This window comes from Mus musculus, chromosome Y, assembly GCF_000001635.26.
Source record: "Mus musculus strain C57BL/6J chromosome Y, GRCm38.p6 C57BL/6J".
In the NCBI taxonomy this organism is placed as follows: Eukaryota; Metazoa; Chordata; class Mammalia; order Rodentia; family Muridae; genus Mus; species Mus musculus.
Genome location: NC_000087.7, coordinates 56,812,662 through 56,884,750, shown reverse-complemented (window position 1 = coordinate 56,884,750; position 72,089 = coordinate 56,812,662).

Below are 72,089 nucleotides of genomic sequence, written 5' to 3'. Positions count from 1 at the left end.
TTTTTTTTATGCTTCCTCTTAAGGTTCTACCTATTTAGCAGTGTTCTCCTGTATTTCTTTAAGTGAGTTTTTAAAGTCCTTCTTGATGTCCTCTACCTTCAACCTGAGATATGCTTTTAAATATGGGACTACCTTTTTGGGTGTTTTTGCGTTTCCAGGACTGGATGAGGTGGGAGTGCTGTACTTCTTATGATGGTGAGTGGTCTTGTATTCTGTTAGTAAGATTCTTATGTTTACCTTTCATCATCTGGTAATCTCTGGAGTTAGTTGTTATAATTGTCTCTGGTTATATCTTGTTCCTCAGATGATTATGTAATCCTCTATCAGTAGACCTGGGAGACTAGTTTTCTCCTGAGTTTCAGTGTTCAGAGTACTCTATGCAGGCAAGATCTCCACTTGCAGAGAAGGGACCCAGATATCTGGTGTTCGAACCTTCCTCCTGGCAGATGTTGTGATCCACTCACTAGAGGTACTAAGTTCCCGTGGAGAGTCCTGTGGGGACCTTTGGGGTGTCCACAGACTCTGCCCACAAGGTGCCCGATGCTGTCATGGACTGGAAGGGACTTGTGACCCTGATCATACCGGTTTCTCTGCTTCCCTAATGAATGCAGTCACAAGTCCTGCATGATAGGATTGGAGCGGAAGTTGTTTTCCACTCACCAAAGGTCTTAAGATCTCATGGATGTTTCTGTGAGGACCTTGGGGCTGTCCTCAGACTCTGCCCAATATGTTGCCCAGGTGCTGGCACAGATCAGAGGGACTTGAGACCATTGTCAGGCCAGTTTTTCTGCTTCCCTAATTAATGCAGTCTCAGATCCTGTGAGATTGGATTGGAGCAGAGGTTGTGTTACATTCAACAGAGGTCTTATGATCCTATTGAGGGTCTTGTGGGGACCTTAGGGGTGTCTGCAGACTCCGAGCCCAATGTGCCCTTGTGCTGGCTTGTCAGTCTCTCTCTTATGGTACACTTTCTCTGCCTCCTTAAACAGATGTTGTAAAGATAATGTTTTCAGACTCTCTAGACCCAGTAACCTTTTCCTAATTTCAGAAGAGGACTGCCCTATAGAAGCCATGACACCTGTCACCTGCTGGCACACTGAAGTAGGGTCAAAGGTAGTGTAACACTTCTATACCTTTAAGAGGTACTCTAAAAACACTGCTGGGGGCTCCTTTTTCTCTTGTAGGATCTCTCTTACCTTGGTCAAATTGGTGGGGCACCTGCCAGCCCCTTTCAGTCCTATTATCAGAGCCCAGCAGAAAATTGTCAATTGCTCCATATGGTCAGTCCTATCAGGACATGTCAGAGGGAAGGCTGCATCTATTTCATTCAGAAGTTTTATTAGTAGTCAATTGGCCCCCAGTATGCTCTTTCTTTCCTCTCAGAATCCTCTCCTTCTCCTCTGTGGTGAAAGAACCTGTAAAAGCTGCTGACAGTCATCCCAAATAGGCTGAAGAGAGAATATGAGAGATTCCTTTAGATTAGCAAGGCTAGAGGGGTTTTCAACGAAGGGGATTGTGATTTGCCTTCCAGTTATAGAGATCAGAGGAGGAAAAAGGCCATTACTGAAGGGGCTGCAGTTGTCTGGGGTCCGCTGGATGAGGGTCATAAGTACACAAAGGCAGTGCGATGGTTGAGTCTGGTCCCTCTGGGCTTTGAGCTCGCTGGTCTTGGGCTTTAGCAACTGGTCCCTCCCCAAATATCTAGTGGCACCCTGTTGAGAGTTTTTGGGGGGACCAGTTGGGAATATGCGGGTGGGGTGCAGTGCCATTTTGGAGGTTCTTCTAACTCTGGATAGATCTTGGGAGAAACCGATGGCTGCAGTTTAACCGGTGCCAGATTTAACTTTTTATTTTCCCTCTCTGGATGGCAGAGGGCCAGGACTGGGGAGCCTGGACTATTCTTTTGAACCCAAGGCTTTAAACACGATAGGAGAGGGGGGATCCTGTGCTAATTTTTTCTAGATGAGAATGTAGGGCACTCAATCTGGCTGAGACCCTGGTCCCCTCTGTAAAACAACTTTAAGAGCTGAAAACAGAACCAAACCAAGGGTGCCCTCTAGTGGCCAACTAACATCAAAGCTGGCCATTCCATAGAGCACAAAGTTCTCTAAAATCTATTTCAGACATCCACCGAGAAAATGTGAGTCTTAGTCTTAATTTCAGTACTGTGCACTAGGGTCAGTCCAAGGGGCATGCTAATAGTCGGTCCCATCATCAGAGTTACATACAGGGGAAAAACCAATATATACACACAAAAAGATTACAATAACCAAGAACAGGCCCCAATAAGATGGCCGAGAGAGCACACACTCACTTGGCACCCAGTAACAGAAACAGACAGCCGAGTGAGCACACTCTCACTTGGCACCCTGATAGGAGATCTCCAGGTATCCCTGGAACTTCCTCAGAACTGGGGAGTGACTTCTTTCTGAATTTTTATCTCCTTGTCCTTGGCAAAGGAAGGCAGGCATCTCTGGTTGTAAAGTATAAAAAAAAAATGCTTTATTGCTGGCTATAGAGAACAAAGAGCTTCTTCCTAGCTGTATTTAAATAGATCAGGGAAAACAAGCTTGGGGAATGTCTAGGGGCTTTACCTTACTGGGAGATATACTTTAAGTTAGAATCTCCCAGTAGGATATTTTTTCTACAACACACAAAACTTTACACAGAAAATTATTTCAATTATTTATAATAAATATATAATATTTGGTTTGAACCAAATGTTAAATCCATATAAAATACATGGTAGTATTCCAAAAAACTTGTAATATTTACTTTAAACAATTTATACATTTACACCCCACAGCACTTCTTCATAACTGTACTACCCTTGCTGAGATCCTTCTTTTTCCCAAATGGTCCCTCTCTTATTTTTATAATGGTTCTCCTTTTCTTTGTGTGTATATATGGAAACATCTCATGAAGGTGGTTGTATTGTATTCGTTGCTATTTTTTTGTGATCACAAGGTCTAAAGGACCACAATCTGGTCTTCAACTACACATATAAGAGCATCTGACCCTGAATTGCTCTTTTTCCTGAATCGACTTCTCCAGTCAAGAGATCACAAACACCACTTTTGAAGTACTCTATTGAAATGGGAAAAAATTGAAAATTTGTACTGTATCTTCATCTGTTTCTACCTGAGGTGATATATTCTCATCTTTGTCAAATGCTGGGCTCTGTACTATATGGACAACAGAAAATGGAAACATAATATGCTATATTAGTAAAAGGGAATAAAGTTTTAATGATTTGAATTTCTCAGGAAATACTGCCCATGTGAATTTTTTAAACAGCTTTGAGAAAAGACGTAATTACATACATGATATTCGGTATAGGTATAGATGAGAAGTAAGTTTTCCAAATTATAGGGCCATTGAATATCTTTACCAATATTATAGAAAAAAAAACCTCCCTAACTTAAATAAAGATATGCTCATGAATATACAAGAAGCCTACAGAACGCCAAATTATTTGAACCAGAAAAAAAAATCTTGCCATCATATAATAGTCAAAACACCAAATGCACAAAACAAAGAAAGAATATTAAAAGCAGTAAGGGAAAATGGTCAAGTAATATATAAAGCAAGATCTATCAGGATTACACATAACTTTTCCCTTAGACTAAGAAAGCCAGAAAATCTAGGGCAGATGTCATACAGAATGTAAGAGAGCAGAAATGCCAGCCAAGACTACTATATGAAGCAAAACTCTTTTAACATAGCTTGAGACAACAAGGTATTCTGTGACAAAACCATATTTACAAAATATCTTCCAATTCATCCAGCACTTCAAACGATAATAAAGAGACAATTCCAATATAACGAGGGAAATTACATTCAAGAAAAAGCAAGAAATTAAACTTGAAGGAAACCTAAAAGAAGATAGCTACATGAACAAAATTCCAACTCTAATAACAAAAATAACAGGAAGCAACAAGAATTTTTCCTTAGTATCTCTTAATATCAGTGGACTCAGTTCACCAGTAAAAAGGCATAGAATAACAAAATGGATGTGTAAGCAATATTCAGCACACCAGAAACAAACACCCAGGACAAAGTCAGACATTACCTCAGACTAAAAGGCTGGAAAAGAACTTTCCAAGCAAATGATCCGAAGAAATAAGGTGGAGCAGCCATTCTAATATCAAATAAAATTGACTTTCAACCCAAAGTTATAAAAAAAAGTCAAGGAAGGAAACTTCATATTCATTAAAGTTAATATTTACCAAGCTGGACTCCCAAATCTAAACATTTATACTCCAAATGCAATGACATCCACATTGATAAAAGAAACTTTAGTAAACTCAAAACACACATTGTACCACACACAATAATATTGGAAGACTTCAACACCCCTTTTTCATTAATGGACAGATCCTGGAAACTAAAACTAAAAAGATACATGGTGAAACTCACAGAATTTATGAAACAAATACATTTAGTTCATATCTATAGAACATTTTATCCTAAAACAAACGAATGTCCCTTCTTCTCATCACCTCACAATGCCTTCTCCAAAATTGACCATACACTCAGTCACAAAAGATGCCTCAACAGATATAAAATTATTGAAATAATGTCATGCTTCCTAACAGATCACCACAGACTAAGGCTGATCTTCAACAATAATATGAATAATTGAAAACCCACATACACGTGGAATGTGTATAAAAATCTAGTCAGTGACAAAACAGTCAAGGAAGTAATCTAGAACTAAATTAAAGACTTTTTAGAGTTTAATGAAAATGTAGCTACAACATACTGCAAGTTATGGGACACAATGAAAATAGCCCTAAGATGGACTTTCATAGCTCTCTCTGAATGCCTCTAAAAAAGAAACTGGAGAGAGGATATAGGAGTAGGTTGATATCACACTTTAACACTATAAAACAAAAGGAAGCAAATTCACCCAAAAGGAGTTGAAATCAGGAAGTAATCAAATTCAGTGCTAAAATCAACCAAGTGGAAACAAAGGAACAATACAAAAATAATCAAACAAACTGGGAGCTTGTTCTTTGAGACAATCAACAAGATAGACAAACCATTAGACAGAATGAATACAGAACACAAGAACAGTATCCAATTTAGTAAAACCAGAAATCAAAAGGGAGAAATAACAACAGGAATTTAGTAAATTTGAAATATCATCAGATCCTACTATACAAGGCTGTACTCAACAAAACTGAAAATTCTGGATAAAATTGACACTTATCTAGACAGATATCAGGTACCAAATTCAAATCAGGATGAGATAAACCCTGTAATTACTTCTACCACTGTGAAAAGCCGCCCTCATGGTCGCCATTACAATATGGTGCTGACAACACCATTGTCACCATTGCTCATGGTGAGTGCGCGCGGGTGTCAGAATATCTTTCCATTACCTGAGCCCTGCCTCTCCCATTGCGTCATCAGGCTGATAGTGGGCAGCCAATCCCATGGTGCACATCCCCAACCTTACTTCTAACCATACTTCACAGCCAATATAAGGGAGGAGTTTTCTGCTTTCTAAGTCTCCTGTCCTGAAGCTGTTCATCTATATCTCGAGATGTATTACAGCTTTACTACAGAAAGATCCGAGTGTCCTAGATGCGTTCTTGCTGGCAAGATGGTAGCGTGGGTCATCTGGTGCCAGAAACCCAGGATCAACATTGCTGGCATTGAGGGGAACCCCTGAAGAAGGGATGGATTCAGAACTGCATGGAAAAGGTAAGTTCGGAGAAGTATGTCTGATCATGAACCTCTTATCCCTTTTGATTTCGGTCTTAATCTAGATGCAACTTAGGAAGGGGCAGTAGAAGCTCTTGTTTTGGTTGCCCTGGCCCTCATTCTGTTTCTTATTCTGTCCATCGAGGCTGGTGCTGAAATTTGAGGTAAATCGCGGCTGGTGCTGAAAAATGAGGTGTTGTCAGTCCAATGTAGATAAGTGGCAGCACTGAGGTATCTTCTAAGCTTTCCATAGTTAAGGGAGCAGAGCCCTGTGTTTACTTTCACTTTGCAAAATAATACTATAAGTCGGGTGTAGATCAGCCGCAGGCACTCACTCTATCATGGGCTCCTCACAGTCAGTGATCACCACATTACAGTCAGTGCTAAAGCAACGTGACCTGCAGGTTGCCTCCCGTATGCTGCAGAACTTTGTTAAGGAGGTGGATCACATTTCTCCCTGGTATGCCTATTCGGGGTCTCTAACTGTAGCCTTATAGAATAAGCTAGGAAGGTACCTTGACCATAAGCATGAAGAGGAAGACTTATGCCTGGGCACCAAGGCAATTTGGAAGCTGATAAAAAACTGTCTAGAGGATGAAACCTGCCGACCAGCCAATGTGGAGGGACAGGGAATACTAGAAGAGGTTCAGGACAGTATGTCAGAAACCTAACAGAATGAGAGAAAGGGAGCTCGAAAAAAGAAAGACACGTCACGAAAAAGGGCCCTCCCCAGGATTCAGAAAGAAGGGATGGAGAAAAGAGGGCAGTAAAACTGATCCCTCTACTAAGAAAAAGCCTCACATGTAATTCAACATTACCTTGAAGCTTGGAGTGCTTGGGGACAACCCAAATTTCTTAGAACAGATAATGGACTGGCCTACACCTCTCAAAAATTTCAACAGTTCTGTCTCCAGATGAATGTATCTTATTTAACTGGTTTGCCATACAGGGACAAGGCATTGTGGAACATGCCCACCACACTCTTATAACCTACCTTATCAAACTAAAAGGTGAGTCGATGAGGGCCTGCCCTTAACACTGAGAGTGGTCATCTCCATGATACTCTTTACTCTTAATTTTTTGAATATTGATGAACAAGGCCACACTGCGGCTGATCATCACTGTTCAGAACCAAACAGATCTAGAGAAATGATCAAATGGAAAGATATCTTAACCGGAAAATGGAGAGGCCCGGATCCTATTTTAATAAGATCCAGGGTAGTTATTTGTGTCTTTCCACAGGAAGAAGACAATCCTCTTTGCGTTCCGGGATGCCTCATCTAAAGGATCTCCCCTTCAGAAGATGTGGACAAAAGAGGGAATACTGAAACAAAGAAGGCTACTGACCCTTCTACTGGAGATCCTGGTTCCTAGTATATAGGGGAAATTGTGTTGGGGTATTATGTCCACCTTTCCTCTGCCCATGCCTGTCATGCACAGTGCACAAGTGTTTCCACATTTCTTTACTACTGATAGGGAGCTTCAACTTGCCTTTTTACCATTAGATGGGCAAATTCAGGCTCTGATGGAAAACAGAACTTTTCCCTCAAAAGTTGCATATGTAGCAGAGGATGGACTAGTAAGTCATCAATAGCAGGAGAGACACTTGTTCTTGTAAAGTTCCTATGACCAAGTTTTGGGAATGCCTGGGCCAGGAATTGGGAGTGGGTGTGTAGGAGAGCAGGGCGAGAGGGGAGAGGACTGGGATTTTTGGAGGGGAAAATAGTAAAGGGAATAACATTTGAAATGTAAAAAAAAAAAAGAAAAAAGAAAATAAATAATAAAAAAAAGAATTAAATAAATTATTCATAGTATTCTTGAAATAAATTCAAGTTTTACAAACATATCATTGGAACAATGTTCAGGTATTTTCCGTTGGCAAAATAATAACAAGTTATTTTTTATCAACATATTGTGACTACAGTGCCAAGAATAGTTATATATTAGTTGCTAAAACTCTGGTATAGGAATATATAGATATAGGTAAAATTTCAAATGAATTATACAAAATCTCTTAGAAAAGACTTCTTCCAATTCAGCTGACTAGGTAAAAGTCTAGTGAACTGCAGGACACGCAATTAATACCCAAACCTGAATATGCAATAACCTTCAGAAAGAGACTCCTCCGAAATATTTATGTCATCTTCTTCATCATCAAAGTCCAAAAGTAATAAGTAATCTCCTTTGGAATCACCATCATTTTCTTAACAGCCATTCTTCTCTTAAAAACTGTAATGTCTTCTTAGTTAAAAAAAATGGAAAACAAGGAAAAAAAATCTTAGTAATCTGAATCCAAAGGTATCATTTAAGTAGTTAAAAATATCAAAAATGAAATAATTATATGCACTTCCTCTTTCCAGTTCCTCCATGTGTCCCATTTATTATGTCCCTCTCCCTCACAACATTGTTTTAAAATCTTCTTTAACTTACTTCTATAAAAAACTCCTTTAGAACCAGAGTTAACAATATGTCAGATCCCAGTTTAAATAAGGGGAAAAAGGCCAGCCTTGAATATGTGAGACTTCTTAACTACCCAAAGACGATGAGGAAAATGTATTTGCATTTAATTTCTGAGTCATCTGATTCTTGTTCCTATTTCCCACAGATTCTTTTTAAACAAAACATTAGCAATTTTGTTTATCAGTGTGTCTCTGTCTTTAAATAAACTCACACTGCTATCAAGATAGATAATGAATATGGTAACTGTATATTCATTTGAGAAGACCCAAAGCTCCCTCTACAATAAACACCCAACAGCACCAGCACCCACACAGAAAGACCTTCTATTGGAGAAAGCAGGGATTTGGGGAAGACTTGGTTTTCAAATATCTGGATATTGTAAGTCCAAGGCCAGCCCAAACCAAGACAGCCTGAGCTACAAACGAAGAACCCATCCTACAGAAGGAAAACGGAGAGAAAAGGCTGATCTCCGTGGTGCAAGTCTTTAATAGAAATACTTGGGGAATGAGAGGGGAGGATCTGTGCTCAGAATCCATCTTAGAAGACTTATGAATCTTCTGCATTGTCTGCTCTTATTCTTTTCATTTATTCTTCCTAAGCCACTCCCCTTTCTGTAGTATCCATACAGTCTCTACCAAAGAAATACACACTAGAGAAGACAGTGAGGGTAGAGGAATCCTCAGTGTGTCTCTAATAGATTTTGGACTACACACAGGACAGGTGCCAATTTCAACCCTAAGGTCTCTTTCAGCACATAGGACAATCGCCAAGACTCCTCACCAATGGCACCCTGATCCCCTGACCCCCAGTCCTGCAGCCGGCTCTCTGATCCTCTCCCTAGGCCCCAAGCTTGTGTCCTCCAAGGGTTTTCAATCCTCTAAGCCCCTGTCCTGTTCAATCCTGTGCAATGAATATGATCCACCTCCTTCATTTTACCCTCAGAAGCCATAGGAAATGCCGATCGGGAGGCTTTTCCTCACAGAGTGGCCTCCTGAGACTGAGATTTCCCACCAGTCACACATCTGTTAATAGTCCAATTACCCTGATCAGAGCTGGTTATCAGTAGCAGGTCATTCAAAAGTGAACACCTTCACAACTGAACCCTTCCTTGCTTGGCTGCTCAATGAAAAAAAAAAACAAAAACAAAAAACAAAAACAACAACAAAAAAAAACAAAGCAAAACAAAACAAACAAACAAACAAACAAACAAAAAAACTAAGCAAAAAACAAAACAAAAACGAAAACAAAAAACAAAACAAAACAAAAAAATCAAAATCAAAACAGATAAAAACAAAACAAAAAAACAAAAAGAAAAACAAAAACAAAACAAAAAGAAAAAGAAAAACAAAACAAAACAAAAAGAAACAAACAATCAAACAAACAAACAAACAAAACATTATCAGGAGAGACCCAGATGGTGTACTCTGAGGAGCCTTTGTGATGCCAGATGGAGAAAACAGGTCTCATCCAGGGATTTCACTGTTTGGCTGAATATACCCTGTGTATGCTGTCATGGAGTACCAGGCACCATTGATTGGAAGGGAGTTCTCAGGAGGTGGAAAAGAGCTACCATCTTTAAGACAAATGATTTCGAATTTCTAGGTTGAAAAGCATTTGCAGACTTGAAAAACATGTACAAATGTGTAACATATGAAAGCACTGGAAATGGCACTACTAATTTCAACTGTAATATTTTTTGTTATTTATTTATGTGCATAAAAATTAAAATGTGTGCACTTTTTCTGTATGTACATTCCCACAACAGAAGAGTCCATGCTGTCCTAATAGATCAGAAGAGAACATCCAGATTCAATACAATCCCTGGTAAACTCCCACCTCCACCTTCCTAGTACTGAGCTTGTTTACAATAGTGTGCTAGGATGTGCAGGCCCTCTCTCCCTCAATTATGTGCTAGGCTGCCCAGCCCCTTTTTCTCCCTTATGTGCTAGAGTGCTCATGCCTATTCTCTCACTTATGCCTCTATGGCCTACAGAGGCTGAAAGAGAGCAGTGATTCTCTAAAACTGTGGCTGTGCATAAATTGTAAGCCACTATGTGGGAGCATTGTGCCCGGTCCTCTTCATAGAACAGGTGCTTTTTGTTTGTTTGTTTGTTTGTTTTATTATTTTTTGAGAGAGGGTTACTCTGTGTAGACCTGGCTGTCCTGGAACTCACTCTGTATACCAAGCTGGTCTCGGACTCCCAAATTCTTGGCCTCTGCCACCCAAGTGATGGGATTAAAGGCATAAACCAACATTGCCCAAAAAGCAGTTGCTCTTATCAGCTAATTTTTCCATTTTTCAACTAATCTAGTGTGTACTTCATGTATCTTTACTGCATTTTTCCCATTTACTTTCAAGGTGGAGGGTGTTTCCTCCATAACAGGGATCCAAAGTGGGATCCGTGCCACCATGGCATGGGTGTTCTTTGTTACATCCCAACATTGAGAAATCCAACAAGAATCATTGGAACAGACTTCAAATGAATCACTTGAAAGAATATAAACAAGAAAGGGGGGTAAACACAGACTGGGGGAGATTTATAATTAATCTGGTTTACCAAAGTTTTATTGAACCCAGTGATCTCTACACTGATATTAGTATGTCCATAAGAGTCCTGGGAGGCATCATATATTCCCCAATGCTGAGCAAATCTTGAGATGCCAGTAAAAGAAGCCTTTACAACTGTTCCTCCCTGGATAAAATTCAAAGGATTTAGTTCTGTACAACTGCCATTGACTCCACAAAGCAACCACTTGTGAAAGGGATGCATTCTAAAGTCCTGTATGACAAATCTCTTTTTCATAACAAATTCCTTCTCTGGGTCATCTGTCATGTTGGAAGAAAAGGAAAAAGTTTTACTCTGATCTGCCCAACAAATGATGGAGGATCGACAATCAGATCAAGGCAGGATCAGCCTTTCATCTTCCAAGATACAATGAGGGGTTATTTTTGTTTGGTGGGGATGTTCTTTTTCTGAAAAGTTAGGTTGTAGAATTGTACCATTAACCCAAATTGCCTCTTGCCAAAAGGTCCGATTTATAAAGGTTATATCTACATTGGAAGTATCTTGGGTTGTGCTCACCCAACCTCCTCGGTGCTCATTAAACTTCCCTAAAGCTCGGGCTGGGAGGTTGATACAATTTCTGGTCCATTAATTTGAAAACATAAAGACCCCTGTTCTAGTAAGGAGTGATTTTCTCCTAATGGTGCTCGAGTGGGATCATAGGTTAAATATGGCAAATCCACTGTTTTATTAGTAGTAAAGAATCTTGGAAAAACTATAGCATCATGACGAACTGACATTGGTTTAGGGAAAGTCAAGAGAATAGCCCATCTCTGTTATACTAGAAAACTGATACAAGTTCAGCATTGTCAGGATCAGGAACAGTCCTGGGGAGGTCAGCATCTTCTGCACCATCCTTGATGAATATCCTGCGGGTGAGTCGTTCCAGCAGCCAAAATGGGTTGTCTTCACTCTGTGGAAAAACACAAACAGCTCCCCAGGATCTGATTAAGATAGGATCTGGGCCTTTCCACAGACCAGTTAAAACATCCTTCTGTTTGACCATTTCTTTTGGTCTATCAGGGTCTGAGTTATGTCGCTCAGCTGCAGAACATCCCTGCTCGTCGTGATTCAAAAAATTAAGTGTAAAGAGTGACATAGATACCAATACTCTTGTCACTGAGGGCAGAGTCTCATCAACTCTCCCTTTTTGTTTTATAAGATAAGACTTGAGTGTTTGGTGGTCACATTCCACAATGCCTTGTCCTTGAGGTTTATAAGGAAGGCCAGTCAAGTGACTGACATCCATTTGATGACAAAATTGTTGAAATTTAGTAGAAGTATATGCTGCCCCGTTATCCGTTTTAAGAATTGTGGGCTTGTCCAAAGCACTCCACTCTTCTAGGCAGTGCTGTATAACATGAGAGGCTTTTTCCCCTGTTAAAGGTATGGCAAACATTACACCATTGCAGGTGTCAATGGAAATATGTAAATACTGATTTATAATGGCGATTGCACGTGGCACGCAAGCTCTTCTCAGCAATTGCTTGTGGCACGCACGCGATTGCTTGGGACATGGCACTACACAGCTGTCTATATAAAAATGAAAATGTAATTAAGGATAAAAGTGATACAGGAGAAATGGGGAACAATTCAAGGAGGAGAAGATAGGGATGAATTTGCTAAAACTCATTTATATGTATGCAGAATGTTCTTACCCAACAAATTTAAAACAAAGTAAGTAAGTAAGTATGTAAGCAAATAAATAAAAAATATATATTTGTATGCACATGCATATCCGATAGGCGTGTGTGTGTGTGTGTGTGTGTGTGTGTGTGTGTGTGTGTGTGTGTGTGTGTGTGTGTGCATATAAGGGTGTAGGTATGTAGCACCTGTGACTAGAGGAATGCAATCATGCATTATCTTTCTTTATGTTCTATGATGCAGTGTGTTGATTAGATTATCTTTTGACCATGGGATGTGGCACTATTATGATCTTTAAGTGGCACTATTATTATCTTTAAGTGCTCCTTAGCCATTTTAGACTCTTCTGACTTGACATCTCTATTTAGATATATACCCCATATTTGATTGGTTTATTTCGTTTCTTGAGTTCTTTATATATTTTGGATATTAGCCGTTTATTGGATGTGAGGTTAGTTAAGATTTTTTTCTCCAGTCTGTAGGTTGATGATTAGTCTCATTGCCTATATGCTTTGCTTACAGAAGCTTTCCAGTTTCATGAGGTCACATTTATGAATTGTTGATCTTAGAGCATGAATCACGGGAGAGGTTTTTAGGACATTTCCCTCTCTGTGTCAATGAGTTCATCTTCTATTAGATTCAGTGTATCTTATTTTATGTTGATAATCGTGTTCAACTTGAAACTGAGCCTTGTGCAAGGTGATCAATATGGATTTTTTTTTCAACATACAGACTGCAAATTAGAACCTCACAATTTATTGAAAATCCTTTCTTTATTCCATCGTATATATATATACATATATATTTTGCTTCTTTGTCAAATATCAAGTATCCATAAATGTGTGGTTTTCTTTCTGGTTCTTCTGTTCTAGTCCACTGATCCATCTGTCAGTCTCTGTATCAATACCATGTAGTTTTTTTTGTTTGTTTGTTTTGTTTTGTTTTGTTTTGTTTTGTTTTAATCACTTTTGCTCTATAGTAGAGTTTGAGGGCCAGGATTGCTCTGAGGCAGGATAACAGTGGAGTCACAGAGTAGAACCCTGGCAATGGCTTTAAAATCTAAGTGTCCCAGGGCTTTCTAGCTCTCTCATTGTACTGAAATGCTGATGATAACTTCTAAAAAGTACTTTGTCTTTCTGAGGGTAGGCTGGCTTAGGTGATTAACACCTGTAGCCTAACAGAGGAGGATTAAGGAAAGCAGACTTTTTTCTAGCTCAGCAGGAATTACTGGGCTTTAATTTTGAGCTTACTAGCCAGATGTCACTGGAAGAGAAGGAATTTAGAGAAGTCATTATAGAAGTTATTACTAAGTTATAAAAAATTTCCTATGAAAGTTATATAAGGGCAAAAGCAGAAAGATCCTAAGTGCGGAAAGGGAAAAATTCTTCTAAGTGGGGAAAAGGAAAAAAAAAAAATAAAAAAAAAAGTCTAAGTGGAGAAAAGAAAAAAAAAAACTTCTCTCTTGATTTTCCTCGTCTCTTTGTCCTCAGCACTTATACATATTTCAGAATACATGACCACATGCTACAAAGTTCATCAACTGTCTCAGATCAACAAGTTCACTGAAGGTATCAAACCATAACTAAGATATTAGTGAAGTTTTGTATAGGTAAACCCAATCAATATTTTATCTTTTACCCTAGAACCTATAATAAATCTTTAGTTCCCTTCTGATGACCTTTGGTTAATTGTTATACAACCTCTTGGAATGTGCTCTGAGTAGGAGAAAGTCTGGTTACTATCTAAGAGCAATTATCCAGTGACACTTGGAAAACTGGCAGTTCTCATTGTAGTTTTGACTATCAGAAAATGACCTAATAGCCCTTTTAGTTTGGGGAGAATTTTATTGAGTATTTTTGCATTGATATACATAAGAGAAGTTGGTCTGAAGTTGCCTTAATCTGGAATCAATTCACCATTAAAAACAAATAGACTAACAGACTGACTATATAAACACTACACAATATTTTGCTGCATAAAAGAAACCCACCTCAGGGACAAAACCAGATACTACCTCATAGTAAAAGGCTGGAAAAAAAATTTCCAAGCAAATGGTCTGAAGAAATGAGCTGGAGTAGCCATTCTAATATAGAATAAAATCAATTTCCAACCCAAAGTTATCAAAAAAGACAAGAAGGGACAGTTAAGGCTCATGAAAGGTAAACTCTTCCAAGATGAACCCTCAATTCTGAATATCTATGCTCCAAATGCACAGGCATCCACATTCATTAAAGAAACTTTAGTAAAACTCAAATCACTCATTGCACTGCACACCATAATAGTGGGAGACTTCAACAACCCGCTCTTATCAATAGAAAGATCCTGGAAATAGAAACTAAACAGAGACACATTGAAGATAACAGAATTTATGAAACAAATGGATTTGATAGATATCTACAGAACATTTTACCCTAAAACAAAAGGTTATAACTTCCTCTTAGCACCTCATGGTCCCTTCTCCACAATAGACCACAATCAGTCATAAAACAGAACTCAACAAAAATATTGAAAGTATCCCATACACCCTATCACATCACCATGGACGAAGGCTGATCTTCAATAACAACATAAATAAGAGAAAGCCAACATTCACGTGAAAGCTGAACAACCCTCTACTCAATGATAACTTGGTCAAGGAAGAAATAAAGAAGAAATTAAACACTTTTTAGAGTTTAATGAAAAGGAAGGGACAATATACCCAAATTTATGGGACACAATGAATGTAGTCCCACAAAGAAAACCAAAAGCTCTGAGTGCGACCAAAAAGAAACCAGAGAGAGCACACACTAAGAGCTTGACAGCACACCTAAAAGCTCTAGAGCAAAAGGAGGCAAATTTACAAGGGTGAGTAGATAGCAGAAAATCATCAAACTCAGGGCTTGAATCAAACAAGTGGGCACAAAAAGAACTATTCAAAGTATCAAACAATCCAGGAGCCTGTTCTTTGAAAATAGTATCAAGATAGATAAACCCTTAGAATGATGAACTGGAGTGCACAGGGATAGTATGCTAATTAACAAAATCATAAATGAAAAGGGAGACATAAGACCAGAACCTGAGGAAATCCTAGGCATCATCACATCCTACTACAAAAGGCTATACTAAACAAAACTGGAAAACTTGGACAAAATGGACAATTTTCTAGACAGAAATCAAGTACCAAAGTTAAATACAGATCAGAATAAAGATCTAAACAGCCCCATATCCCCTAAAGAATTAGAAGCAGTCACTAATACTCTCCCAACCAAATAATGCCCAGGAACACCCACATGGGTTTAGTGTAGAGTTCTATCAGACCTTCAAAAAAGAACTAATTCCAACTGTTCTCAGACTATTTCACAAAATAGAAACAGAACGTACTCTATTCAATTCATTCTATAGAAGCCACAATTACTCTGATAACTAAACCATATAAAGTCCCAACAAAATAGAGGACTTCAGACCAATTTCCCTTCTGAATACCGATGCAAAAAATATTCAATAAAGTCCATGCAAACTGAATCCAAAAACATATCACAAAGATCATCAATAATGATCAAGTAGCCTTCATCCCAGGGATGCTGGGATGCTTTAATATAAGGAAACACATCAACATAATCCACTATATATAAGCAAACTCAAAAACAAAAACCACATGATCATCTCCTTAGATGCTGAGAAATCATTTAAGGAAATCCAACACCCATTCATGATAAAAGTCATGGAAAGACCAGGAATTCAAGGCCCATACTTAAACATAATAAAAGCAGTATATAGCAAAACAGTAGTCAACATCAAACTAAATGGAGAGAAACTAAAACCAATCCCACTAAAATCAGGGACTAGACAAGGCTGCCCACTTTCTTCCTATCTATTCAATATAGCACTTGAAATCCTAGCCAGAGCAATTGGACAACAGAAGTAGATCAAGGGACACCATGGTCCCTGGCCCGGGGGATTCTTCGGACACCCGCAAGGACCCATACAGGATACTCCATGGGATCCTAAGCCCTCTGGTGAGTGGAACACAGCACCTGGTCCAATCCAATCGCACAGGACCCTAGACTGCACATTATTATTATGCATATCAGATAGGCATGTGTGTGTGTGTTTGTGTGTGTATGTGTGTGTTTGTGTGTGCATATAAGCATGTAGGTATGTAGCACTTGTGACCAGAGGAATGCAATCATGCAGTATCTTTCTTTATGTCTCTCTGCCATTTTCCTATGATGCAGTGTGTTTATTAGAATATCTTTTGCCCATTGGATGTGGCACTATTGCAAGGTGATGGCTTGTTTGAGGAAGTGTATCATTGTTTAGGCTTGCTTTTATGTAGTGCACAATGTCTGCCCAGTGACGAAAATCGATCCTCTTCCTTGCTACCTGTGGCCACAAGCTTCCTCCTGGTTGCCTTCAGTCTAAGATATAGACCAATTAGTTCCTTCCTCAGTACCTCCTCTACCTGGATGCTGCCATGCTTCCTACCAATATAATAATGTACTGACTCTATAAGAGTTTCCTGAGTCATGATATCTCTTCACATCAATGAAACCCTATTGAACATGGGCAGTATGTTAGCCTGAATTTTAATGCTTACAAGATAATTGCAACCAGCATGGAAGCACAAAGTAAAGATGATGAATGAGTCTCTGTATTTTTTGAACTTCTGAATTTTTGAATGAATGTGGGGATTGGGAAAATTAGAAAGTTATGGGAAGGAGAAAGAGAGGATGCAAAGACCTTTTGGGCTCCTGCCACTTGCTTTTGCATTCAATATTTCTATTTTAAAACGACACCAACAACTAAAACAACCAATGACAAGGCATCCATACAACAGATTCACAGAGAAGACACCAAAGGGCATTACATTCTTGTAAATCATTTTCCAGCTAATGTCTGGTGTATTGAGCCTAAAGATTTTACTGTCAAACCCTGATGATTAATCACTAGATTGGATCCCCTAACACAATGATGAATGACACTGTGGTCAAAAGGACAGTTAACATGTATAAATACATCGTTTTTCACACTGTCAGTTTGAATTGTTACTATATATCCCAGTTTTTTTTTTTTTTGCATTTTATCTCCATTACTGTGTTGTTTTCAGCCCTCACTTGCTACATAGAAAATGGATTCTTTTACACTATATTTTATTTAGGGTGCACAATGGAACCTAAAGACTAATTCAGTCCATTTCAAGTTGAGCTCTCTGTTCTCTTTACAAAATTGCAATTAAATAGTTTTCAAAAATATTTTGCACTTGTGTGGCTTAGTTTAATTAAGATTGGGGGGGGTTATATCTCCCACATTCTCAGTTGTCTCAAACTGGGAAAACTGTCTAGAAATGTTGTGGAATCTTTGTGACTGTGCCCTAGCAGAAGTAGATCATTGGGACAAGATGGAGGGAGCTGGGTGGTTCTGAACTAAATCTTGGCTTCTAAATCCAACCAAATGTGAGAAGGGCCCATTCAGGCTCTCAATGCCACAGATCAACTTGTTGTTTCCTCCAATGCTGTCCTTATCATGACAGTCTGCCCCCGGTAACTGTTTGCCATATACATCTCTTCTTTTTTTTTTTTTTTTCTTTTTCATTTTTATTATGTATTTAGCTCATTTACATTTCCAATGCTATACCAAAGTCCCCCATAGCCACCCACCCCCAATCCCTTATACACCCACTCCCCCTTTTTGGCCCTGGCGTTTCCCTGTACTGGGGCATATAAAGTTTGCATGTCCAATGAGCCTCTCTTTCCAGTGATGGCCGACTAGGCCATCTTTTGATACATATGCAGATAGAGTCAAGAGCTCCGGGGAACTGTTGAGTTCATAATGTTGTTCCACCTATAGGGTTGCAGATCCCTTTAGCTCCTTGGGTACTTTCTCTAGCTCCTACATTGGGAGCCCTGTGATCCATCCATTAGCTGACTGTGGGCATCCTCTTCAGTGTTTGCTAGGCCCCGGCATAGTCTCACAAGTCACAGGTACATCTGGGTCCTTTCGATAAAATCTTGCTAGTGTACGCAATGGTGTCAAAGTTTGGATGCTGATTATGGGATGGATCCCTGGATATGGCAGTCTCTACATGGTCCATCCTTTTATCTCAGCTCTAAACTTTGTTTCTGTAACTCCTTCCAAGGGAGTTTTGTTCCCACTTCTAAGGAGGGGCATAGTGTCCACACTTCAGTCCTCATTTTTCTTGAGCTTCATGTGTTTAGAAAATTGTATCTTATATCTTAGGTATCCTAGGTTTTGGGTTAATATCCACTTATCAGTGAGAACATATTGTGTGAGTTACTTTGTGAATGTGTTACCTCACTCAGGATGATGCATTCCAGGTCCATCCATTTGGCTAGGAATTTCATAAATTCATTCTTTTTAATAGCTGAGTAGTACTCCATTGTGTAGATGTACCATATTTTCTGTATCCATTTCTCTGTTGAGGGGCATCTGGGTTCTTTACAGCCCTGGCTATTATAAATAAGGATGCTATGAACATAGTGGAGCATGTGTCCTTCTTACCAGATGGGGTATCTTCTGGATATATGCCCAGGAGATGTATTGCTGGATCCTCCGGTATTACTATGTACAATTTTCTGATGAACTGCCAGACTGATTTCCAGAGTGGTTGTATAAGCCTGCAATCCCACCAACAATGGAGGAGTGTTCCTCTTTCTCCACATCCACGCCAGCATCTGCTGTCACCTGAATTTTTGATCTTAGCCATTCTGACTGGTGTGAGGTGGAATCTCAGGGTTGTTTTGATTTGCAATTCCCTGATGATTAAGGATGTTGGACATTTTTTTTTTCAGGTGCTTCTCTGTCATTCGGTATTCCTCAGGTGAGAATTCTTTGTTCAGTTCTGAGCCACATTTTTGTATGGGGGTTATTTGATTTTCTGAAGTTCACCTTGAGTTCTTTATATATGTTGCATATTAGTACCCTATCTGATTTAGGATAGGTAAAGATCCTTTCCCGATCTGTTGGTGGTCTTTTTGTCTTATTGATGGTGTCTTTTGCCTTGCAGAAACTTTGGAGTTTCATTAGGTCCCATTTGTCAATTCTCGATCTTACAGCACAAGCCATTTCTGTTCTGTTCAGGAATTTTTCCCCTGTGCCCATATCTTCAAGGCTTTTCCCCCCTTTCTCCTCTATAAATTTCAGTGTCTCTGGTTTTATGTGAAGTTCCTTGATCCACTTAGATTTGACCATATTACAAGGAGATAAGCATGGATCGATTCGAATTCTTCTACATGATTACAACTAGTTGTGCCAGCACCAATTGTTGAAAATGCTGTCTTTCTTCCACTGCAAGGTTTTAGCTCCCTTGTTGAAGATCAAGTGACCATAGGTGTCTGGTTTCATTTCTGGGTCTTCAATTCTCTTCCATTGGTCTACTTGTCTGTCTCTATACCAGTACCATGCAGTTTTTATCACAATTGCTCTGTAGTAAAGCTTAGGTTAGGCATGGTGATTCCACCAGATGTTCTGTTATCCTTGAGAAGAGTTTTTACAATCCTAGGATTTTTTGTTATTCCAGATGAATTTGCAAATTTCTCCTTCTAATCCGTTGAAGAATCGAGTTGGAATTTTGATGGGGATTGCATTGAATCTGTAGATTGCTTTTGGCAAGATAGCCATTTTTACAATGTTGATCCTGCCAATCCATGAGCATGGGAGATCTTTCCATCTTCTAAGATCTTCTTTTATTTCTTTCTTCAGAGACTTGAAGTTTTTATCATACAGATCATTCACTTTCTTAGTTAGAGTCACGCCGAAATATTTTATATTATTTGTGACTATAGAGAAGGGTGTTGTTTCCCTAACTTCTTTCTCAGCCTATTTATTCTTTGTGTAGAGAAAGGCCATTGACTGGATTGAGTTAATTTTATATCCAGCTACTTCACCGAAGCTGTTTATCAGGTTTAGGTGTTCTCTGGTGGAATTTTTAGTGTCACTTATATATACTATAATATCATCTGGAAAAAGTGATATTTTGACTTTTTCTTTTCCAATTTGTATCCCCTTGATCTCCTTTTGTTGTTGAATTGTTCTGCCTAATACTTCAAGTACTATGTTGAAAACGTAGGGAGAAAGTGGGCAGCCTTGTCTAGTCCCTGATTTTAGTGGGATTGCTTCCAGCTTCTCTCCATTTACTTTGATGTTGGCTACTGGTTTGCTGTAGATTGCTTTTATCATGTTTAGGTATGGGCCTTGAATTCCTGATCTTTCCAAGACTTTTATCATGAATGGGTGTTGGATATTGCCAAATGCTTTTTCTGCATCTAATGAGATGATCATGTGGTTTTTGTCTTTGAGTTTGTTTATATAATGGATTACATTGATGGATTTTCGTATATTAAACCATCCGTGCATCCCTGGAATAAAACCTACTTGGTCAGGATGGATGAGTGCTTTAATGTGTTCTTGGATTCGGTTAGCGAGAATTTTATTGAGGATTTTTGCATCGATATTCATAAGAGAAATTGGTCTGAAGTTCTCTATCTTTGTTGGATCTTTCTGTGGTTTAGGTATCAGAGTAATAGTGGCTTCATAAAATGAGTTGGGTAGAGTAACTTCTACTTCTATTTTGTGAAATAGTTTGTGCAGAACTGGAATTAGATCTTCTTTGAAGGTCTGATAGAACTCTGCACTAAACCCATCTGGTCCTGGGCTTTTTTTGGCTGGGAGACTATTAATAACTGCTTCTATTTCTTTAGGGGATATGGGACTGTTTAGATGGTCAACATGATCCTGATTCAACTTTGGTACCTGGTATCTGTCCAGAAATTTGTCCATTTCGTCCAGGTTTTCCAGTTTTTTTGAGTATAGCCTTTTGTAGAAGGATCTGATGGTGTTTTGGATTTCTTCAGGATCTGTTGTTATGTCTCCCTTTTCATTTCTGATTTTGTTAATTAGGATTTTGTTCCTGTGCCCTCTAGTGAGTCTAGAAAAGGTTTATCTATCTTGTTGATTTTCTCAAAGAACCAACTCCTCGTTTGGTTAATTCTTTGAATAGTTCTTCTTGATTCCACTTGGTTGATTTCACCCCTGAGTTTGATTATTTCCTGCCATCTACTCCTCTTGGTTGAATTTGCTTCCTTTTTTTCTAGAGCTTTTAGATGTGTTGTCAACCTGCTCGTATGTGCTCTCTCCCGTTTCTTCTTGGAGGCACTCAGAGCTATGTATTTCCCTCTTAGAAATGCTTTCATTTTGTCCCATAGGTTTGGGAACGTTGTGGCTTCATTTTCATTAAACTCTAAAAAGTCTTTAATTTCTTTCTTTATTCCTTCCTTGACCAAGATATCATTGAGAAGAGTGTTGTTCAGTTTCCACGTGAATGTTGGCTTTCTATAATTTATTTTGTTATTGAAGATCAGCCTTAGTCCTTGGTAGTCTGATAGGATGCATGGGACAATTTCAATATTTTTGTATGTGTTGAGGCTTGTTTTGTGACTAATTATGTGGTCAAATTTGGAGAAGATACCATGAGGTGCTGAGAAGAAGGTATATCCTTTTGTTTTAGGATAAAATGTTCTGTAGATATCTGTCAGGTCTACTTGTTCCATAACTTCTGTTAGTTTCACTGTGTCCCTGTTTAGTTTCTGTTTCCACGATCTGTCCATTGATGAAAGTGGTGTGTTGAAGTCTCCCACTATTATTGTGTGAGGTGCAATGTGTGCTTTGAGCTTTACTAAAGTGTCTTTAATGAATGTGGCTGCCCTTGAATTTGGAGCGTAGATATTCAGAATTGAGAGTTCCTCTTGGAGGATTTTTACCTTTGATGAGTATGAAGTCTCCCTCCTTGTCTTTTTTGATAACTTTGGGTTGGAAGTCGATTTTATCTGATATTAGAATGGCTACTCCAGCTTGTTTCTTCAGACTATTTGCTTGGAAAATTGTTTTCCAAGCAAATTTGATTTTATAGGGTGTAGTTTATTTGACTAGTGGCTCTGAGTCAATAAGACAAAAAGACCACCAACAGATTGGGAAAGGATCTTTACCTATCCCAAATCGGACAGGGGACTAATATCCAATATATATAAAGAACTCAAGAAGGTAGACTCCATAAAATCAAATAACCCCATTAAAATATAGGCCTCAGAACTGAACAAAGATTTCTCCCCCGAGGAATACCGAATGGCAAAGAAGCACCTGAAAAAATGTTCAACATCTTTAATCATCAGGGAAATGCAAATCAAAAGTCTTATTTTCATATTTTCATTATTTACAGACCATTGTGTGTTATAAATAGAAATCTAGAGGAGGAAAGATGTTTAGAGTCACTGACACACACACTTAACTGAGGTTTCCTTTGCACAGGAAGAAGATATACCCATCCTCTATATCTGGAGAGTTTCTCTAGGACCCTAATGATATAAAAGTCTTCAAGTATCTAGGCTAAAACAACATTGCTTTTGCCTATATTTATGCAAAGTAACTTCTTTTATACAGTAATCATATTGTTGTGTGTATGCATACCGAAATATACAGGTAAGTGCAGAGGATTGGGAAGGGTATACTGTTTTCTGTTACTTCAGTCCCTAATTTTCCCCTCGTGACAGGGTTTCTTGCTGAACTAGGAGTGAGGCTGACATTCAGGAAGCCACAGTCATCCTTCTGTTTCTTCCACTCCCATTCCTAAGCACCAGTGTTGCAGGTGAAAGTTTGACCAAACACTTGGCTTTAACCCTGGGCCATCTCCCCAGATTCTTCTTTATTTTAAATAACCTATGGATTACTTTTGCTCTCAATGTAATGAAACTGCTGTATAAGAAGTTGTTATTTAGAAGATGGCAATATAAGTGGTCTGTATGTGTTCAGTACACACATGGTATATTAAGAACTACTTTCCTTAATACATTGAGAATTGCATACAAATATTTTGATGTAATTAACTTTCCAATCCTTTTATTAACTCCTCCCAGAACAAAATACGGCCCATTCCCACCTAACTCCTCCTGCCAACTTCATATCTTATCTTCTCTCTTTTGTTACAACCCATTCAAAATCATTTGTGTTTCCCATAAACTCTTGGACATCTGGCTTCCACTAGAGCATGGCCAATCTATCACCTTCAAAGGCAATACCTTTAATGAAAACTGACTGTTCATCCCTCATCAACTGTCTATACCTTATTAGATAGTGATGAGGGATAGTGAGCCCTCCCCATTCAGTGATGGAAGACAGAATGGCCTGATTTTGTGCAGAAAGAAACAGTTTTATAATTTTTTAAGGTCTTTTTAGAGTTCTTGTGTTTTCTTATTTATAGAATTTTATGGTTTTAAAAATATTTATTAAGAATTAAAAAAAATAGCTTTTTGGGTCATTTAGTGTTTGTTTAATAATTTTTTGGTTTTTTAGGGTTTTAGGTTTTGCTTTATTGTTTTAGTTTTTTTTTTTATTAAGGTAAAGTGATTGTTACTTTCTATTAGTTTTATTCTTAGAGGTGGAAGCATGTGTTTGTGGATTTGTTGTAAGATTACTTTCTTGTTTCTTCTATGGTGTAGTTTCACTCCTTGTGTTGTTGTTTTTCACCTATTATTCTTTGTAGGGGTGGATTTAAGGAAAGATTATGTGTAAAATTGGCTTTGTCGTGGAATATATTGTTTTCTCCGTCTATGGTGATTGAGAGTTTTGTTAGGTATAGGAGCCTAGGCTAGCATTCATGTTCTCTAGAGGTGGAATAGATGCTGGTATTAATATCTTTTTATGAAAATACATCCATGAGTTGAGAGAGGAGGACTTCCACTGGCCTTTGTACCCTAGTGCCATGTTCTAGGTGCTCCTAGTGAATGGGGAACTAAGTGACACCCCAGTGACAACAGAAAACACCTCTTTCAGAATCATACCTAAGAATGTCAGGCAGAGTTTATTTTGGCTGACTCATGGTAACCAGATCTTATATAGAGAGGGTGGGACTCATGTATCACTTCAGAAAATGCTTTTAAGCTTAGTCTTATATATTTTACAGAGAAGGAAAAGAGAGAAATAACTTCATGAAGGATAACACCCAAGAAAGCAAATGATCAAGGCAGCTTTACAGCAACACACAAATCTGCCCAACACTAGTGTTTACTAGTGGTTTGTTGGTGTTAAATAGCCATGGAGGCTACTGGACCATAGAGGGGCTGGAGAAAGTCAGATTGCTTTTTGTTATTGTTTTATTTTATTTTAACATTTCTCTTTTGATTTCAGCCAGTCTCATTTTAGATTTTTCCTGCTGCTAAGACCACTAGTGTTCTCATGTACATTCAACCTTACTGATCTCCAGGCGACTAGACTTGTCAGGGTCAGAGTGGAAACTGGATATTTTACAACCAATTATCTGGGCCACTTGCCTACCGCTGGTCACCTCAGTTTCTCTACCTAAATTCCTTACTGATAATTTCCTCAGCATGCAGCCTGCCATGATTCACAGACAGGTACAACAACTGCTTCTGCCTCAGTATTAAATTCAAGTCCTTTCTCTTCTTCAGGAATGTTAATATTTGACGATATACAAATGCATTTATCTGAGAAAGAATGGGCTATGCTAACCCATCGAAGAAGACACTCTACAGTGTTGTAATGCTGGTCATCTACAAGCTAACCACCTGTCTAGGTTAACTGATTAACTATAACTCATTTCCTTTGTGTATACATTGTGTAACCTGGACTGTAATGGTGAAAAATACACCCTGGGAGATATTACCTTTTGGGTTATAATTGATTTAGATTTAGATTGCTTCTTCACTGTTGAAGCAGGAACTGCTACAGAAAAAAAATTTCTATGTTATTTTTTTTTGGGTTATTTGTTTTCTTTGTTTTTTAAAGATACAATTTCTCTGCATAACCCTGGCTGTCTTCAAGATCAATCTGTACAGCAGGTTTACCACAAACTCACCTGCCTTTGTCTCCCAAGTTCTGGGTTTAAAACATGCACCACCATCATCCAGCTCAGTGTGAAAGTTCTTAATTTTAGTGAGGATCAATTATTTCTCTTAGAATGAATATTTCTTCCATGAAATCTAGAACTCTTAATTCTATTAATCATACATATACTCCAATTTTCCTAAATCTTTTATTTTGTTCTTACATTAAGTCCATGCCCTTGTGAATTATTTTACATACAGTATGAAGTTGAGATTGAGTGTGAGGCTTACTCTTTTACCTATTATGTGTCACTGCTCTCGGGTGAAACAAAACATACAGCACAAATTACATATATGCATAATGTTATAAAACTATGGTGTATATATTATATATAATTTATTTTATATGTAATATATTTTATCATTTATAATATTTTGTTATATAATATACTTTAAATGTAGTTTAAATAGACTTTAAAGTGAATTACAGGGTGTGATCCAACAATAGCTGTCTACCAACTGATATTCTAAGAACATAATAGTTATTCAGTCAATGAGGTGGATTGTCTCAGGTAGTCTCCAGTGTATTATGGAATACTGAAAATGGCCTGTATTGACAGTGAAGGAATGGGCTTCCCAATGAGGGCAAACAGGCAAAGAAAACAAACTTTCTTCTTCCATGTCTTTCATATAGGTTGCAGAACATTTATATAAGTGTGTGCCAGGTTTAAGGTGACTTTTCCCACTTGAAAGATTCAGATTCAAAATGGAGCTTGCCATTTCAAAGTATTAAGAAAAAAAATCCTTTAACGTCTTGCTCAGTCAGTTGGATTTTAATTAATTCTTGATGCAGTAAAGTTCAAAACCAAGAACACTCATCACATTGTCCAATTGGCTCCCCATAATTTATTGACATTTATAGCCTTCCTTCATTGAATTGCTTGTGTATTTTGTTGAAAGTTACTTCGCAATTTGTATACATATGTCCAGACTGAGCTGTTTGACTTTTTGTTGTTATTATTTAACTCTTAAACAATTATAGATAAGCCCTCATATCTATTACACGATATTTTTTCTACTTTATTCATTCTTGTTATTCTTTGCATTGTGAAGAAAGAGATGGCTCAGTTCTTGAACAGTACATGTTAAACTTCCCGTTCTGTTTATAGCACCAAATATAGTTTAACAAAAAAACTGTCTAATGCCAGGCAGTGAGGGAACAGGTCTTCAATCTCAGCATTTGGGGGTTGGGGGCATAGGCAGGCGAATTTCTGAGTTTGAGACCACCATGATCTACAGAGTGAGTTTTGGGAAAGCCAGGGGTAAACAAACAAACTTTGTCTAGAAAACAAAACAAAACAAAACAAAACAAAAAAAACAAAAAACAAAAGATCAAAAAAACAAGAATAAAAACTTACTTGTATCTCTAGGTCTTCCGGTCTCTTTAGACCCTGAATACATATCACACACACACACACACACACACACACACACACACACACACACACACACACACACACACACATGCACCCTCACACGCAGAAAAACACCGTTCAGATTTTAAAATACATTATCTGACTCACTAAGAAATAAAACTACATCAGTGTTCCTGGTGCCAGAAACCTTTAATCATAATACAAATTTAGTTGAACATCAATGATTTTATACAGGAGAGAATCCTGTTTAACTGTATTGAATGTGGGAGGCCATTCCTTCAGAAATGTCACCTCATTAAGCACCAGCTGACCCACATTGCTGACCATCCCTATACATGTAACCTGTGTGAGAAAATGTTTAACAGACAATCAAGGCTTCTAAGACACCAGAACGTGTCAGAAAACAAGAATAAAAACTTACTTGTATCTCTAGGTCTTCTGGTCTCTTTGGACCCTGAATACATATCACACACACACACACACACACACACACACACACACACACACACACACACACACACACACACACATGCACCCTCACTTAGTCAAAAAACTCAGACAGAATTGCCAAGCTAAGGAAAATTAGCATATTGCAGGGACAGAATGTAAAGAATGTTTAAAATCTAGAAAATTTGGCAGAGTTATGTTTCATATAAAAAAAAAGATAAAATAGAATAATAAGTTGCTTCCCACTGTCTTTCATTATCTGTGTTATCCACACATTTTTTTTTTGTATTAGGAATAAAAGAAATGAGTATTTGTTTGACATTTGTATCCAACCTATGCTTTTGTTTGACATCTGTGTCCATAGCAATGTTTTCTTAGACACTATCCTCTGGTTTCAGGTACCATGGACTATGATTTAATTCTTCACTTTTCTCAGAAGAGATGTAAAATGCTATTAGGGCCCTTGAAGTCAGAAAGAATTAATATTCATGGCATAGATTCAGTGGCTATAATGTTGACTGTCATACAATACCAAAACAAAGATTCAGGTAAATTTATGAACAAGAACACAAGACTGTGTCTTCCTTCAGTGTTACCATGGTAGTTGTCACTTCAGTCTCTCCCTTGACATTGTCTATTTTCATGGAAGCTTGGGGAACACAAGAAGACCTGAAAGCCAACACAAACCTAAGAAACTTGTAAGCATTTGAAGTCCACTTACAGATCTCACTGTCCATACTAGTTATCCATCTCTGTGGAAGTAAAAGAGAGCAGTAAAGTGACTTTGATTATTTTGGCTTTTATTACACACACTGGAATTTTTAAATGATTGCATACCACTCCTGTGCCTAAAGGGATGTACAATTTGTGATTTCTTAATTTTAAATGAGTATAGCAGTTTTCTCTATAGAAAAGTTTGAGCATTAATTTATTGATAAGGTCAGTGCATGGGAGCTTATGTACCCTCTCCAACATGGTATGCATCTGATACTCGAGGGTCTCATCCACTAGTAGTCTGGCAGAGAAAGACATGTGGCTTATACATTTGGTCCTAGTTAGAAGCAGGGTAGATTGAATCCCAGGTTTATGTTGAAATAACAACTGCTTGGTCAGGAGGATACTTCTTAAGATGGCCATGTAGTCAGAGAAGTGAATCCTGGCTTGTGAGTTCATGAAAGACAAATTATATTTTGCTAGCTACTTTAAGCAACATAGTAGGTTCACACACCAAGACACACAGACACAGACACAAACACCAATACAAATTCACTGTAGGATCTCAGATAATAAAATTCTCCTTAATAATAATTGTTGAGATGAGTTTTCTCTAACACCAGAAAATAAACTGTCCTGGAGCTGATTTTTTTAAATTAGTTAATCAATCAACATCCCAAACCTAGTATTCCTTCTCTTCTCTGCTCCCTGACTTCTCCTCCACTTCTGCTACCCCAATCCACTCTTCCTCAATTTTTCTTCAGAAAAGAGATCTTCCATGATAACTTCTAGTTTTGGCTATTGTAGTTGCACATCCACTCATATTGATGATAGACAAGGCCTGGCAGAATTTCATTCCATTGGCTATGGAAATAGCTAAGTGGAAGACAGGCTATGTGAACAAATCTTAACAAAAATTTACCCTCATTAACCACGTTTACATTTCCAATGCTATCCCAAAAGTTGCCCATACCCATCCCCCCACTCCCCTACCCACCCACTCCCCCTTTTTGGCCCTGGCGTCCCCCTGTACTGGAGCATATAAAGTTTGCAAGTCCAAAGGGCCTCTCTTTCCTGTGATGGCTCACTAGGCCATCTTTTGATACATATGCAGCTAGAGACAAGAGCTCTGGGGTACTGATTAGTTCATATTGTTGTTCCACCTATAGGGTTGCAGTTCCCTTTAGCCCCTTGGGTACTTTCTCTAGCTTCTGCATTGGGGGCCGTTTGACCCATTCCAATAGGTAACTGTGAGCATCCACTTCTGTGTTTGCTAGGCCTCAGCATAGTCTCACAAGAGACAGCTATATCTGGATCCTTTCAGCAAAATCTTGCTAGTGTATGCAATGGTGTCAGCGTTTGGAAGCTGATTATGGGATGTATCCCTGGATATGGCAAACACTAGATGCTCCATCTTTTCGTTACAGCTCCAAATTTTGTCTCTGTAACTCCTTCCATGGGTGTTTTAACTATATTACAAGTACAGCTTTACATTTTTCTCTTTAATATTTTTACATTTTCAACATCTTCCAAGCCTGGTGGACAAAGTGCTCTTTTAGTCAAATTGTACTAATTCATACCAATATTGTCCAGGGAAGTTTCTTGGTAAGCCCTTTAGAGCATCAGTTTCTTGCTTTCAGCTCTTCCTTCATCATGAGGAATAAAGTATAAACACAGTACATAGCCACAGTTTCTGTCATCGATGAGGACTTGTTCTGTGAAAGATACTATGCAGATTCTTAGCCTCTGAACTTGGCAATGGTTTACAGATGCTGATGTGAGCAAAATGAGGAACTAAAGGACAACTTTGTTAGGTCTCAGGTCTTATTGTGCACACTGTTAACAGATAATAATATGGGGAATGAGATCTAGTTTTTTAGTGCAGAGTCATTTGTCCATGGTCAATATTAAAAGTTTTAAACATTTCTTGAATATCATCTACTGAAATTTAATAAGTTTTAAATTTAAATTATGTAATTATAACAAAAAGAAAAACAACAGCAATTAATAAATAATAATAATAATAATAATAATAACAATAATACAGTGAGACTGATGAGCCTGCAGTGACAGGACTTGAGCGTCTATGATAGAATTTGAGTCAGGCATTGTGTACTCACACATTAATTATGAGGATCTTGCTTAATTTTGTGTACATAGAACTGGATTATCACATGGATCTTTTCCCCCTCTTAAATTCTGAGCATGTGAAGAAAAGTGATGTTTCTCTTTCTTATACAATTAAACAGATTCCATAAAAGCTTATCTTCTCCCACTTCTAAATTAGCATTTTCGTTTAATTTATTGCCATGTTGTATGCTTTAACTGTTTGGTAGTTGTCTGTTAATTTTTGATTTATCTTACATATAAAGCAAGTTTGATAAAAATTTGGTACGGAATTTTATGCATTTTATAATTGTAAAAATATTATTTCCACTCAACTCAAAGTGCTCTGTGGTTATAAATTGGCCTCTCAGTTAGTAATACACAACACAAATTCAATTCCACTTAACCCTTCTGAAAATGAACTTGCATGGTATTGTCTGATTTGAAGCTAATAAATCTATTTAACTAAACCAGAGACATTTGTGTTAGGAAGGAAACTACTACTGTCTGTTGTTTAGAAAATGGAAAAGTTACTTCTACAGTAAAAGAAAGAAAGGAGGGCCTGCCTTCAGCAATTGTGGGAAGTCTGTGTTGCATGTGCATTTTTCAGTTCAGCAGCATCTAGGGCACTCAGAATACACAGAGATTTCTTCATATGTGGCGAGAAAAACCAAATCTACAGGAATCCCAGGCAAGTGCTTCAAGCGAAGTCTTAGTCGAGCGAAAGTAGATGTAAAACCTCCCTTCTGCATGGGAGGTTTGTAGGAAACAAACAAGCTCCAAATCCTATAAATGTAGTCTCTCTGAAACTTCCAGTAGAAGGTCTATTTGTTTTTATATGATTTTATACATTTTAATGTAATTACATTATGGGTACATGTGTTTGATTAAGTACATATGTGTGTAACTGTGCACAAACCACTGCACATGTGTAGAGATTGCAGGACAGTGTGGAAGAGACAATCCTCTTCTTCTACCATGTATATTATTTCAGAGATGAAGTTCAGGTACGCGGTCTTGAGTGGCTAGTAACCTTACTTGAGTGGCTAGTGGGCCACCTCATACATTCCTTGAGCTTTAATTCTTTACATCCTCTGAAGATTGCCTGTTCATTCATCATGTCAAAACCCACAGAGACTATGAAGGTGGTCATGCTGCAAACCAGCATGAGTATAGAAAATGAAGCAACCAAGTTTAAATGAGCCATTGATATTTCTTATCATCCTATCACTCCCATAGGTCGAAGTGGTTAAAACTCTCACCCAAGGCCTTCTACTATCAGTTGCATTGAACTAAAAGTGTCTGTAGCAGTATCTGTATGCACAGCGCCTGCAAGGTCTGAGATAGAAAGAGCCCAAGCAATGAGAGGGAAGGGCGTGCATGCCACTATCTTTATCTCAGAAGTTATTTCTAGTTTGTAGCTTGGAAAGGAAAACATTCAAATTTCCACTAGGGTATCACTGGGTATGCAAACCATGCTTAAATCTAAGTCTCTAGTTCAGCATTGCCTGGCAAATGAAAATCAAACTGGATAATAATCTTGGAGGTCCTTTATATAATAAGGTATTGGCAGGGTTCTTTAAAGAATACCTTAAGGGTCCTTTGTTTATATATTATGGTTTGCAGTTTTTTTTTGTTTTTATGGGATTTCTGAGTGTTTGTGAACATATATGTCTCTGTGTCTACATGTATATTTCTTGTGCTTTTTCTTTGCCTCTTTTTATTATGTTTGCTTTGTTCTGTTCTGGTTCATTTGTTTATTTTGTATCTTAATCTTCATTATTATTGTTATTAGTATCATTAATAGTATCATTATTATTTAGATGCCTGTTTGTATTTTAATAAAGGGAGAAAGAAAAAGTGTGAATTTGGGTGGGTCGAGAAGTGGAGAGGTTGTAGAAGGATTTGGGGGGACAGTAATCTGAATCTATTGAATGAAAAACTGTATTTTCAATGAAAAGTGTCTTCCCAGAAATTTTGATCTTACTATTAGTACAAAGGAATCAAAAACTTATTTTTTAAAGAATCATATTGTATACAGAGGAAAAAAATGAGAGCTTTTCCAACTGAGAAATATTTCATTTTGCAAGTATGGTAAGGACCCTAGAGTTAATAATCAAGAACACAGAGCACAACACAAAGCAGAAAAAAGTACAAAGCACACACAAATATACAGGCAGGAATCAAATTAGTCAATTTATTGACCTTTTTAATGGAGCACAAATCCTCATCCATTCTCCATTCGGACAAAACAGATTTGCTGTTGTCTCCAATGACTTTGAGTAGGAATTCATCCAGTAACCTTTCTCATCTATTTCATTAGAGCTGACTCATCCCTGCTAAGATTCCAGGACAGGAAAAATAGACTCCATCATCCTCTTGGGTATGTGTGTTTCCAAGTTCCTTCATATATATTCTTCCTTATGCTTGGTGAACCCCTACATTAAATTATTTTTTCCTACCTCATAACTATAATTTCCTACTGTTATAAATCCTAACATACATACCTGACATAAAGATAGTCTTAGACAACTCCAGATGATCACATGATTAGACAACTAAAATAGATCACATCTATCCTAGTACAGTTCTGGAAGGCAGAAAGTGTAAAAATCAAGGAGCTGGCTAGTCTTACTAGTATTTCCTGGCACTGTGAATGGCAACCTATAAGTTCTAAGTCCTTGTGACACTTTCATGGGAGTTGTCTAGGACTATCTTTATGTCAGGTATTTATGTTAGGATTTATAACAGTAGGAAATTATAGTTATGAAGTAGGAAAAAAATAATTCTATGTAAGGGCTCACCAAGCATGAGGAAGAATATATATGAAGGAACTGTAGCATTAGAAAGGTTGAGAACCACTCTCTGGATGCTTGAAAACAGAAAGCATAATGGAGTCATAGGCTGGTCTTGGCATCAGTCTGATATCTGCTTCAGACTAATATCTTGCTTCCTTTTGTTTCTTGTCACCATGAGGGGAATAACCTAGATATTATAGTCAAAGGACAAATCTGAGGACATGTTCAGAATCCATTTTGTGAAAACATGTGCTGTTGTATCATTTGGAAAGGGCTGTCTTTGGAACCAGTGCATGCACATGAGTGCTTTGGTGCTTTGCTCTTTCTTTCTTTCTTTCTTTCTTTCTTTCTTTCTTTCTTTCTTTCTTTCTTTCTTTCTTTCTTTCTTTCTTTCTTTCTTTCTTTCTTTCTTACTATCTTTCTTTCTTATTTTATTTTATTTTTTTTTGAGGCAGGTTTTCTCTGTGTAGGCCTGGCTGTTGTAGAACTCATTCTGAAAACCTGGCTGGCCTTGAACTCATAAATTTGCCTGCCTCTTCCTACCAAGTTCAGGGAATAAAGGCTTGCAACACCACACCCAGCTTCTTTGATTTTTTTTATTCTGCTATTAACTTATTGTTCCCAATGTTGTTTATTTTATTATTTTATTTTATTAGATATTTTCTATATTGACATTTTAAATGTTATCCCATTTCAAGTTTTCCCCTCTAAAAACCCAATAACATGTCCCTCCCCCTCCTACTGACCAACCTAAGCACTCCTGCTTCCCTGTCCTGCCATTCCCTTACACTGAGGTATAGAGTCTCTCAGGACCAGGATCCCCTCCTCTCACTGTGTCCATCTAGTCCATCATTTGCTACATATTCGGTGGCAGCGATGGGCCCCTCACTTTGCATTATTTGGTTGGTCTTTTTTTTTAATTACATATATTTTAACTTACATTTCAAATGTTGTATTCTTTCCCAGTTTCCCACTCATCCAGAAACCCCCTATCACATCCTCTGTCCCCCTGCTTCAATGAGGGTGTTCCTTCACCTGTGCACCCTCTCCCACCTCACAGTGTGGTGGCTAACAAGTTTATATCTCTGTATCCTTATCATTCAACACCATATTGGGGATCCTGCAGCTTATAGGGAAAAGATGTCCAGATTCTGAGAACTGCAGGGTACCATCCAATACATCAATCTCAAGCCACATGTGGGTACATCTTCCTAAAAAACGTGTCGTCCTGTTAATAGCTTTCAGTTGGATCTTTAAGTACCTCAGCCAAGATTGAGGTGACTGCTCCCTGCATAATCACTGCCCACTTCATTTTGGGGAGCATCTGTGCCAGGAAGTCAGGGTAGATATCCACATAGTTGATGCGGATTTCAGTGGCCTGCAGGCACAGATGGAAGTCATGCATGTCCAAGCCTTACACATTTGAGCTTAGGAGATAGTATGTGAGCAGTTTTATGTTGTCATTTTGGATTTCTGCATAGGACATATTGTCTTTCATTAATTTTGGGATTTATTTACATTTTAAATGATAGCTCCTTTCCCATTTTCCATTCAACAAATCCCCAACCCATCCACCATCTCCTCCCTTCCCTTTGAAAAAAGGCTTAGTTTGTATTATATTTCTATATTGCACTCCATCACTGAGTGAAATCAAGACAGGACACATGTAGGAGTATAGGCAGGGTACATGGAGAAAGGCTGCTTATTGGCTTGCTTTCTCAGCACAGTTTTCTCAGCTTTTTTTCTTACAAAATTTGAAAGCTTTTTTTTTAACTTTTATTTTAATAACATACCCACAAACACACACATACACACACACACACACACACACACACACACACACACACACACACACACAAGACATAAGATCACTAAAGAACAAGCGAAATGATTGTAAAGCAATGTCCTAAATGTATTTCATTATCTCCAGTGCCACATTTATAAGTCAATTCTAGAGGCCTTATGTCTAATCATATTTGGCAAATGGATATAACACATTATGCAGAATTTGGAAAACTAAAATATGAACATGTTTGTATCGATACTTGTTCAGGATTTCTTTTTGCTTTTTTCTGCTTCTCTCCATAAAGGAAAGGTTTCTAAAAACGTAATTGATCATTGCCCACAAGCATTTAATGCAATAGGATTGCCTAAACATATCAAAACAGATAATGGGCCATCCTATTCTAGTAAAAATTTTATTTCATTCTGTAAGGAATTTGGAATCAAACATAAAACTTGAATTCCTTATAAGCCCATGGCAAACGGAATAGTTCAATGTGCTCATCAGACCTTAAAGAATTGGCCTTTTATGACAAAACAGTGGCAGTTATATCCCCCAAGGTCACCAAAGGCGCATCTTGCCTTTACTTTATTTGATCTAAATTTTTTGCAAACTGATATTAAAGGTCAGTCTGCAGCAGATCACCACTGGCATCCAGTTACTTCTAATTCTTATGCATTGATAAAATGAAAGGACACACTAACTAAGGAATGTAAGGGTCCAGATCCGATTCGAATCTGGGGAAGGAGTTCGGTTTGCGTTTTTTCATGTGAAGATGGAGCACAGAGGCTGCCCAAGAGATTAATTTGTTAGCTGAACACAGATCCTGAATCTTCTTATAAGTATCACTCTGAGAACTAAAATTCCTCTTTTGCATAGAATTTAGTTGGGGACTCATCCTCCCAGAAAAGCTGTTTTCTTGCTACTCTCAGAGCTTTGCAATTTGCAACTGAATAAAGTATCTGGACTTCCCCAAAAGAAGCTTTGCATTGCTACTTTCTCATTGTCTGGGTCTCTTTTTCTTAAGCAGGTCAATCAACATCCTCCAATCAGACTGCAGGGGGAGTGCATCCCTGCAAACAAAGGCTTAAAATGGCAACTGCTATTTTCATTCTAAAGACATTCTACCATGCATTTTGGCTTTAGGTCTGATTTGAAAAATAGGTTTATTAGAAGGGCTAGGAAGGCAGATATTTCAAATATTAGAAGAGATTGGTTTTTATTCTGATAGATGGTCTTAGTCCCTTTGCTGGTCTCTGGTTCTCCATCCTTGCTGTTATTGCAAGCTCCCCTAATTTCCTCAGGCTGTGGGAATAACAGAGATGAGGAGGATGACCTCCAGCTCCTAATATAGCCTAAAAGCCACAAATTGTGATGTTACCAGTGGTATAATTCTTGTTGAGGCCTTGCTAAATCTGCTGTTGGCAATACTCCTTTAGGAGATGCACAGTACTGAGAACTGTGCATACTGATTCATGATGATATGAATACAGTATGGGTACAGCTTCGGTGCAGATATTTACTGTATAATATCATGGGTATTCAGTGTTCTTTGTCTAATATCCACGTAGCAGTGAGTGCATACCATGTGTGTTCTTGTCTTAGGGAGAGATGTTCCAAATGTATCTGTTAAATCCATTTGGTCCATGACTTCTATAAGTTTCACAGTGTCTCTGAGTTGAATGGTAGGGATATAAAGTAGGGAAAGAATTTGTTCAACCCATATTACATGAAAAAAATTAAATTAATATATACTTTTTTTAATCCAAAAAGCATGCCTATAGACCCATCTAATGTAGGGAGATTCTATTTGATGTTTCCTCTTCGTAGGTGACTCTAGATTTTCACAAGTTGGCATAAGATTACTAGCACACTCAGATTAACATAAACGCATTTTCAGTCATGTCTAAAACCATCATACCAATTGACCGAGATATTCTCTGTACATTCCATGGGCTAAATGTCAGAAACATGTGTGTTTTACAGTGTGTCTCAGCTTCAAAGTGTAAATCCTGAAAGGAGGGCCATGGTCAACCTTCCTACTTCCTGCTTCTAGGCCACTATTTGCTGCTCTGTGGCACTACAAAGGCTTCTTTGTTAATCAGGTACCACTGTGCCATAGATATCTTGAAGTGACAGAGTGTACAAGCATCCATGGGACCTAGATGCTGATGAGAACACTCTTACACCATCTCCTGCCTTCACAACATACTTATTAAGATGGTGAAATATTGGGAAAGTCATGGTAGAACAAATTCTTTAAAGCACAGTGCTGTTCTCAACAGTCATCTCCTGATTTTCTATATGGACCTCATATGTTACACTTTGAAGTCAACCCACAATCTCATGTTTCTTGTGCAAGTCATTAGAGTGTCAATTAAATCTAGACTTTGGGAATATATCAATAAGCCTGCATTATCTTCATATTCCCTGCCCTTAATTATGGTAACCTTGCCAAGAATAGATGTCTCACCATTCTCACTGACAGTTTACCTGGTAAATAGATAGTTGAGAAAAAGACATTCTTCTAAGGCCCAAATAGCCTAGTTAATCAGTATATGAGAAGCAGGGCTGACATCACTCAGCACAAAAGCTAAAGAGAGTCTCTTGTTTTGTGGAGAACTGAGAGAACAGCAGGGACAGGGGCCTTAATGATAGTCAGTCCAGACCTGGAGGCTGGGTCTAACAGCATCCAAAGGAATACAGGCCAATTTCCTCCAGCTTCCTGGAGGAGCACTGTTTCTCTTCAAAATGTGACAGGGATGGCACCCACAAGGGGGAAGAATGCAGTGTGTTCTAGACTTATTTTGAGCCATCAGGGTAATGATCCTCCCACATTTCCCTTGCTATTACAAATGATCAACCTCAATAGGGGTCATGTAAGCTCTGCTGACACCAGAATCTCTAATTGCAAAACCCTTACAGGAAAGACCAGTTTTCCTCCACTCTAAGGATAAAAAGCAAGGATTGGGCTCATATGGCTAAGCATTTTCTGACTAGCTTTGAGAGAACAGCGTGGTCCAAGGCCCAGATTTCAGATTTGGTGATTACTGACAGTTTAAAAAGTAAGTACCTGTAACGTTTGCTCTGTGGTACTGAAAAATATTGTCCCCAAATGTATGAACACAAAACGGTGAGCATGTAGCCTAAGGAGCAACATTTCCCTGATTTAACACCAGGCACTTGGCATTCATTCTATACACAGAAATACCCCCCGAGTCTCCAGACCACCCTCCTCAACTGTACATTACAAGCATTACAAGTTTTTGTTATAGCCCATAAGATACAAGTCTTCAAGAAAACACAATCAGACACAAGGCAGAAACAAGAACTCATGTATTGATCAAATTGCATTATCAATAAAAAAATGTCAGCAATGGGTTGACATTGCTTAGTGTCTGCATAAAATTGGTATAAATGGACCTAAAAGTTCTGTAACAGTTCAGGAGTACAAGAAAAACAAGATTATAATTTCTTAGTAATAAAGAGAGAAACACTTTCTGTTAAAGTATTCAAAACCCTGTCTAAGGTAGATTTGTCACTCAATGGTAGTATTTGATTTGTAACTTCAAAAGCTGACCCGTCCAGCAGGTCCAGTTATTCGAGGGTCTCGACAGGACTTTCTCCTAAGAAATAAATGGGGTGTAGAGAGAGATGAGGATATTGTGCGAACAAAGATATGGAAATGTTCTGAATTACATCAGGACCCCAATGTATTAGCCATGACCAAGGTTTAAATGCACAAGCAAAAGGGGAAGTGCCTTTCAGCAGGAGAAATGGGGCAGAAGCAATGCACCTCAGCAGGAGGGATGGGACAGCAGGGTGTGGGGGGGGAGAGGAAGTACTTCTCAGCAGGAAGGAAGGGGCAGCGGAAATTTTTCTTTTGGCGACTACTGGTGGAAGCAGGAACTTGGCGTTATCAGGGTACATCTTTAGGTCAGGACATCCAGCACTGACTTAGGGTTGGAACAATCTGTAGTTGTTCTCAGAGCAGTGAGTCTGTGGCCTGCTTTTGACCCTCTTTTCTTATGGGGGCGGGGGAGGTGGAGAGACCCAATTCAGAGATCAGGACAATAGCATTGCAGTAATAGCTCCCAACAAAAAGCATAGATGCACTCCCCACCACCAGAAAATTAAAAAAAAAAACAAAACAATACAAAACAAAACAAAAACAAACAAACAAACAAACAAACAAGCAAACAAAGCAAAAGATACTCCAATGCACTGTATCTGCTTTGTTGTGAGTAAATCCACAAACATGAATGGATAGCAACACAGGAAGGAATTATGCACAGCAAGGCACACACACACACACACACACACACACACACACACACACACACACACACACACACACACACACAAAAGTAAAAAGAAACAGTCCAGTCAAGAAGCTATTGAAGAGAGTCCTTTAAAATTTATGATAAAGAAGATGAAGTGTATTTCTTCACAATTGATGATTTCTGGTGGAGGGCAAGGAAGATTCATTTTTAGAGCTTGTGTTTGATATTTTCTAGGTTCTTCTTTTAGATAGGACAGAAATAAAGGTAGAGAGAGGAATTAGAAAATCTCTGAATCTAATTTTTTTCGTAGTGCTTCTTCTTTAACTATGGATATGAAAAAACCACAACCAACTTGCGTAACCAACCACCAAACACCAGACAAAATGTACTAGCTTTGACACTCAATCTTGTGCAAAGTTAATGCAGCAGGAGTTTTTCACTAATGTATGTTGTATGTAAATATAGTATTCCACCAAACTTAGTAACTCTGTATTCCATACTTCCTGCATTCAGCTGTTCACTATTTTAATATTAGTCATACCTATTCCATGCTGTGCCATGTGTTTTGATGCAATTAAGTTTCATCTGGGGACCTCATATGAAATGCAAATATTGTGTGTAAATCTCCCTTAGTGTTACTTCATAAACATGTTTCATCTATGGAGTAACAGTATTAATGCTTTCTGTTTGAAGTACACTTTCAGTGTGCATAAGTAGATACTCCTCTTTAGTATTTTATGATACACTAAATATAACATATAGTGTATACTTAGAAGATGAATCCAGTAAAGGATTTTTAAAATGTTGTGTGAGGGTTTTGTGATTTTAAAAAAAAAAAGTGTTCTCAATAGTATTGGCTGAGATTCTGCAGTCTTGTGTGTGCTCTTTTCTAATGAATCATAATTAACGTTTATGCTGAGACTCGGGGAGGCAGGCTTATCAGTAGAAAGAAAGCCATTATCTTGGAATCTCTATTTTTATAAGTACTCCTATAAGTATATAAATGTCTGGGTGGCCAATTAGACAGAAACCATGTCTTGGTATACTTGTTGCAATCTGATAGCTTTGTCGTAACCAATCACCCCACCTCTCAGGACTTGAATTAATGTAACTTCCTAAAATGTCCAAGAATTACAAAGACACACACCAGGTACATGCACACCACAAAATTCTGACTCATTCTCTGATTCTGAATCTTCCTATGACTGTCCTTGTGACTCTGCCTCTCCTTCTTTTTCTGCCTCTACATTCTCTACCTCAGCCTGTATCTGAACCTCTGCCTCTGCACCTTCCTATGCCTTTGATTGTCCCACTGCTACTTATTAGTGCTGAGATAACATACAGATTAGTTTAGTTTTAGAATTGATCTACTGTGGAATTGGTTTTGTATGAACATTAAGTTGCCTCTCTACCTTGTACTAAAACCATTTGATTGAATTTGAATCTTCAGTATAATGAGAGATGTAACCCAAATTCATAGGGCAACAATGTCTAGGTAACTGTCTGGCATTGAACAGTCACTCCACTGTTCTGAACAAACTGTTTGTAACCAGTAGTTTAAGCACAGGCAGATAGCATAAGTGTAAGTATGCAAGCCTGTCTTGATTTCAATGTGATAAAGATCGGGGCCCAAAACTACAAAAGGAGGTAATGGTTTCTTTCTGTTTACAAGTCTCAGCTTGTAAATTGCATGACCTAGGAAAGTCAGGACAGAACTTGATTCAGAGCTGGTAAGTAGAGGCCGAAACTGAAGCAGAGACTATGGAAGAACTCTGGATTACTTTCCTCCAAGTCATAGGTATGCGAGGTCCTAGGGGATGCAAAACAGAAAAGAAAGAAAAAATAAGTACCAAACATATCACAATGGTTGACCTACATGCATACTTTAAAGTCTGCTCTTGATAATATTTGTGTTCATTTGGAAATCAAGTTCTACATGACAATTGGTAAACAGCATACTTTTCATTATTTCTATTGGATGGACATTTTTACCTGAAGGAGTGTATTTGTTGGATGTGAACATTCCTGGATTACATGGAGGTCCTAAGTTAGCTTGTATCAGGTCCCCTGGAACAGGACTTACATGTGGCTGTGACACACAGGATGATCACTGGGAATTGAATCCCAGACCCTCTGCAAGAGCAGCCAATGATCTTATACTCTGAGTCATGTAAAGTTCTCCACATTTCTGGAGAGAGAAGGAAGGTGTAGGAAGAGAACATTACTCAAAATGTCCAAATTTATCTAAGAATAAATTAATGCTTGCAAGGGTCTGTCAAGATACACAACAAAAACAAGAAAAAATTAGAAGGTGTGTAAAAATTGAAAAGAATGTTTGTTTCTGCTCTGTTGTGTGTTCTGACCAGGACTAAATGAACACACTAAATGAAGCTGCACTGAGAAGCATAAAGAAGGGAGGTACCACACTCTGACATGTACTAAGGTTGTTTCAACTGTATTTGTGTAATCCTTCAGGGGCTTCTTGTCAAAAATAAACCCCCTTTATCAAATCCCCAACAGTAAATTCTGTGTGTCTCAATTGGAGACTGGGCAGAAGATATGTGAGATGCACAAGGAATGATTAAACTTTATGTTCTCTTGCTCAGAAACCATTTTCAGGGATCCTATGAAATCCAAATGTCAGCTCCAGACTGCATAGTATCAGGTTTTTCTTGGCCAATTCAAAATTAGAGCCAATATCTAAAAAGATGACTTATCTGTTACACAAAGTTGCTGCTACCAAATAGGTGGTGGCTATGATTCCCAACACCAACACTGTGGATCTCTCTCTCTCTCTCTCTCTCTCTCTCTCTCTCTCTCTCTCTCTCTCTCTCTCTCTCTCTCTCTCTCTCTCTCTCTCTCTCTCTCTCTTTCTCTCTCTCTCTGTCTCACTCTCTGTTTCTGTCTGATTGTGTCTGTGTGTGTTTCTGTGTGTGTCTGTCTGTTTCTGTGAGTCTGAATGTGATTGAGTGTGTGTGTTATTATAATGTAGCCCATTCTTAAAATAAGAAAGGCACTTTCACTTTGTGTTTTTTTTTTCTTTCCATTTTGGCCAAATTGTATTGATTAGCACTGGCTGGCCTCAAATTGGCTATGTATGTATGGCTTTCTTAGAAGTCAAAAGAGATATGATTTCAAAAGACCCATAGTCCTCTGGTTAAAAGCAGGAATCACTGTGATAGGCTTCCATTTTGTAATATTATAAGGTTTGAACTATATGAAGGTATGTAAGTAGTCTTCAAAATTAATTCCTAGGTGCCAGGGAATGGGGGCAAACACACATTTAATCCCAGGACTTATTATGCTGAGGCAGGAAAATCTCTAAATTCCTTGTCAGTCTCGTCTATAGAGCAAATTCCAGTTCAGCCAAAGATATTCCATGGAATGCAGCCTGGAAAAAAAAAACTTGAAATGAATAAACTTCATAGTTAAGTAATGAATAATTTTAAAAAAACGCTGCGAAAGACGAGTGAAATATGCAATTATCTAGACATATACCAAATTCATAAAATAAACCATCTAAACAGCACCTTAACACCTTAAGAAATAGAACCAATCATGATAATCTCCCACCAAAACAACCCTGGGACTAGATGGCTGTAGTGCAGAATTCTATCAGACCATCAAAGAAGAACTAATACCAATTCTCATGAAAGTGTTCCACAAATTAGAAACAGAAGTAACACTACCCAATTCATTCTATGAAGCCACAGTTACACTGCATATTCTCCTGTGGAGATGGAATGGTCACTGCCTAATGAGGAACTGGTCACTTCTTCCTTTCATACAGGACTTTGTTTGAGATTATTTTTTGCTTCTACCATGGTTAATATTACAAATAGATTTTAAATACAGTTTTAACATATATGAATTTTAGCTTTAGAAAATATCATGTATATTTAACAGGCTTTTAACAATCATAACTTATATTCACAACATAAAAGCAAAAGAAGTTACAACCTATTTAATTAATGAGAGAAAATTAGAGACTATTCTAACCAAATTGAACCAGGAGGAAAATAAGAACTGTACTGAAAAACTGATTTTTAGTAATAAAAATAACAAAAATAATGATAATAATAATAATAATAAAAATAATAATAATAATGAAATACATTAGAAATTAAAAAAAATGAATACATATATTTTGCTAGTTTAAGTAAAAAATACTAATGAATAATAAGAAATATGTTCACCTGATTTCGAAATCCCAATCTTCTCATTCTATGAAAATTTTGGTTAGAATTTGAAAGATTAGCTTTGTGAATAGTTGTCCAGGAAATTGACAGATGCCCTTAGGTTATGTTGCTTTCAGTTGTTATGGAGACAATGCCTCAATTACACTCCTTTCTGTGGCTTGCAATTCTAGGTCCTCAGTCTGCCACTGCCTCCACCTCCACCTCCATTTCTGCCTCTGCTCTACCTCTGCCTCCTCCTTCTTTCCCCTTTCCTTGTCCCTATCCCTGTCCCTGTCCTAGTCCCTCTCCCTGTCCCTGTCTCTCTCCCTCTCCCTGTCCCTGTCCCTGTCCCTCTCCCTCTCCATCTCCCTCTCCCTCTAGCCTCCCCACTAGCACACAGATAACCCTCAGATTATTTCAGTTTTAGTACTGATCTACTGTAGAATTTTTTTCCTTCATGTCTACTTCCTTCCTAGCTTGTTTAAAACTATTTAATTCAATTTGAATCTTCCACATAATAAGAAATTTATTCAAAATTCATAGGCCAACTATTGCTAAGTAAGTGTCTTGTGTTCATCAACCACTCCACTCTTCTAAAGGAAGTGTTTTGTAATCAGAATTTTAAGCACAGGCAGATATCTTTAGTGTTAGTGTAAAATTCTGTCTTGTGTTCAATGTGATAAAGATCAGGACCAAAACTGTTGGAAACCAGGCCTTACCTAACTTGAACTGTGTTTCACCTGGGAGGCAAACAGAGGCTGAAAAGAGAGGGGAACTATATAGGTGAGAGAAAAATGGAGCCAAGACAATTTTCTGATCTAGGCTCAAATATTTAATAAAAGTTTTCACTTATAAAGGGGGAAACCCATTCTCTGCCATGCCAAGTTTCTTGCTTTCCTGACACCAAGTTGTCAGCACAGCCTTTTAGCACTAAGTCACCAAATTCACAGATTGCAGTTAACTACAGAAAATCTTGGAGAACCAATTTGGCCTCATGGCAGATGGCAGGTAGTTTCACATCAAAGGAAACTAGCTGAGGAGCTGCACTGCAGGTGGCCCTGCCTCAATGGCATAAGGTCTGAACCTGCATAGGTTGGAGGAGGTTATACTCCCCCCCGTTAATAATATTTTAAAAAGTGCTAAACAGAGGCATAAAATGTATTTATGCTCTATAGTCTTGCCTGGGAGTTATGGTGACTGCAGGCCACACCTCCCTTAGGAAATCTTAGATCTTCCTGAAGCATCAAATTCCATTATGGATGCTACGTGCAACTAGTTTGTGTTATATATCACACAAAACATGGCTCTGTGTTGTGTTATCAACAGTCATGGATTTTGGCATGTACCTCTGTCTTAGATTGGTATGGTTCTGAGATCTGGATGTCTGTCATTGAATGTCCAGCCCTCATTATGACACCTTATTCCCAATTCAGACCAAAGTCATAATATGTACTAGAATGAAGATCAATAACTGCCACCTTCACTGTTGGAGGCAAGGCTGTACATCTGCTACAGTAAGGCTGAAGGACTTGGATGACCTGCTTGAGAAACAAAGGTGGGACAGTGATAAGCAACAGTATGAAAGTTTCTTTGGAGAAGTCCAGGTACCCCATTCAGTTACAAATTAGCAATGATCAAGCTTAGTCTTAGAGATTCTGGTGTGAGGAGGTGGCTTTGAGAATTGCAGAAAGGCTGCAGCCTCTCTGGGAGTGGAGGCTGTCCTCCAAATTATATTTGCTAGCTAATTAAGATTTTAGCTATCTTCCCTAATTCTTCTAATACTGGAATTATTAATAGACCAGTCCAATATTGAATTAGGATACCTGGTCACAGTGAAGTTAGAAGATGAATCACTATAACTCTATCTTGAGACTAATCTTTCTAAATCAGATTACACAGTCTCTACTGTTCTATATCCCATAATTCTTAAAAACCTTGAAGTAAAGCATCTTAGCTTGTCCAAACTGGGAAAATGATAAACAAAGGTAGGTCAAAAACATATACCCAATTCAGCTTTCTTGTCACTACAGTCAGGGCACTAAGCAAACACACTTGTTAGTTTGTCACAAAAATTAGCCTTCATATATATGCAGCATTCTGTGAAGAGAACCTATTCTTGTCCCTTTCCCTATAAAGTAGCTACTTAGGATCAAGCCATATACCAATAAGTAGATTTTTTTCATTTGACCTAGACATGATTATGTCTCCTATTTAAGATACTATCAGGCATTTTTAAGTTCTTTGACATCCAAATTTCAAAGTTCTTAAAGTGTGATTTAAATAATGTGCATCGGGATATAATTTATCTTGTCCTTTGTTTTTTTTAAAAAGAAGAGTTTTTTAAAGTTCCACATTACCATGTATTAGATAAATTAATAAATTGTTTACAAAACATTTCAAATGCTTTACTGTTATAGTCAGTATTAATATAACAAGGCCAGCGACTAATTACACTTTCAATTGTTTATCTTGAAGAGCGGATTTAACTAGAAAGCTTTAAAATGTATTAATAGTCCCCCTCTTCCTTTCTCTTTCTCACTTCCTCCATTTCCAGCAGCAGTCTTCTTGCCTCTGCAGGTATTTTACACATGAAGTATCCAAGCAAAATGACATGTACACAAACAACCATACCCACCATCAAAGTTTATAAAATAAAAGAAATGATGTGTAGACTATGATTCTAATTTTTCTGGGAAAGGTAGTATAGGAGAGATGAATCACTGTGTGTGGACTCACAAAGACACAAAGAACCCCCCAAATAGATCCAATTTACCACTCCTTAGAAACACAAACACCACAGGCAGGAGGAGGGATTTTGAATGAGGAACTCTTTCCTTGTCGTTCCAAGTGCTTTGGTGGATGAGCACAACTACAGGAAAAGGGTCTCACAGCAGGTAAACTCCCACCACCACCCCACACAAAGGCAAAGTCACCTTGGTCGAACCAGGAGCAGATCACCTGCCTCTGTAGGTTGTTTCTGTTTAGCTGCATTTGGAGAAAGCATTTGGAGCAGTTGCTGCCTGCTCTTGAGAAGGGCTCTAAGGGTACAATGTATAGGTCTGTAGAATTGCAACAAGTTTGGAACCTAGAAAAGTAATGGGTTGCTGAAATGGTCCTGGACTGTGAATCTTAGGGTCTTGCTAGGGAATTTCTTAATCTACAGTGACATTTAGACATTGGAGCAAGCAGAGGTGCTTTGATCCTTATCTTAGGCACTCAAAGTTGTCCTGGAAGACAATCGTTGTGACTGTTTGTGAGGCTTTGCTGGAGGAGAGGGGATATTGACAGCCCTCTACACGATCTGCATGGCACACAACTAGAGCTTTCTTTCTTATGAAGCATAGAAGTGACTGAGGGCAAAACACCACAGGAGACAACTATATCAGCGTCCCTTAAGTAAAATCTTGCTGGTGTATGAAATAGTGTGCCTTGCAAATACTGAAGTGGGTGCTCACAGTCATCTATAGGATGGAATACAGGGCCCCCAATATAGGAGCTAAAGAAAGTACCCAAAAACTGAAGGGGTCTGCAACCCTATAGGTTGAACAACAATATGAACTAACCAGTACCCACAGAACTTTTTCCTCTAGCTGCATATGTAGCAGAAGATTACCTAGTCAGCTATCATTGGGAAGAGAGGCCCTTGGTCTAGCAAAATTTATATTCCACAGTTCAGGGGAATGCCAAGGCCAAGAAGTGGGAGTGAGTGGGTAGGTGAGCAGGGGGCAGGAGATATAGGGGACTTTTGGGATAGAATTTGAAAGGTAAAAGAAGAACATATGTAATAAAAAATGTGGGGGAAAATAAAGAGACTAGGTCGTTTCTACAATTAGGAAAAGTCTCATTACTTTATCCCATTAAATGTGCACATTAAAAAAAAAGTGGCTAATGGCTTTGAACAGGATCCTTGCTGAGGACAGGATCTTATAAAGGGTTCCAGATAGACAACTCATTTACAGTTTTACAAGCTAGTACTTATAAACAATTGATCATTGGGAGCCTCAAGCTGAGACACCCGATCACTGGGCATAAGTGTTGAGATAATTTGAAGATATTTCCATTGTTTTGAATAATCTGTATGATATTGGATACATTTACTCTATGGAAGGAGTATGTGTGTGGAGTCCCTTGTGTCACTGAAGTAGGAGTTGTAAAACACCTGTGGCGATGATGCAAGTTCATATCTATGATGTGTTTGTGATGTCAGTATTTATAAAGGAGGAGGCATCTCTGAGATGCAATAACACATTTAAAAAAGAAAACCACAAGACAAAACAGAAAGGGAATATTGCCTTATGTTGCTGTATTTCTGTTTTGTGTGTGTTGTGTGTGTGTTTTGTTTTTTGTTTTTGTTTGTTTGTTTGTTTTCTTATTTGTGTGTATGGTCTGATTTTTGGATTTTTTCGAGACAGGAATTCTCTATATGCCCCTGGCTGTCCTGGAACTCACTCTGTAGACCATGCTGGCCTTGTACTCAGAAATCTGCCTACGTCTGCCTCCCACGTGCTGGGATTAAAGCTGTGCACCACCAACACCCTGCAAATATTGCCATTTTTAGTGAGATATTTTTAATGTTTTTTTACTGATTTATGTAAGATATTTTAAATGGTGTGTCCATTTTTTTTCACGTTGTTGCATTATTCCTTTCAAAGTTTGTTGATTATTGCTCACAAATACAGGATTTAACATCAGGACACTGACATTCTTCTTTTTCATTTCATTCCTCTCCTTTTTTTCTGTTTAACTTATCTGGAAATGGATTTTTCTGTATAGTCCTAGCAATTCTGGGCCTTCTTGTGCAGTTCAGTCCTGAATTCAAATCTACTGGATTTTATCACCAAATCCTGAGATTAAACCCCTTTCTAAGCAGACATCAACATTTTTTTTAATTTTCTGTCTCACAATACTTCTTTAGAAGATGTCCTCATCACAGTTCCCAAGTAATGCCTTCAGACACTTCTAACTTTCTGTAGCAACCTTACCATATAGAGCCTATGTAAGGCATCCTGTTGGGTAGCATTCTGTCTTAAGCTGTCCACATCCAAAGTGTTTGTATTCTTCACAGTGGCCTGTGAGGTTAGTGTGATAAATCTGGGATGAGCTGTCAGGTGAAGAATTATTCACCACTGCAGCCACAAAGCTTGCAGTTTCCACTGCTCCTGATCATGATGCTGCAGAAGGTTTCTTTGATTTTCATAGACACTGGCTTCTTATTCCCAAATCTTGGTAGTGGTACTGTATTCTGCCTGTCTGTGTAAACAATTAGACATGAACCATGTCTTAGTATACTGGTTGAATCTTGAGAAGTTTGTTGTTCTTTTCTGCTGGATAGCCTGTTACTGGGGAAATCAGGCCATCAAGATTATTCTTAGCCTGGAAGGTACAGAGTCAGGGTCAGAGGAAGTGTGAAGTCTGGGTAAGGACTAGTTCTTAATCCAGATATTCCCTATGTATAAGAACCATAATTGTCAACATTTCTCATTTAAAAAAAACACTTGTGGTTTATATGTGTTATTCTCAAATGACAGCTGTAAGTTTTTTCCACTTAAACACACCCCTCAATATACAAGAACAGATATCTACAGGGTCCTTTATAAACTATTCAGAGTTTTGCATCCCCATGGTCTCTGGTCTGTTTCCATTGTGAAAGGACATATGTTGAGAGAGATTTGTTTACCTTTGCTCTAATGATGTCCCTGGTCGTAATGTCTCAGTATTCATCCTGGTGTGAATACTGTGGAAATCGAAAATGTTAAAGGAACCGTGAAGCAAAAATGTTAATTGGTGTGAAAGAGTTAATGGGAACAGCCGTTAGTTTCCACTGACTGAAACTAAAATATTCATTACCTGTTATATTTCACAAAAACAGAATTATTGCTCATTTGTTCAAAGTGGACAGCCAGGTACAAATGAAATGACTTTTATCCACTGGGCTGTTTCTTTTTCAAAGCCTTGGCATGGCTCAACAAAGGAGTGCTTGAGAGCACCTGAATGTTCAGATAAAGTTTACTGAGGTCTCCTTGGCCTGAGAGTGCCTGTCCAGCCGCACTTTTGAACAAGAGGAATGGGTGGGACATTCTTTGATAGAAACAGCAGGAGCTTGGTTGCCAGTCAGAAAATTGTTGAAGAACAGCAGCAGGCTGTAGTGTTTGAGATTGTCAGACACCCTGTGAAAATTGCAAAACCCAAATTAACTTGGAGCTAAAAAGTTAGAGATCTGATTAAGAGGTAAAATCTTGGATGTTGTAGTGAAGAGCAAAAACTTATAATTTTGGGTCTTATAGCATTGTGGTATGTAAGTTCAAGAAATACAGGGCTGAAGAATAGACCAAGGCGGGTCCAGGCACAGCCAAACCCACCCTGTAGCTAAGAATGTCCAGCCATAAAAGATAAAAAAAGAGAATGCAGGAACTAGCCACTGCTATCAGGGCAGACCAAATGGCCATCTGGCAGGATGGCACCTCCCTATAGATCCCCATAAATCATACATTGACCAGGTGTCCTGCTGACCTCGAGAAGTCCCAAGCCCTTGTGCCTCCCTACACCTTAGCATGCACATATTACCCTGCTAATTTGTAATCATCCCGCCAACATTTAAATAAGCCTATCATGTGTAATGGCCCAAATTCTTTTGGCTCCCCTGTTTTTGGTTTGTGGTTTTTGCCTTTATATGCCTGTAAAAAGTTTGGGCCGGGGTTGAACTTCCCTGCCCCCTGCGCAGTGCATGAGATTCGACCCCAGCATGCTGGCTTGGGCGCTCCTTTTTTGTTTGTGTGTTTGTGTGAGATTAAACTTGTATAGTTACAGCGAGTTCCGCTTCAGTGTCCTACTGGGTGCGCACCTCCCTGAAGAGGGACTCACTGAAGGGGTCTTTCATGTGGTGCATTGGCTGGGAGATGCGTGACCACCCAGGGGTCCTAGACCCACTTGGAGGTAAGGCCCTCTATCTTGTCTTGGTTTTGTCTCTATATTCTGTCTGAAAATCTTGTGAGATCACAGTTTCAGTTTTGCAAACTCTCTTATGAGACAGTGCTTCGAAGGGAGAGCAAAGTGGATAAGGACAGATGTGTCTAGGTGTCCACCATTTGTTCGCCCTGGGAGACTTTCAGGGAAGTCAGGGGGAGGGCCAGGGATGCCTAGTGAACCTCCTCGGGAAAAGTCAGGGATAAATTTTCTCCTTGACGATCTGTTTCTGAGACCTGTTACTAGGCCGTCTGATTCTTTTCAGGAACTCTGGTTGACACAGAGTAGGCAACCGGTTTTGCTTTTGTGTCTTGTAGCCTTTGTAATCGTTTTTAACATGTGTGTGACAGAGCTTAACATGGGAAAGACTGTGACGACCCCACTAACACTTACTCAGAACCATTGAACAGACGTTATGACTAGGTCCAAAAATCTTTTCTTTGATGTCAAGAAGGGACCTTGGCAAACTTTTTGCTCCTCTAAATGGCCAGCTTTTGGTGTGGGCTGGCCTTCGCAGGGAAATTTTAGCCTGCCTGTTATTCTAGGTGTCAAGTTATTTTTCAGACTGCAGGAGGGCATCCTGATCCGGTACCTTATATAATTGTGTGGCAGGATCTGGTACAAAATCTGCCACCCTGACTGGGTTCCTGGACTTCCGGAGCTGAGGCAGCGATGGTGGCAGTAGCCATGAAACCGAAAATGATGCATGCGGGTCTGCCAGAGCACGTTCCATCGGCCCCCCTGAGGATCTATCCTGAAATTGATGATGCCTTTTTCATTGACTCCTTCCCACCCCCTTACCCCCAAAGAACTTCTAATCCTGATCCCTCACAACTGCCCACCCCAGCAGACCCCAGGGTGGCCTCTGTGACAGGACCGTTGGGAGGGACTCCTAGCTGCAAAGGCCATAGTTCAGAGAGAAGTGAATCTAAACCAGATCCACTGTTGCTTTGCCTTTAAGAGCTTATGTAGGAGGACCTTCCCATGCCCCGGGGCAGTTAGTCCCATTGCAGTACTGGCCATTTTCATTGATAGATATGTTGGCAGATATGTATAACAGATATGTATAACTAATCACTCCTCTTTCTCATAGAATCCCTCAGGCTTAACAGGACTCCTTGAGTTCCTAATGTTCTCCTACCAGCCCACTTGGGATGACTGCCAGCAACTTTTGCAGGTCCCCTTTAGAACTGAAGAGAGAGAGAGGATCCTGCTAGAAGCCAGCAAAAAAGTCCCAAGACCAGATGGGACCCCCACTAATCTCCCCAACCTTATAAATGCAGCTTTCCCCTTGGCCCGTTCTGCCTGAGAGTTCAATACTGTGAAAGATAGGGAGCGTCTCACAGTCTACTGATGGACTCTAGTGGCAGGGATAGAGCGGGCTGCAGGGTTACCCACCAATTTGGCCAAGGTAAGAGAAGTCCTTCAGGGTTCAATGGAGCTGCCCTCCGTTTTCTTAGCACGACTAATGGAGTCTTATAGGAGATAGCCCCATTTGATCCCTCTTAGCAGGGACAGCAGGCAGCTGTAGCCATAGCTTTTATTGGTCAGTCTGCCTCTTATATTAAGAGAAAGTTACAGAGGTTAGAGGGTCTCCAAGATTATACTCTGCAAGATTTAGTAAAAGAAGCTGAGAAAGTATACCACAAGAGAGAGACTGAGGAAGAAAAGCAAGAGAGAGAAAAGAAAGAGGTAGAGGAAAAAGAAATCCGGCATGAACGCCAGCAGGATAGGAACTTGACTAAGATTTTGGCCGCAGTGGTAGGTGGAGAAAGTTCAGAGAAGGGTCAGTCAGGGAACCTGCGCAACAGGGCAAGAAGACCCCCAGGAGAACAGAGACCTCCACTTGAGAAGACCAATGCACATACTGCAAGAAAAAAGAATATTGGGCCAGAGACTGCCCAAAGAAGAAGCAGAGGGGCCCCAAAGTATCTGCCCTTGAAGAAGACAAGGGAAGTCGGGGCTCGGTCCCCCTCCCCAAGCCTAGGGTAACTCACTCTGTGGAGGGGACCCCCGTTAATTTTCTAATAGACACAGGAGCTGAATATTCAGTCTTGACTGAACCTTTAGGACAATTAGGATCAAAGAAGATTTTAGTTATGGGAGCCACTGGTAGCAAGCTTTATCCCTGGACAACCAAAAGGATTTTAGACATAGGAAAAAATAAAGTGACACATTCTTTTCTTGTGATACCTGAGTGCCCAGTACCCCTGCTAGGCTGGGACCTTTGTAAAAAATTGAAAGCACAAGTCCAGTTTACTTCTGACGGACCTGAGGTATCATGGAAGAAGAATCCAGTGGCATGCTTAGTTTTAAATTTAGAAGAAGAATATCACCTCCACGAACAGAAATCTGAGACTTTACCCTTAAAAGAATGATTGACAAGTTTTCCAGAGGTTTGGGCAGAGCAGGCTGGGATGGAATTAGCTAGGCAAGTGCCACCCAACATAGTCGAGCTAAAAATGGCTGCCAAACCCGTTTCAGTCAGGCAATACCCCATGAGTCAAGGGGCTAAAAACGGCATTCGACCACATATCCAGAGACTGCTATAACAGGGTATATTGGTCCCGTGCCAGTCCAATTGGAATACCCCCTTCCTGCCAGTGTGTAAACATGGGACAAATGACTATCTGCCTGTCCAGGACTTAAGAAAAGTCAATAAGCGGGTACAGGACATTCACTCAACTGTGCCCAACCCTCACAACTTGCTGAGTTCCTTACTACCTGAATGGTCCTGGTACACTGTCCTGGATTTGAAAGATGCCTTTTTCTGTCTCAGATTACACCTGAGCAGTCAACTTCTGTGTGCTTTTGAGTGGCGAGTCCCTGAAGGAGGATATACGGGTCAGCTAATCTTGACTAGGCTGCCACAGAGGTTCAAAAATTCACCCACTTTTTTTGATGAAGTGGTCCACCACAACCTTATGCCCTTTAGGGAACAGAACCTCCAAATTTCTCTCCTGGAGTATGGAGATGATTTAATCCTTTCAGCTTCAACCCAGGAACTGTGCCTTGACAGGATCAAGAAGCTTGTAAATGAAAAAAGTGAATTGGTGTACCACTAAGAAAGCTCAGCTATGCCATATGGACTTGACCTACCTAGGATACTCCCTCCGAGAAGGAAAGCAGTGGTTCACCGAAGCTCAAAAGAAGACTGTGATGCAGATCCCAACCCCCACCACTCTGTGACAAGCACGTGAGTTTCTGGGAACTGCAGGCTTTTGTAGACTCTGAATACCAGGGTCCACAATGTTGGCGGCACCTCTGTACCCACTCACTAAAGAAAAAGTCCCGTTCACCTGCACAGAGGAACATCAAAAAGCCTTTAACAGCATAAAGACTGCTCTGCTTGCAGCCCAGGCTTTGGCCCTGCCAGATTTGACTAAGCCTTTCACCATATACGTTGATGAGCCAGCTGGAGTAGCCGGCAGAGTCCTGACTCAGACTCTGGGGCCCTGGAAGAGGCCAGTGGCCTACCTGTCTAAAAAATTGGACCCAGTTGCCAGTGAATAGCCCTCCTGCCTAAAAGCCATCGCTGCAGTAGCCCTACTTGTTAAAGATACTGGCAAGCTTACTCTAGGTCAGCATGTGAGTGTAATCACTCCCCATGCTTTAAAGAGTATTGTATGACAGCCCCCTGACCATTGGATGACAAATGCCCGGATGACCCACTACCAGAGCCTGTTGCTAAATGACCGAGTGACTTTTGCCCTACCTGCCATCCACAATCCTACCACCCTTCTCCCCAAGACGGATGACTCTACCTGGGTACACCAATGTGCTGATATCCTGGATGAAGAAACTGGATCGAGAAAGGATCTGACTGACCAAACTTGGCCAGGTGTGCCTGACAGGTATACAGATGGTAGCAGCTTTGTGGTGGAGGGAAAATAAAGAGCAGGAGAGGCAGTGGTTGACAGAAAACATGTAATTTGGGCAAGTTGACTTCCAGAAGGAACTTCGGCTCAGAAGGCTGAGCTCCTGACGCTAACTAAAGCTCTGCGGCTGGCAGAAGGTAAGGCAATCAATATTTACACTGACAGCCACTATGCTTTTGCCACAGCTCACATTCATTCATGGGGCCATCTATAGACAAAGGGGGCTACTTACTTCGGCAGGCAAGGAAATCAAAAATAAAGAAGAAATCTTGGCCCTCCTAGAGGCTATACACATGCCCAAGAAAGTGGCCATCATCCTCTGCCTTGGCCATCAAAAGGGGCAAGGTGCTGTAGCCCAGGGAAATCAGATGGCAGGTTGGGTGGCCAAACAGGTGGTACAAGGCATCCCTGCGCTGCCTGTAGAGAGTATAGAAGAACCAAAAGGGACCCCAGAGATCAGTTTTGAATACACCTCCAAAGATTATGAGGTGATTGAAGATCTTGAAGAACAAGGGAAGTCCAAAGGATTTAGCTACCATGGGATAGCAAGAACAAAAGAAGGAAAAATTATTTTGCCCTATAGAGAAGGAAAGGCATATGTAAAACGCATCCATCCCCTGACACATCAGGGAGCAAAGAAATTGTGTGATTTAATCCAGTCCTCAAACTATTATGTGCTCAGGCTACTAGACGAACAAGTAACTAAATCCTGCTAATGTGTTGCCTAATTAATGCTGCAGGCCCCTTTAATGAACAAGGAAAACGACAACTGGGGGATAGACCTGGAGTTTACTGGGAAGTAGACTTCACTGAGATCAAACCAGGAAAATATGGTAATAAGTAGTTACTAGTTTTCATAGACACTTTCTCAGGATGGGTAGAAGCCTTCCCCACCAAGTCTGAAACTGCTCAGGTGTTGACCAAGGAGATCGTTGAAGAGATCCTACCCTGGTTTGGGATCCCCAGTGTAATATGCTTGGATAATGGGCCTGCATTTGTTGCCCAGGTAAGTCAGGAATTAGCCACACATTTGGGGAACAATTGGAAGTTATATTGTGCTTATAAACCCCAGAGATCAGTAGAGGTAGAAGGAATGAACAGGACTCTAAAAGAAACCCTAACTAAATTAGCTTTTGAGACCAGTGGTAAAGACTGGGTGACCCTCCTTCCCTTTGTGCTCCTTAGGGCCCGAAACACACCTGGGTGTTTCGGCATTACTCCTTATGAAATTCTACATGGGGGACCACCCCCCTTGACCAAGTCTGATGGGATATTGAATTCCAGTGCTGACTCTTCCTCACCCTCTTCTCTGTTTACCCATTTAAAGGCCTTAGAAGTTGTCAGAACACATATCTGGGACCAGATTAAAGAAGCATACACACCAGGGAGCAGTGCAGTGCCCCACAGGTTCCAGGTCGGGGACTCAGTTCTGGTCTGACAACATCGAGCTGGCATGCTTGAGCCACGGTGGAAGGGACCTTATCTAGTGCTGCTGACCAGCACCAAGGTCGCAAAGATAGACAGGATCGCTGCCTGGATCCACGCATCCCACATAAAAAAAAGGCACCCAACCAGGATGAAGACGACCTCAGAGAAAATTGGACAGTGGCCGCTACTGATAATTCTCTTAAACTGTGCCTTCGCTGTACCCCAACCTTGGGTAATAATCCTCACACTCTTATGACCCTGACATGGGAGGCCATCTCTTAAGCTGGAGATACTGTATGGAGTACTTCAAAGGCCCCCCCCCCTTATACATGGTGTCCCCCTCTGTTTCCTGAAATCTGTGCCCTGATAGATGGATTAGATGCCTGGGATATCCCTGAAGAGTCACATGAAACGGTGCCCCAAGATGAGGTAATCTATCACAAGCAGCCATATCACCAGGGGTTAAGTTCCCAAGGAAAGTACATTGCAGATATACCAGGCTGTAGTAGCAGGTCTCAACAGAGGAGACTTTGTCAGGAGCCCTTTTATGTCTGTCCCAGGGATAGGGCAAATAAAAAAGAGGCTCGCTGGTGTGGGGGAATAGAGGGCATCTTCTGTAGTCAGTGGAGATGTGAAACCACTGGTACCACTCATTGGGACCCTTCCTCTAGCTTGATATTATTATAGTATCCAGATGAAATAAGGGCCATGATTCCTTAAACATCACTTTTACTCAAAAAGCAAAAGAGACAAAAAAGATTGGATAAGGGGAAGACTGTGGGGCCTAACATTTTATGTGACAGGGACAGGCCCTGGATTCACATTTAAGATTCGGCTAAAGATGAAGTGTCCCCCAACCCAGGCAGTAGGACCTACCCCCGTTCTTGTTAAAAAACCTCCAATGCCCCTTCCCAGACCTACTTTTCCCGGACCTACCCTAGTTTTTCCAGCTATTCCAACAGAAGTCTATACCCCTTCCTCAGACCTGAAACTTTCATTGCCCCTACTCCCCCAGATACTGAAAACCGTCTGTTTAATCTGGTACAGGGGGCTTTTTGGTACGCAATTGTACCAATCCCAACATCACTAAGTCTTGTTGGCTGTGTTATGCCTCCAATCCCTCATATTATGAGGGAGTTGCTCAAGTCAAGACAAACAATAAGGCTAAGGACAATTCTCAGTGTCCTTGGGGAGAAAACAGAAAACTAACATTAGCAGCTGTCTCGGGAAATGGACTTTGCCTGGAACAAGTCCCACATGACAAACGGTAACTCTGTAATCAGACTCATCATCTCCAGTCTTCCAATAATAGAGGTCAGTACTTAGTCCCTCCCTTAGTCACAGTATGGGCTTGCAACACTGGACTCACTCCCTGTGTATTTACATCTGTTTTTAATACTTCTAAAGATTATTGTCGTTTAGTTCAGAGTGTTCCTAGGCTTCTGTATCATGATGACAGTTTTTTGTCAATGGATTCAACCACTGGACCCGGTATAAAAGGGAACCCATTACCATGACCTTAGCAGTGCTTTTGGGTCTAGGAACAGCAGCTGGGGTCGGCAAAGGCACAACTGCCTTGATACAGACCCCCCACTATTTTCATGAATTGCACAACCGCTATGGATGCAGACCTAGGAGAACTAGAGCAGTCCATCACCAAACTTGAAGAATCTTTGACCTCGCTACAGAACAGGAGGGGGCTAGATCTACTTTTTCTCAAAGAAGGTGGACTCTGTGCCGCACTAAAAGAAGAGTGTTGTTTTTATGTAGACCATTCTGGTCTTATCAGGGACTCCATGGCTAAGCTCAGAGAAAGGTTAGAAAAATGAAGCAAAGAAAGAGAAGCGTATTAAGGATGGTATGAAAATTGGTTTAACAGGTCTCCCTGTTTTACGACACTGATTCCACCCTGGCAGGCCCTCTGATTTTTTTTTTCCTCCTGCTTTCTTTTGGGCCATGTATTTTAAATAAGCTGGTTGCTTTTGTTAAAGATAAAATAAACACCATACAAGTCATGGTCCTCAGACAGCAATATCAACAAGAAGAAAGGTCGTTCTAAGATTAGAGCTATCCACTAAAAGTAGTGGGTAATGAACAGCAAAAACTTATAATTTTGGGTCTTATAGCATTGTGGTATGTAAGTTCAAGAAATTCAGGGCTGAAGAATAGACCCAGGCGGGTCCAGGCACAGCCAAACTCACCCTGTAGCTAAGAATTTCCGGCCATAAAAGATTAAAAAGAGAATGCAGGAACTAGCCACTGCTATCAGGGCGGACCAAATGGCCATCTGGCAGGATGGCACCTCCCTATAGACCCCATAAATCATACATTGACCAGGTGTCCTGCTGACCTCGAGAAGTCCCAAGCCCTTGTGTCTTTCTCCATTTTAGCAGGTACATATTACCCTGCTAATTTGTAATCATCCTGCCGCCATTTAAATAAGCCAATTATGTGTAATGGCGCAAATTCTTTTGGCTCCCCTGTTTTTGGTTTGTGGTTTTTGCCTTTATAAGCCTGTAAAAAGTTTGGGCTGGGGTTGAACTCCCCTGCCCCTTGCGCAGTGCATGAGTTTCGTCCTCAGCATTCTGACTTGAGCGAACCTTTGTTGTTTGTGTGTTTGTATGCCATTAAAGCCTTGTATAATTACAGTGAGTTCGGTCTCAGTGTCCTACTGGGTGCGCGCTTGCCCGAGAAGGGACTCCCCACGGGGGTCTTTCAGTAGGTTTTCTGAATAAGTTTGTATTACATGGCAAAAAAAAAAAAGATTTATTATATTCATTTCCTTCCTTCTCATGGTGTTTAAGGCATATATAATGCAATTGAATACTGCACATTCGGATTATTAACAGTTTTATACCAAGTTCCAAATTTAACATACCACGAAATGAGAAAGCGTACAATATATATTCCAATCATGAATAAGCAAATGAATGTAGGGAAATAGTTTTCAGGTACTAAGATACATAGCTATTAAGACATGATCAGAACAATTTAGATCAGAGGATATTAGCCTAACCCCTATGACTTAAATTTCCCCTTGGCTGTATACTCAGAGCTCTGTGTCCTGTCTGTTGCTGATTGGAACAATGCTTTGTTTTTCAGTAGCTTCCTGCATGAATTTAACATGGTCATACACTATAGACCGTCTTAGCAGGAATCAACTTAATGTGGATCTAGGAATCTGTTACCTGTAGAGAAGGGCCTCTCTGTTAAGAATGATCAGTGACCATTGTACCTCATTGTTTCTACAGAGGATCCTAAAGGGTGCATAACCTGCTGTGAAAAAGATCTAGGCCCTCTAATTCATGACACAAGCCTAGTTTCCATTTGTTCAGTTATGTCAGATTTTGTACTAATATATTCAGGCAAAGTAATTACTGTTATATATCTGTTCTATCCAAGATTTTAATACTATTGGTTGCTATTTTGCATTGAATCCTAGAGCTGATGAACCAAGTAAAGAACACTGGGAAATCACCTAGATAAAAGAGATAAAGTGTGTGATGATTACACCTTGTAATGGCAATGACTCGTTGAATTAAGAGGCCTTAAAAAGAAATGAAATAGAAACTTGAGTTTCTCAGTAATGTGAGTCACTCTGGTATCAGGTCTCTTTAGCCTGAGGATACAAGAGAAGACTCTAACCAACATCATTGACAGTCTTGGTCTTAGGTCATCATGATATCCCTTTCTATGATCCCAAGTGTATTACAGTATAATAAGTAGACCCACCAAAGGCAATAAAGTAAAGACAGCACTAATCACTGAGTCCTAGGCATGCTAAATGCTAGGCAGTCACTCTGTCAACTGAGCTATGTACAGACTCTGTTCCCAATATTCACAGATTTAAGTTTTTTCCAATGAAGCCTAGAAGCTGCTTTCGAAGGAAGATGTGTTCTATGACTATGTCCTAGCACAGTCTGCTGGAAATGGCACCTCAGTTTCTGGTCAGTACTAGGAGAGCAACAGCAGGGAGGTAAAAGCTATTCACTATTGTGTCCCGCTCGACCGGCAAGAAAGATACAACAAACTAGAATCTTCCACAGCAAGAGCTTTATTGCTTGCTTATCAGGAAGATCCCGAACCGGGAAAATGGCGCTGCTTTTATAACCTGCAGCGTGACATTTCAGCACCTGATATGGCATGACAGCTCCTGATTCATTGCTTGCCCATCACCTGAATATTTCACCCCGAGAATGGGAGTGACTAGGAGTGAATTCACTCTCGCACCTTCGTACAAGGCTTCTTTACTAGTTAGCCACAGCGGAGGCCCGCGCCATCTTATAATGGCGATTGCTCGCAGCACACACGGCTCTCCTCAGAGATTACTGGTGGCATGCACGAGATTGCTCGCAGTACGTACCTGCTCTCCACATCTTCCTTTTTTTATTTTATTAAAACTTGAGGCTGGTCTAGGCCTGTGTAACTGTGCCCATCCACTGAGGCTCCTGTCTTAGGTCATTCCTCCAATGTCACAGCCTTTCCTGTCATAGGGTAACCCTATCGCCACCGGGCCTCGTGTCTTAGGTTGATCTGTGCATGAGGAAAGTTGCCCGTCCCTGGATACCACAGTGCTATGTGACATTAACTACTAAATAAACTAGGGCGAACTCTATAAAAGAGGACAGCCACCAATGTCAATTAATTTTTGAGCATATATAGCCAGATTTCAGGGAAGTCCCCTTGCTTGATGGCAGCAAGTGCTTGAGTTATCAAAACCTTGACACGTGTTTGTTGTGTTCTGAGCTTGCAAACCAACCAGAGCATGACCACAAGTCCACAGCAGTTGGCAACGCCAAATAAACCTACCCCCACCCATTCCTTAAAATAAGAAAAGGCAGATGAAATCCAGGAGGAGAGGACCTCTGTCAATGACAGGTCCACTCTTGTTGAGTTGATCTTTAGAACGGCCACTCTAAGGACCTCAAGGGTCTCATAGAATCTTTCAGACCAGTTTCCTGCAAGATATAAAGAAACCTGTCTAGACAAATTAGCTGCATAAGTAAAATTTCTTATTGGACACTGGTAATGCACAGAGCTTCCAGTTTTCTTTCACAACCCAACTGGGCCATCTGGTATAGAACACCTATCTGTTCTTCCGCCAGGTCAAGGCACTGATTCAAAGTCATCAGCCCTCCCTTTAACTTGGTACTAGCAGAAGTTTGGACAGTGATGGCATCAGCCAGATCTGCTGAAAGCTGATTTAATTTTGTGCCTGATTGAACCGCACTAACCATAGCATACCCTGCAGCTGTAGCAGCAGCTGCACTGGCTGAAATTGCTATGATCACGGCAGCAGTAATGCCAAAATCTCTCTTTTTTCAAAACATAGATAAGATGGAGGGTGTATCCACCAGAACAGGGATCCAACGTGGGATCCGTGCCACCATGGCACGGGTGTTCTTTGTTACATCCCAACATTGAGAAATCCAACAATTATCATTGGAACAGATTTCAAATGAATCATTTGAAAGAATAAACAAGAAAGCGGGGTAAACACAGACTGTGGTAGATGGATAATTAATCTGGTTTACCAAAGTTTTATTAAACCCAGTGATCTCTGCACTGGTATTACTATATCCATAAGAGTCCAGGGAGGCATCATGTATTCCCCAATACTGAGCAAATCTTGAGATGCCAGTAAAAGAAGCCTTTCCAACTGCTCCTCCCTGGATAAAGATCAAAGGATTGAGTTCTGTACAACTGCCATTGACTCCACAAAGCACCCACTTGTGAAAGGGATGCATTCTAATTTCCTGTATGAAAAGTCCCTTTTTCATAACAAATTCCTTCTCTGGGTTATCTATCATGTTGGGAGAAAAGGAAAAGGTTTTACTCTGATCTGCCCAATGAGTGATGGAGGATTGACAATCAGACCAAGGCAGGATCAGCCCTTCATCTTCCAAACTACAATGAGGGGCTATTTTTGGTTGGTGTGGACGTTTTTTGACTGAAAAGTTAGGTGGTAGAAATGTACCATTTACCCAATTTACCTCGTGCCAAAAGGTCCGATTTGTAAAGGTTATCTCTACATTGGAAGTATCTTGGGTTGTGCTCACGCAACCTCCTCTATGCTCATTAAACTTCCCCAAAGCTTGGGCTGTGAGGTTGATACAATTTCCTGGTCCATTAATTCGAAAACATAAAGAACCCTGTTCTAGTAAAGTGCGATTTTCTCCTAATGGTGCTCGGGTTGGGATCATAGGGTAAATATGGCAAATCCACTGTTTTATCAGTAGTAAAGAATTTTGGAAAAACTATAGCATCATAGCGAACTGGCATTGGTTTAGGGAAAGTTGAGAGAATAGCCCATCTCTGCTGGCCCATTATACTAGGAACCTGAGACAAGTTCAGCATTGTCAGGATCAGGAACAGTCCTCGGGAGGTCAGCATCTTCTGCACCATCCTTGATGAATATCCTGGGGATGAGTCATTCCGGCAGCCAAAATGGGTTGTCTTCACTCTGTGAAAAAAAACAAACAGCTCCCCAGGATCTGATTAAGATAGGATCCGGGCCTTTCCACTGACCAGTTAAAACATCCTTCCCTTTGACCATTTCTTTTGGTCTATCAGGGTCTGAGCTATGTCGCTCAGCTGCAGAGTGTCCCTGCTCGTCGAGATTCAAAAAATTAAGTGTAAAGAGTGCCATAGATACTGCTACTCTTGGCACTGAGGTCAGAGTCTCATCAACTCCCCCTTTCTGTTTTATAAGATTTGAGTTTGGGGTGGGCACGTTCCACAATGCCTTGTCCTTGAGTATTATAAGGAAGGCCAGTCAAATGAGTGACATCCATTTGATGACAAAATTGTTGAAATTAAGTAGAATTATATGCTGGCCCATTATCCGTTTTTAGAATTGTGGGCTTGCCCCACACACTCCACGCTTCTAGGCAGTGCTGTATAACATGAGAGACTTTTTCACCTGTTAAAGGTGTGGCAAATATTACACCAGAGCAGGTGTCAATAGAAACATGTAAATATTGATTTCTCCCAAAGGAGGAAATATGACTGACATCCATTTGCCAGACCTGTAATGTCCTGACGCCACGAGGATTTACCCCTACATGAGGAGTAGGTAAAAATTGACAACAGTTTTGACATTGGGTGACAATGTCACGAGATTCTTTCCTGGTTAAATTAAAACGGTGGTGTAATGTCTCAGGTGTCACATGAAAGCATTCATGAAATTCTCTTGCAGCCTCTGCCTGTGAGGACAAAGCAGCAGCCACGATTCTAGTGGCTTTGTCTGCTAAGTCATTTCCATGAGACATGAGGCCAGGAAGGCCAGAATGAGCTCAAACATGAGTAATATAGACAAGATGTCTTCTGTATAACAAGGCTGACTGAATCTTTTGAAAAATGTGAGCAAGCTTACTAGTTGGTTTAATTAAGCCTGCAACTTCAAGCATATTAACTGCATTGAACACATATAAGGAATCAGATACAATATTGAGCGGTCCCAGGAAAGTTTCAAGGACTTCTAGAACTACCAAACACTCTAAAACATGGGGTGATGAATCATTATATTGTTTAGATGTTACTTGGCCATTTACTACATATGCACCTATACCAGATTTGGATCCATCTGTATACACTACTACCCTATCCGGAAGTGGGTGTTTGACTGTTATTATTGGAAACACTATAGCTTGGCTTAAGGCAAATTGTAAAATTGTATGTTTTGGATAATGGTTATCAATTTGTCCTGAATAGGAGGCAACCAAGACTGCCCAATCGTTGGTTGTTGCTGCCAGGGTTTGAACTTGAGCAGAAGTATAAGGTACACTTACTATATAAGGTTCTTACCCGAAATAAGTAATGGCTGCTTTTATCCCCCTAAGTGCAAGTTGAGCAACTGCATTAGGTTACCACTCAATGATTTTTGCAGGGGAAGCATTAGGATGGACCCACAACAAGGGCCCATTTTGCCATAAGACCACTGTTGGTAACTGTGCAGTTTTTAATATGCACAATTCAAATGACTTTGACTCGTCAATGCGTTGTAATTGAGCATCTTGTAGGGCCTTTTCTACAATTTGTAAAGCTTGACATGCAGCTGGGGTAAGTGCTCTGTGGGAGGAGATATGGGTATCTCCCTCTAATATGTCAAATAAGGGCTTTAATTCTGCTGATGGAATTTTCAAAAAGGATCTCAGCCAATTAATATCTCCTAACAATTTTTGAAAATCATTCAAGGTATGTAGTTGATCTTTGCGAATCTCTAATTTTTGAGGAACAATTTTGTCAGGATAAATAAGTGACCCTAGGAAGGCTCCCATTCGAGCAACTTACACCTTTTCGGTGGCCACCTGCAATCCCCATTGCCCTAACGTTTTTATTAATATAAGGTATGCATCTTGCAATAAATCTGAATTTTTATGGCAAATCAAAATGTCATCCATATAAATTATCACCTGTAATGATGGAAAATGTTCTCTAACTGACTTAAGTGCCAATTGTACATACAGTTGACACATGGTGAGGCTATTCGCCATCCCCTGAGGTAGGACCTTCCATTGGTATTTTTGATCTGGCTCTAATTAATTAATGGCTGGGATCGTAAATGCAAATCTTTGCCTATCTTGAGGGCATAAAGGTATAGAGAAAAAAGCAATTTTTAATGTCTAGGATTATAATTTCCCAATTTTTGGGTAAGGCAGAAAGTAATGGTAGCCCTTGCTGAACTGGTCCAAACAGATGCATTTGCGCATTAATTGCTCTAAGATCATGTAATAAGCGCCATTTGCCAGATTTTTTCTTAATTACGAAAATAGGTGTATTCCAGGGTGAGTTAGAAGGCTCTAAATGCCCCAAGTGTAGCTGTTCAGAAATTAGTTTTGTGGCTGCTTCTAATTTTTCAGAGGAGAGAGGCCATTGGGGAACCCATACAACTTCCTCTGTAAGCCATGGTATGGGCATGGAACCCTCAACAGCTGTCTCTAGAAAAAATCTAAACCTTGTCTCCCATTATTACCTTTTTGAGGGATAGGTTCAAGTTTACCCTGCTCTCCTTTTCCTAATCCCCTTCCTTCTTTATAGCATATTTTCTTAATCATTCGAACAGCTTGTGGCGAGCATGCATTAGTTAAGGTCAGTCCTAGTGCCTGTAAGATGTCTTTCCCCCAGAGATGACTGGGAGTGGTAAGACATAAGGAGTGAATCATCCCATTTGACCTTCAGGCACTGTCCAGCTCAAAGAACGGGAACTAATAGTGGGACAGGACTGATAACCGAAACCTTGCAAAGAATGTGATGACTGAATAACTGGCCAAGTTTTCGGCCACCAGTGAGAAGAAATAATACTTTTGTCTGCTGCTGTGTCTAAAATTCCCTTAAATTATTTCCCTTCTATAACTAACTCTAAAGAAGGCCTGGAATCTAAAGGCATTATTAAATAGGCCGAATCATTTCCAGTAGAACCAATCCCTCTGGTAGCTTGAGGGACACCAGAAGAGGGAAAACAGCCATGTAGGCTTGGTTGAATTACTAACTGAGCTATTCTATCTCCTTGTGAAATAGAAACGACACCCTGACGACAGGAACAGAGAACTTGAAGTCCCCCTTCATAATCTTGACCTACATCTCCAGGGTGAACAATAAGACCTTGTAGTGTAAGGGAAGCCCTTCCCAATATTAGGCCGACACTCCCAGATGGCAGAGGTCCTTTATAGTCAGTAGGAATAGGCTGCTCTCCCATTTGAGGGATCAGCATGAATTGGGTGGTGGTACGGAGGTCCAATCCAGCTGAGCCTTCTGTTGCCCTGCGGACTTTGGGGTCCACCTTTCGCCTGTCGTGGTCCCGTATGTTTTCGGGCCCTAAGACCTGAGGGCCCTGTACTGGTTTTTTGAAATGGTGTCATTATCTACTGCTTGAAGGAATCCTGGCTGCAGGAGCCTGCCTCGAATGTCCCTGATTGAACGACAAGCGCTAGTCCAATGATATCATTTTCCACACTTAGTGCACAATCCTGGTGCTCTCCTTTTAACAAGGGCTCTACAGTCCTTTTTTAAGTGTCCCGGTTTCCCACGATTATAGCAGAGTTTGAGCTCAGCCATGTCAGGGCATTTTTGCACTTGTAGAATGGCAGCTGCTAAACCTGCATTAGTGAGTGGCCCACCAATTTCACGGCAAACCTTCGACCAGTCCTGCAGTCCCTTGCTTTTTCCAGGTGTAATAGCTGCCCTGCATTCCTGGGTAGCCTGTTCATATATCAACTGTTCAATTAAAGGCATAGCTGCTTTTGTATCTCAAAATATTCTCCCTGCTGCCTCTGTCATACTAGCCACAAAAATTGAGTATGACTCCTGGTAGACCTGAGTGATCTTGGTCAAATGCCCACTTGCCTCTCCCTTCTTAGAGAGAGCCTTACATGCCTTAACAGCGGCAGCTGAGATCTGGGCGTATGCTCCCCAATAATAATCTGTTTGGTTAGCAGCATGCTGTCCCTGACCTGTAAGCAATTCAAATGTCCATGTCCTTTGGTTTCCTTCCATGGTGGCATTGGCCCTTGCCTGCGTCTGACAGGAGTCCTGCCACAAAACTTTCCATTCAAGATACATCCCCATACTGGGGGCTGCAGCTTTTACTACAGTCTGGCAATCACCAGGAGTCATAGTGTGAGTTGCAAGCCTTTCAACTTGTGCTACAGTGAAATTAGCTCTGACTCCATAACACGGACTGTTTCTGCAAGCTCCTTAATCTGTATATATTCTACTGGAGCGTGAACACGCCCTCCCTCAGCTCTTTCAAAAACTGGAAATGCCTGTTGTATCTTCCTCTGTTCCTCTTTTGGTATAAATGAGTCTGAATGATACCTCTGCACATAAGGCTCAGAATGGTGCCTCTGCACATAAGGCGGAGGTGCACTAGAACCCTGAATTTGCATATCCGAAGACTGCGCAATGATTTGACATTTGTCTCTAGCTGCTTTCATATTATTCTGTAACTGATTAACTGGTCTTTCATCTGACTGGTATCTTTCTCCCTCACAACCTGTCGCTTTCTTCTCTAAGTCTGTTTCCTCATAGGAGCTAAGTTCCTTATCTGATTCTGAGCTACTGACAGCTAGCTGCTTAAACTCATCTAGTGGTGGGTAGAGGCTTCTTTCCTTATGTGCCTCTCCAGCTCGATCTCCCTTCTTCTCTCCCTTTCCATCCCTTTTTCTAATCTCTCCCCAGGTATTTTCCCTGACATTCTCTTTTCCTCGGTCTCAAGGCTCATGGAAAGGCCTAAATTCTTCAGTGCACTTTGTTTCCTCTCTATTTTTACTCTCTCTCCCTAATCTACCTCTGATAGACTTTCTTGAATTTCGTCCAGAACTTTCTGCCCTGCTTCTACCATTTGCTGACAATCCTCATCTGTTAAACATGATTTCACCAATTTCATAGCAGCATAATCCCTGCTTTAAGTTTGCCTTTCTGCTGTTCCCTAACTAGATCTCCTTTCAGTTTGTCCCAAGAGGCGACAGTTAATGACAATGAGCAAGCATACCATGGTGCAACACGGTCTATCTCTCTGACAAATCCCTCTTAGGTCTTAGTGGCGATTTTTAGGCCACACTGCTTCAGGACTGAGCGTAAGCCCACTACTATAGAATGGGAGATTCCCATACTGCCGCTGTCCAGGCCTGACCGGGCCTGAAATTGGTTGCTGTCCAGGCGCTGTCCAGGCCTGACTGCGACTAAGAACCAGTCAACAGTTCCAGTGGTGGAAACAAAACGAAACCAAAAGGAAAAGTGTAATCGCCATGCAAACAATCAAAAGGGCTTCTAACTCTGGAGAAATTTCAAGATTGTACGTACCTTGTAGAGCCTTTTGTCCCACAGTTCTGATTCTGCCCCGTGAATGAGGGATCTTCCTTGCGCTGGTGTGATGACAGTTCCCAGGTTTTGGCACCACTTATTGCGTCCAGCTCGACCAGCAAGAAAGATGCAACAAACCAGAATCTTCCTCAGCAAGAGCTTTATTGATTGTTTCTCAGGAAGATCCCGATCCGGGAAAATGGCACTGCTTTTATAACCAGCAGTGTGACGTTTCAGCACCTGATATGGCATGACAGCTCCTGATTCATTGCTTGCCCATCACCCCACTATTACACCCCGAGAATGGGAGTGACTAGGAGTGAATTCACTCTCGCACCTGCGTACAAGGCTTGTTTACTAGTTAGGCACTGTGGAGGCCCGCACCATCTTATAGTGGTGATTGCTCACGGCACACATGGCTCTTCTCAGAGATTACTGGCGGCACGCACGTAATTGCTTTCAGCACGTACCGGCTCTCCACAATTCACCACGATATCTGCAGTCCCTTCTATGAATAGTCTGTTGTAACCTGGAGAATTCTGGTCATCCACTCTGATACCACTACTGTTGTAGCAACTTGAACTTCTCTTAAACCAGTCAGTCCCTTTCTATAGAGATGATTCATCCCTGAAGCATCTACATGGGAGAGAGAATGGGGAGCATAGAAATCAGAGAGAGGCAGAAGTAATCTAGACTTCAAGTTGAGAAAAGAAAAAGTGGTCCTGGGGAAAATACAGTGATTTCTGGGTAGAGAATATGGAGCATCCCAGTAAAGGTAGTTCTGAACTGGCTTGTTTATCTTGAAGGCAGACTTGGGCATTGTATAAAGCTCTCTTGTAAGATCTCATACACAAAATTTTGCTCAATGTCTGACTCAAAAGTAATATTTCAGCAGTATCTAGGATTCATGCTGGAAAAAACTGGAGAAAAGAAATCAGGATTTTTGTGGGCCAAGGTCCATGACATAAGGCTTCAGATATCTAAATTGGCAAAGCTCATTCAGCCAAGAGAAACCTTTACACAGACACCTAGAGTCTTGTGGCAATGAGCCAGGATCAAATTCTCATAACTATCCATATTTTAGCATTCCTTGTGCTATGATAATAAAGGACACAGCCTGAGTTCATATAAATCATTAGGTCTGCTTTTATTGGGTTCTAACTTCCTGGGGCCGGGCTCTAAAGCAGGACAAATCTTTCCTCTGATCAGCAGAAGATATAACATGACCTAGTCATGTCGGGCATGCATGCAGAGCTTAGAGAATGAGAACCCTGAAGGGGCATAGAACCTCAAGAGATCAAGAAATAAATTGACTTCTGTTTGGCATTTGCCTGTCAGAGAGAGAAGCACTTAAGGCAGGGTCATCTCTGCCTTTCATTGTTTCAGGACTCAACACTCTGCAACTTTGTTTCAATACCTTCTTTCTGTTAACCATTAGCTTGCCTTTAGCCTCCTAGACACAGTGTTGCTTAGTGTGAAACAGAGTATACTCCTGACAGCCTCAGGAGCATGTAGATGTGTAAGTCACACACAAGTACCAACTCAAATGTGTTGTGTCTGGCCAGCGGCTCACATGTCTGGGTTCTAATCTGGAAAGGAATCTTGGAAACCTGGAAGAGAACAGGGAGCTAGGCAGAGAAGAGAAAGATGTAGCTAAGGCAAAATTCTGAACAAAGCTCAATTTTACTATTTCTGAAACTCATTTATGAAGCAGGGGTAGGGACCTGATTCCCGCCAAATCATCTTGGAGTAAAGTTACAGGTGAACACGTGATGGGTCCAGAAATGCTAGTTGGAAAGCAGCAGCAGTGGGAGTGGCAGGGTTATAGAGCTGCAAGCTCTGCTGAGATGCTCTCTAATACTGAAACCTGAGCAGATCAGCTGAAAATGAAAGGAAGCTTGTTCAGGTATAAGACTAAAAATAAGGGTTCTGGGCATGGAGGAACAACACTTGTGAAATATCAATCTGATATATAAGGAAAAACAGAAATAGACTAGCAACAACCAGTCCCAGAGAATAGAGGGAGATAGCTTACGAGGTTAGTCAAGCACCATTTGCTCTTTGGAATGCCTAACTGCTCATCCATCCAATTTTGCTTATAACCATCTCCTTTCTAATCTACCAGCCAGATAATATGCAAAGCCTGAGGGACCTTCTAACATTCAGTCCTACAAGGGAGGTCACCATCAAATCTCCACCTCAGTGTTCAGGAAACACTGTAATAAAAGACAGAAACAGTGTAGGATCATAAAAACTATCTTGATTGTAACTACTAGAATTTAGTCCTAGCTACACACTTTTATTAAAAAAACTGACATCAATGAAATTTATATTTTACAGTTGTTTCTACAACAGAACAAACGATCTACATTTGGGGTTGGTCTTCCTATTTCACATAATCAAATCAGGAAAAAAAATTCCTCACAGGTGCCCCAAATTCCCAGAGTTTTAGTGAATTCCTAATATTATCAGGGTTACAACCAAGACTAGCCTTCATAAGTATACCTCTTGTCAATAAGACATACAATCATATCTCCTTATATTATATTAATTTCCAAAGGAAAGCAATAGTTATGCCTAGCACAGTATCCTATATCCAATATACAACTGCAAATAAAGTATATAAATTTCCAGGGCAGAATCATGCTTAACATGAGATAAAATTCCATATACAACTACAATCATATTTAATCTTTTAGAACAGATTACAATTTCTTAATTGTAACACCATATAAAATCAAATTCAAAGCATTGTTTACTTTCAAAGTACACTGACCTGATTATACATTCTCATTCAAAATAAGAGGAAAAGAAACATAAACAGGAAATATTGGGAAAACCAAGATCAAATCTAGCTAGACAAACCCCAAATCCTAAATTTATGTACATTGTGGCTTAAAAAGCTCTTCCTATCTAGTTTCATGACTACAATATATTTCTCTGTCTTGGGCTGGTTCCATTCTTTGTGTGTAGCTTTCTTTGAGAGATATTGCACAGCTGTGGACCTTCTTACATCCTGATTGCTATATCACAATATAGGCTTCCCTTTCATACCTTCACAAAAAGCCTCTCTAGACATCTATTCAGGGACTTCGCTGCAACCTGGATGCCCTCAGTGGCTTTCCATAACCACGTAGGAAGACTCCATGGCTCTTTTCCTTCTGTATCCTTCATTAATCTGATGAAAGAACTACATGGTGAATGTTGCCAAATTCTTTTGCCTGCTTTAGATAGAACCTGCCTGCTTCCTTGAATATTTTTTCATAAATTTGATATGTTGTTTTTCTGCTATAAACAGATCAATCCTTGGGACATTTCTTTGCACAAGTTGCAGGATTAGCTTGGTGGATACTCACCTCGAGGAAACAATTCCCTTTATTACATTACTCCTTATATCTTTCAACACTAGCTATGGCTCCCACAAAAAAATTTTCTGGTGCTCTTTTTTTCTCCAAACTTAAATTCTAGCTCATCCCTTAAAGAATGAGTACAATCAGGAAAACAAAAGTCAAGAAGCATTAGCGATGTGGGAATAAAGTACAGCTGTTCTGCTGGTGGGTGCTTAAGTTGGTACATCCAGGATAAAATCAGTGTGGAATTTGCTAAAAATATCTAAAAATAGAACTAACTGGTGACTCACCTATATCACACTTGAGTGTAGAAAATAGCATGGTTATCTATTGATACTTGCTCAGTCATTTTTGTTGATTTTGTTTTCAAAAAAGGAGATGCAATCAGCTGTAACTAAATTTGCTAGAGAGTATATGGAATTTGAAAATACTATATAGTAAATGCGTTAAGTCAGGCCTATAAAGAGAAATGCTACGTGTCTGTAATCACATTTGGTCTAGCTTCAACTATTAGATTTTATGTTTAACTTGGAGTATCTGTGGAGATAAGGAACCCCAAAGTGGCACATGGCATGGAAGAAAGGATGAAGCCTTTAGGGAAGGAGGGAATGACAGAACACATGCAACATAGTAGGAGGAGGAAACATTAGAGATTACAAGTTTAGGTAAGCATGATTATAGGATTATGTCTGTTATTCCATACGGAATGTCACATTTTAGGAAGTTTATTTAAAATATTACATTTAAGTGGCATTACTCTTGGTTACAGTCCAAAACTTGATACTACAACACTTTCTGAAGAAACCACATACTCGAGTAATAGAACATGAATAAATAAAGTTATAAACAATCTTGAAATTTAATTCTTAGGGCTTGCTGTTATATAGTGGCAGAATGTTCTGTTTATGCTACTAGCAGAGAAAGTAATCAAGCATATTACACATCTGTGATCCCTGACAACAAGATTAGTGACTCATTTGAAATATACTGTGTACATATATATATCATCTAGGTTTAAAGTAATATATTCCTGTTGTCTATTTTTCTGTGTTTACTTCTAGATCATAGGAACTATTTTACTGTTACCTAGAACTGATTTTAGAACGAGGACAGAATACTTTGTCTTAATAATTTCATGCCTACCTAAACATAAATACACAATATTGTTTAAAAAATAATAATTATGAATATTTTCTACCTGCATTGGGTAGTGCCATAATAAGTTCATATTTCAAGCTACTGATTAATAATATGAAACAAAAAAATGTTAAATTTTAGGATAGATAGTTATAATACTTCAGAAAGTTGTCAACAAATTACACAGGGAAGGAGAAATAGAATACATCGATTTCTCCACGTATGGTTATTGAGATTTTGGCCAGGTATAGTAGCCTGGGTTGGCATTTGAGTTCTCTTAGTGTCTGTATAACATCTGTTCAGGCTCTTCTGGCTTTCCTAGTCTCTGGTGAAAAGTCTGGTGTAATTCTGATAGGCCTGCCTTTATATGTTACTTGACCATTCTCCCTTACTGCTTATAATGTTCTATCTTTTTTTAGTGAATGTGTTTTTCTGATTATTATGTGTTGGGAGGAATTTCTTTTCTGGTCAAGTCTATTTGGAGTTCTGTAGGCTTTTTTTTATGTTCATGGGCATCTCTTTCTTTAGGTTTGAAAAGTTTTCTTCTATAATTATTTTGAAGATATTTGCTGCCCC